Genomic DNA, 72089 nt, shown 5'->3' with positions numbered 1-72089 from the left:
TATTTTCACATCAGAAATTTAGCACTCAACTCTTTCCTTATCCCCTGCATACTGACAACTTCAGTTCTAGGGGTTCCCCTCCCTAAATCTCTCTAGAGTGCTTCATTTCCTTCCTCCACATGCTCCAGTCCAAGCCTCCATCCTCCGTCTGCCAGATTTTACAATAGCCTCGTCTGATTTTTATTGTCTGAGCTTATCTGATCAAATCTGTTTGGCCCAGAGTGGGCATTCCTAAACACAAATCTGGCCTCATCACTTCCCATTTGATAATGCCTCAAGTTTGCCAAATGGTTTCTAAGATGAAGTCCAACCTCCTCATCAGCCAACAAAGCCTGCAATGACCAGGTCTTGCCTGCCTCTTGTCTCCCATCTCCTTCCATAAGTTTGCATTGGGCAATACCAAACTGTCAGCCCCTGTAGACACCAATTACATAGGTCATGCTCCCTCTGCCCAAATGCCTCTCTTTGACCTCTTTTCACTTCTTCTCAGGCTTTGGCTCTTCCAGAAATTCATCTTCAGCTCCTAGGCAAGACTGTGTGAGACATGGCCAGATAGCTCAGTTGGTTAGAGCATCATCCCAAAGCACAGAGGTTGCCAGTTTGATCCCCAGTTAGGGCACATACAGGGACAGATTGATGTTCCTGTCTCTCTCTCTCCCTTCTTCTCTCTCTAAAATGAATAAAATAAACATTTAAAAAAATATATTTGTGAGACCCTGGCCGGTTGGCTCAGTGGTAGAGTGTCGGCCTGGCGTGCAGAGGTCCCGGGTTCGATTCCCGGCCAGGGCACACAGGAGAAGCATCCATCTGCTTCTCCACCCCTCCCCCTCTCCTTCCTCTCTGTCTCTCTCTTTCCCTCCCACAGCCGAGGCTCCATTGGAGCAAAGATGGCCCGGGCGCTGGGGATGGCTCCTTGGCCTCTGCCCCAGGCGCTAGAGTGGCTCTGGTTGCAACAGAGCGACGCCCCAGAGGGGCAGAGCGTCGTCCCTGGTGGGCGTGCCGGGTGGATCCCGGTTGGGCGCATGCAGGAGTCTGTCTGACTGTCTCTCCCCGTTTCCAGCTTCAGAAAAAAAAAAAAAAAAAAAAAAAAAAAAAAAAAAAAATATATATATATATATATATATATATATATATATATATGAGCCACATTTATGACCCCATCATAGGCAATAAGTAGCTTTTTCCATATTCTATCAAAATCTTTCTTTCATCTGTTTTCCTCATTGTAAGCAATGTCAATATGGGAACTGTGTCTTCCTCATCTTTATAGCCCCAGGCCTGGCATTCAACATATGCTTTTTGGTAAAAATTGCCACTTTTTTTTTTTTTTTTTTGTCAAACTGTGTGAAAATTCACCAATTAGATATATCTGGGGGCATCAGATATTCTTGGAGAAATGTAAAACTCAACTTGCCTATTAAGTTCATAGTTTAAAATGAATCAATTTGATTAGACTTATTTTTATTTTAAATCCGATTGATGTGGGTCATTAAGAGAATGGAGTAGGAAGGACGATGCTGTATACTAAATAATTCAGTCTTCAGAGTCATGCAGTCAGTGGTCCCAAGGCAGAATTCTGACTCTACTATTCATCAGTTGGGTGACTTTGGCAAATTTTCTAGCTTCTCTAATCCTCTTTTCTTTTTTTTTTTTTTTTAAGTTTTTTTTATTCTTGTATATTTTTTTAATTTATTTATTCATTTTAGAGAGGAGAGGGAGAGACAGAGAGAGAGAGAAGGGAGGGAGGAGCTGGAAGCATCAACTCCCATATGTGCCTTGACCAGGCAAGCCCAGGGTTTCGAACCAGCGACCTCAGCATTTCCAGGTCGACTCTTTATCCACTGCGCCACCACAGGTCAGGCTAATCCTCTTTTCTTACCTGGAAAATGGGAATTGGTTTTTGTACCTCATAGTGCTGTTTGAAAGTTTAAATAATACAAGAAATACAAGTACCTCTTGCAGTGCCTGTGCTTGTAAATATTGAATTCAAGGTAGCTGGTATCAATATTGTCATTAATCAGGTCTGGGAGGATGCCATATATGAGTGGAGTGGGAAGAGGCAACATCTCAACCTTGAAAGTTTGTCTATGGCAAGCTCAGTTCAGAGAAGTATCTGCTCAGACTCGTCTGCATTCATGGTAATAGGAAATTTGGGAATCTTGGCCTGGGTCTTTCTCAGTCACTGCCGTATGCCTCACTTTTTATCTCTCGCCAACATCTCATTTGCCCACTGGAGAGAGAACAGAGGAATATAGAAGGAAAGTCAGGTGTTGCCTCTCATCCACGTGGTGCTGTGCCATTCACAGAACCCCTTCACACCATCGTTTCATTGAGCCTCCCCCACGAACAAACGCATGCAGGCATTTCTACCCTCACTTTACAGAAGACAAAACTAGGGTCCAGAGAACTGAAGTGATGATCCTGAGTTAGGATCCAAATCTAGGCCTTTTGATTTCAAACATAGTGCCTTTTTGAACACATGTTAAGCAAGAGCAGACAAAAATGCTCATGAAAAAGGGGTGGGAAAGCTAGGCAGGAGATGAGGTCAGAGGCTGAGAAGGACTGTCTGGCAAGGACAGAAGTCACTAGGGCTGCCATCCTCCTAAGCAGCAGAGGAAAGATAACTATGCACTTGGGCCATGATGGCCTGGTGAACAGGTGGAAGAAAGCACTAGGAATTAGGATGACACAATCATGCAATTCTTTGACAAGGAAAATACTTTATCAGAAAGGTTTTGAAGAAATGCAGACCCAGGGAGGTAACTGACCATACCATTGTCTCATACCATTAATGGGAGAGCCCATCCGAAGGCCATCTAGGCCTTACTGGTGTGGCCGTGTTAAAATACAGAGATGACCTTCTCTTTTTTTTTTTTTTTAAACAGTGACAATAATGACTTAATAATTTTGAGAAGATGTACAGAGGGTCCTCAGGTTACAACACAATTCCATTCCTACAACAGTAATGTAACCCAAGTTTTGGTGTAAGCTGAAATACACCCCCGCCTAAGTCACTTACCTATCCTAACACAGTTGTAAAATCATAATCTGGAATATGAAAACACAACTAAGCACAGAAAAAGGAAATGGACATAAATATACTGTATTGTACACTCACTGTACTGTAGTAACAGAAAAAATGATGAAAAATGAGTGTAAAAAAGAAATTCTTGCCTGACCAGGCAGTGGCGCAGTGGATAGAGTGTCGGACTGGGATACCGAGGACCCAGGTTCGAGACCCCAAGGTCGCCAGCTAGAGCGCGGGCTCATCTGGTTTGAGCAAAGCACATCAGCTTCGACCCAAGGTCACTGGCTCGAGCAAGGGATTACTCGGTCTGCTGAAGACCCGCGGTCAAGGCACATATGAGAAAGTAATCAATGAACAACTAAGGTCTCGCAACGAAAAACTGATGATTGATGCTTCTCATCTCTCTCCATTCCTGACTGTCTGTCCCTATCTATCCCTCTCTCTGACTCTCTCTCTCTCTGTCCCTGTAAAACAAAAAACAAACAAAAATCTCTTACCTTTATACCTGTAGTTGGCTTGCACATTGGAAAGGGCTACAATGCTAATGGTATAAGCCGAAACAGTCACGTCTCAATTTTTTAAATTTTTATGGGAGTGAGCATCATAAACTCGAAATGCCTTATGTCGAGACTGTCGTAACCCAAGGACCCCCTGTATACAGTTGTGCAACCATCAAAACAATCTACATTTAGAACATATCTGTCAACCCCAGAAGAAAACACTAGAATACTTCTTTAGAGGTTAGTAATAGTCACTGCCCTCCACCACCCCCTCCAGGAATCTCCCTTCAGTAGCCTCTGAATTGCCACACAGGTCCCCATGGTCTAATTAGAGATACCTGGCCCACCAGGTGGGGAGCATCCAGGACCCTTCCCCAGAACCGAGCAGCTTCTGTTCTGCATGGTTAGCTCCTATACCACATCTTTTAAGTAAGTTTAGTATCACCCTTGGGAAGGATGAAGGCAAGCGCTCAACACTTCTGGTTCCCAATACAGCATCCTGCTTTTCAGGAAGATTGGAAAAACAAACAAATGGAAAAAAAAACAAGTTCTATGAAACTATGTCTGTGTGTCCTGGCTGGTTAGCTCAGTTGGTTAGAGCTTTGTCCTGAAACATCAAGGTTGTGGGTTTGATCCTGGGTCAGGGTACATATGGGAAGCAACCAGTGAATGCACAACTAAGTGGAAAAACAAATTGATGCCTCTCTATCTCTCTCTGTCTCTAAAATAAATAATTTTATAAAAGAAAGACACTTGGCCCTGGCTGGTTGCTCAACAGTAGAGTGTTGGCCTGATGTATGGGTTTGGGTTAGCCCGAAGTCCTGGGTTCAATTCCTGGTCAGGGCACACAGGAGAAACAAGCATCTGCTTCTCCACCCCTCCCCCTTCTCTCCTGCAGCCATGGCTCAAACAGTTTGAGCAAGTTGGTCCTGGGTGCTGAGGATGGTTCTGGTGACTTCACCTCAGGCACTAAAATAGCTTGGTTGCTGAGCAATGGAGCAGCAGCCTCAGACGGGCAGACCATCACCCTGTAGGGGGTTTGCCAGGCGAATCAGTTGGGGCACATGTGGGAGTCTGTCTCTGCCTCCCTGCCTGTTGCTTAATAAAAAAAATTAAATTAAAAAGAAAGAAACCATGTTTGTGCAAAAGACAGGGTTTGGAGGACAAGAGATTGAGCTGATATGTATTGTCATCTCTTCAGTAAAGGTGTTCTTATCTTGAGGTTAACACACCTCTGCCAATAGGTGGATTTGTGAGGGTCAGGTAACTCCCTGAAATACGAAATTTCATGTGTGAATGTTTCTCTGTAGAGCGAATCCATGGCTGATTTTATGTTTAAAGGGTTCTACGGCAAAAGCTAAGAACATGTTTGGTAAGAAGTCTAGGGAGAAGCAAGCAAGGAATATATATACTCAAGGATTGCTGATCTGGATAAAGGAGAATTCTTGCTAGAGATGAAGTTTTCCTGATCTCCTGATTTATAATTTTATTTACAAACTAGGTATGTGTCTAAATCAACTATTTTGACATGTAAAATAAGTTACACATATAAACCATTTGTTATTTTGTTAATTTTCTTTGTTCTTTATTAGGGGATTCACATGAAACAACTAGATTGGGCTCAGAATTATGAAAAATAATATGCTTTTATAGATGTGCCTTTTTTAAAGTATCGCTCTAAATACAGAATTCGAAGGTTCTGCTGCTTTATGAAAATTCATCTATAGCTCAATTGGATTACATTAGCATTTTAAAATTGTTAACTAAAGCCCCTCCCCCGTATTTCTACATAAATTACAATAGAGCCAAATTCATTCCTTATTATATTTATAAAAGTGACTTTTGTTCCCTCAAAAGAGTGCATCATTCCCAATGCATATATCTTAAGACTTTTTAACATGGTATTTTAGAAAAACCATTTAAAGTTTTGATTTCATAATAAGAGCCTGGAATTTGAAATCTGGAAGAAACCTTGAAAATAATGCAGTAGGACTTGCAGAGGGATTACAAGCCTTGCTAATGATAGTCCTAAAACAAGAACATGAGCCTTGGGTTCCTAGCTTGGTGCCTTTTCCAACACCCAATAAGCTGTTGGCTGTGGAACTGCCTCAATTTCTCTGATGAGGTCAGCCAGTAGGAGACCAAGAACAAAGCACTCCACGGAGCCACAGACTCAAGCAAGGACTCATCAACACTGCCTCTTCATGCTCCCACAAGCATATTCCCATAGGACTGCTCCTAACTCTCCAGTCTAATGAATTTCTAAAATTCAAGCATTTGTAAATCACATTCTCAGTACTGCAGCATTTACCCAGAGGATCTCTTTGTGGGTCCTTCAAAAGGGAAGACCTCGGGCACATGCACAGCTTGTGTCGGTCCTACTTTTTTTTTCTTCTTTCAGGGAGGTAGAGGGGTGAGATAAGAATGACTTCCTTGAACCTGATGGTCATTTGTAGTTGCTTTTTTTTAAGTGGAATTTTTTTCTTTTATTAAGTAAAAGGAGGGGAGGCAGAGACAGATGTGCCCGACCAGGATCCACCCGGAAAGCCCACTAGGGGGCGATGTTTTGCCCATCTGGGGCCCTTGCTCCGTTGCAATGGGAGCCATTTTTTAGCTTCTAAGGCAGAGGCCATGGAGCCATCCTCAGTGCCTGGGGACAGTCAAGCTATGGCTGCAGGAGGTGAAGAGAGAGATAGATTGAGAGAGAAAAGCAAGAGGGGAATGGTGGAGAAGCAGATGGGTGCTTCTCCTGTGTGCCCTGGCTGGGAATCAAACCCGAAATTGAACTGAGAGGGCCACACCTAGGGCCCGATGTTCTACCACTGAGCCAACTGGCCAGGGCCTGCTGTGGAAATTAAAAAAATGAATATCATGATCAACTCTAAAAAAATAGTTATTCCTTTATATTATCTAATATCCATTTTAATTTTAAATTCTCCAGTTATCTCATAAATATTTTTTACATTGGTGTGTTGGAATCAGGATCCAAACAAGGTTAACATTTGTTTAATATGTCTTCTAAGTATCTTTTATTGCAACTTATGCTATTAAAAAGATTCTTTAAGGGTATGGGAAACTTTAAATTTACTGTTGCTGCCTGACCTGTGGTGGCGCAGTGGATAAAGCGTTGACCTGGAAATGCTGAGGTCGCCGGTTCGAAACCCTGGGCTTGCCTGGTCAAGGCACATATGGGAGTTGATGCTTCCAGCTCCTCCCCCCATCTCTCTCCTCTCTCTCTCCCTCTCTCTCTCCTCTCTCTCTCCTCTCTCTCTCCCTCTCTCTCCTCTCTCTAAAATGAATAAATAAAAATAATAAAAAAAGATTTAAAAAAAAAAATTTACTGTTGCTGAACTGTTTACAAAGTGATTATACCAATACCACACCTATAGAGTTTATGAGAGTTCTACTTCCTCTTCCACTTTTGGGATTGTCAGGAATTTTACCTTTTGTTTATCTGATGATAAGCTGTATTCTGTAAAGAACTTTCAGTAGTCTTCAAACCTTGTATAATAAAGCGTTTTACATATAAAAATTTCATGCTCCCTGTCCCAGTAGAGCTCAAGCTCTACCTCGATCAGGCATCCCTGATTCGGCTTCCCCATGCAGTGGGACACTCCTGCTTATCAGCAGGGCTGGCAGCCTCTTTGAGACTACTCTTGATGTGGCTATGCGGATTCTATTGATCAGTGCCGACACTAACTGCTACCAGAGGAAAAACATGAGACCAACACACAAAGTTAGTTGCAAGAATCACATAGGCAATTTATTACTCACAAATCCTTTTGGCGTGCCTGGGTAATTGTAAGGGGGCCCTGTTGGTGTGCTCCTCTTGGCTGTCCTTGGTCAGAGCAGTGTGGAGACAGTCTATGTTCATGCTGGGGTCTGGGCAACTACCTCAGCAGGGGGCTCTTTAGCTTTAGTACCTTTTCTGGTCAACACCTTCTAACAGGTGTCAATCTACAGAATTATCACCACAAACCACCTTTTGGGGAGTTCCTCGAAGGGAGCCCTTTTTATGTTAATCTACTGAAATGTTACATTAAGCAACTTTAAAGATGTTCCTAGGGAAGCTTCTTGGTTATGTTAACTTACAGAGTTATGTCATCAAGCCACTTCTTATCTATGTATAACTTCGCACACATACTGGGCCCTGCTTGAAACTCAGAGTCTATTTATCACATCTGCACACACTATATTAATTTCTATCCAGATGGCATAACTTTATTTAATTTCCTTAATTAATTTTAATTATATCTTACTTTTATATATTTTTCATATTTTTAAATATTTCTATATATTTAATTAGTATAACATCATATTAGTACAACACTTCCTATAGATAATTATATGCCTCTACCCCATCTGAAAGTCACCGTTTTAGGTCCTGAGTACATCAGGATATTTTTATTCTATATCAAACCTTTGAGTAGTACAAACGTTCATGTATGTCCTCATGCCTCCTCACCATCCAGTGTACAAAGGTACATGTGTAATGCAACATTAAATAAAGGCAAATGTATGTTCTTTTTGTTTCCATAAATTGGTTATCAAACAAACATGATTTTAAGTTAATAAAACTGTAACTGCGTCGGCCTGGCATCCAGAAGTCCCGGGTTCGATTCCCGGCCAGGGCACACAGGAGAAGCGCCCATTTGCTTCTCCACCCCTCTGCCGCACCTTCCTCTCTGTCTCTCTCTTCCCCTCCCGCAGCCAAGGCTCCATTGGAGCAAAGATGGCCCGGGCGCTGGGGATGGCTCTGTGGCCTCTGCCTCAGGCGCTAGACTGGCTCTGGTCACAACATGGCGACGCCCAGGATGGGCAGAGCATCGCCCCCTGGTGGGCGTGCCGGGTGGATCCCGGTCGGGCGCATGCGGGAGTCTTTCTGACTGCCTCCCCGTTTCCAGCTTCAGAAAAATACAAAAACAAACAAACAAACAAACAAACAAAAAACCCGCATGCGCCCGACAGGGATCCACCCGGCACGCCCACCAGGGGGCGATGCTCTGCCCATCCTGGGCGTCGCCATGTTGTGACCAGAGCCAGTCTAGCGCCTGAGGCAGAGGCCACAGAGCCATCCCCAGCGCCCGGGCCATCTTTGCTCCAATGGAGCCTTGGCTGCGGGAGGGGAAGAGAGAGACAGAGAGGAAGGTGCGGCGGAGGGGTGGAGAAGCAAATGGGCGCTTCTCCTGTGTGCCCTGGCCGGGAATCGAACCCGGGACTTCTGGATGCCAGGCCAACGCTCTACCGCTGAGCCAACCGGCCAGGGCCCCGGGGCCATCTTTGTTCCAATGGAGCCTCGGTTGCGGGAGGGGGAAGAGAGAGACAGAGAGGAAGGAGAGGGGGTGGAGGTGGAGAAGCAGATGGCCGCTTCTCCTGTGTGCCCTGGCCGGGAATCGAACCTGGGACTTCTGCACGCCAGGCCAACACTCTACCACTGAGCCAACCGGCCAGGGCCTAATTTCATTTTTTTTTTTTTTTTTTTTTTTTTTTTTTAGAAAGACAGAGAGTGAGTCAGAGAGAGGGATAGACAGGGACAGACAGAAAGAAACGGAGAGAGATGAGAAGCATCAATCGTTAGTTTTTCATTGTGCGTTGCAACACCTTAGTTGTTCATTGATTGCTTTCTCATATGTGCCTTGACCGCGGGCCTTCAACAGACAAAGTAACCCCTTGCTGGAGCCAACAACCTAGGGTTCAAGCTGGTGGGCTTTTTTTTCTCAAACCAGATGATCCCGTGCTCAAGCTGGCGACCTCGGGGTTTCGAACCTGGGTCCTCTGCATCCCAGTCCGATGCTCTATCCACTGTGCCACCGCCTGGTCAAGCTAATTTCATTTTTTGAAAAAAAAAAAACTCACTCTCAGAGGTCAGAGAGCATGAAAAAAATTCACTACTCAAAGGGTAAGAATAAAAATTATGTTAACTAGTGTTGCCCCAATAAATTCAATATAAAGGGGAAAATAATAAAAAAAAGAATGAAGAAGATAGTGAAGTAATTATATACTATTTAATATTTCCTAGGAAAGATATGACTGATACTTGACTCTTCCCTCCTAACACATTCCCTCCTTTTTTTTTTTTTTTTACTTTTATTAATTTTTAGAAAGGAGGGGGAGAGAGAGAGAGAGAGAGAGAGAGAGAGAGGGAGAAGGGGGAGGGAGGAGTAGGAAGCATCAACTCCCATATGTACCTTGACCAGGCAAGCCCAGGGTTTTAAACCGGCGACCTCAGCATTCCAGGTCGACGCTTTATCCACTGTGCCACCACAGGTCAGGCACATTCCCTCCTTTTTAACACATATAAAAACCAAGGGACCAGATGGTGATTTTGCTGTGAGGCATATCAAGATTCCAATAGCCCCTGTTCTTAGTATGTGTCACAACAGGTTGTCAGCTCTGATGATGTCATAATGCTTTGTGAGGTCATCTGATGTCACATTTTAGGGAGAATTAAAACAGTGTGAATCTTAGAGGTAAAATGTGATCTTCTGGAGCAATTTTCTGAGATCATATGGATAAAAATCTCCGGAAGAAAATGAATCTGGAAAAGCTTTCCTCTTTCATTGGTATATATGGGTTTTACTCACAATTGAAATGTTGACAACACTTTGGGATAACACCTGAAGTGCTTCTGGGTTATTTTTGGTTGCCAAGAGTCTTTAAACAGCCTGACCAGGTGGTGGCGCAGTGGATAGAGCGTCGGACTGGGATGCGGAAGGACCCAGGTTCGAGACCTGAGGTCACCAACTTGAACGCGGGCTCATCTGGCTTGAGCAAAAAGAGCTTACCAGCTTGGACCCAAGGTCGCTGGCTCCAGCAAGGGGTTGCTCGGTCTGTTGAAGGCCCGCGGTCAAGGCACATATGAGAAGGCAATAAACAACTAAGAAGTCGCAATACGCAATGAAAAACTAATGATTGATGCTTCTCACCTCTCTCTCCGTTCCTGTCTGTCTGTCCCTATCTCTGCCTATGTAAAAACAAAAAACAAAAAAAGAGTCTCTAAACATTCCTAAGGACACAGTTATTTTTGCACACAAAGGGAAAACCAGCCCATTTCTGGTAATTAGGGTGGAAGTCTGAGAGCATAAAATGAAGTATACCAATATAATAACTTCCTCTCTCTCGATGAATAATAGAGTGTTTATTTTTATACTATAGAAAAATTGGTGTAAAGATTCTTTTCATTTTGAACATTTTACATGAGGAAATTTCTCAGAGAATATATCATAATTTATCCTAAGAGTGGAAAGGATGATATCCTACATTGTTCTTGTATTTAAATCTTAAAGAAATTTCTAAAATATTTCTACATTAATGATAAATTTTAAGCTTTTTATTCTGGTAAAGTAAAAGCCTTCAACTCTATATATCAGCCACCTTAACTTTTTTTAGAGATGGAACAGGAGGTACAAGCCATTGGCTTCCATTTTCCTCATATAGACCAACTACATCTTCAGTTCTGGAATCGCTTTTTAAAACGTGGCTTCTGATAAATTTTGGCAGAACTGGTGCATTCCCAAAATAAATTCTGTATGCTCAGTTCTCCCTATTCAAATACACCCGTTGGTCAAATGAAACTGTTCCCCACAAAACAGGTTGATGTGAATTCTGGGTATGATAAAAGAAAGGTGACACTGACACATTAAAACAATAAATTCATGTCTAGGGTCAAATGTCTAATCAAATGTCAATGCTCTAACCGAAACTATTAATGATACAGGTGAAATTTTAGACTGAGGTGCTGGGGTGAAGGGGTGGAAATCGCGCACAGACCCAGAAAAAAAACATTTCCTTTTCCCTTCTGGGCAAGTCTCAGCTCTACAAAATCTACATTTGTCTTTCAAGTAAAGTACTGTTCTGCTTTCAATGCTCAAACCGCTGCACAAGGAAACTGTCTTTCTTCTCCAAATTAGGGACGTGAGAAGACTTCCAGTTTCGAAAAACTAAAAGCAGCCCCACGGAAAGTTTTGTCCCGCCCCAAGGGCGTGAAAGTGGGCAGACCGGTGAGGAAGACATCCAAAAGGGAAAATCTGTAAAACTTGTGGTTGGAAAAACAAAACAAATTTAAAAAAACCCACGGGTCCCGACATCATTAGGTTCTCGGGGTAAGACGAAAAAACCCCCACAAAACCGGGTCAGACTGGAGCTGCATTCCCTGAGTGATCGAGTCAGCGGGTGGGCTCGAAGGGGACGTAGGACAGCTGGACGGGCCAGAGGAGACTGACAGCGCCGTTTACGCTCCCCACCCCGCCCCCTTCCGCGGTGCCCAAAGCGCCAGCCAATCCCTGTGCACCATTCCTTGGAATCGGAGGCCCCGCCCCCGCGCCCGGGATGCTGGTCCCCCGCGGCGTGACGTGAGCACGGCAACTCCGCCCCCTGCGTCTCTGGCCCCGCCGGCCTTTGGGGGATGGTTCCATCATGGCGTCAATGCAGGTGAGAGGAGTTTGCAGCATCTGGGCGGGCGAGGGAGCCTCCGAGAGGATGCGAGCGCTTCGTCGGGGGCGGCGTCTGGGACTCTGGGGCACCGGGCGGGCTCGGGAGCGGCCCTGGCGGCCAGTGCTTTCCCAGTCTTCGGGCACTGGGGAGGAGTGAGAGGCGGCGAAAAGAAGGGCGGGGGGGGGGGGGGAGGCGGGCTCGGTCGGTGGAAGCGGACACCAGCCGGCCGGGAAGTTGGGGGATAAAGAAGGCGAAAGGGAGGAGAGGGCGAAGTTTGGCGTTGGGTCGGCGGTAGTCATTACGAAGTCATCTCGCTCGCACAGTTGGCCGAAGCCGGCCTGCCCGCCCGCCCAGGGATGCCTTTTCCTCCGCGGTCCCTTGCGGGGCGGAAACAGCTGCTCCGGCCCTGGTCGCCGAGGCAGGGGCAGCCCCGCGAGGGGCTGCGTGTGGGGGAGCTGGGAAGGCGTTCCCGGGGAGGGCGGCTGGCTGCGAGGGCGCTCGGCGGCCTCTGCCCAGGCTTCCCACGCCCGGCCTCCCTCACCGCTCCGCCCGTCCGCTCTCCCTTGCCGCTTAATCCTTTGCCTCTTGGGTACCTTCGTCTGTCAGCCTCCCAACTCTCGGCAAACAGCTTGCTCTCTCTCCCTCTCCCTCTCCCAGAGCTGCCCTTAGTTCGTCAGCATCACTGGCCGCCTCCTGTGCGCTGTCCCCGAGAGCCAAGTCACCAGCCCGCGGAGCCCTCCCGGGATAGCTCGGCTTCGATTTCCCCCCACTCCGGCGCCCCACCCTTGTGGTCGCGGTCGGGCCGGAGCCCTTTGCCCTTCCTCTTCCCCGGGTTTTCAGTGGAACCGAGGAGGTGTTTGTTAACCCGTGTCACAGCTACCTGATTTGGCAATGCGTGGTTTTCTGGCTTTCCAACTTAATATAACCGTTGTGTGTGTGTGTGTGTGTGTGTGTTTTTAACGAATCCAAGGAGTTTGGGTTTTTTTCTGGCAAAGATGGCAACCACATTTACAGTTTTGTGGAGATTGACTCCGCGTTATCAGTGGCCCCCTTGTAATTTACCGATGAAGACAACCTGCGTCAAAGCACAGAGGAAGACAGGTGGAACTCTAGTTTGGGGTGTCAGCTGAGTGCCTTTTAGAGTTTTAACGACTCTTGAAGAAAAGAAAGAGGTCACCTTCTTTCTTAGAAGGATTTTGTGCTTTTGTTTCTGGAATAATAAGTCTCCCTATCCCTCCTCTGGATTTTTCTTTTTTTCTTGTCCAGAACAGTAGTTTTCTTTGATCTCTTCTCCTTTATTCATCATTTTCCTCTTTTGTGCACATACTTGGTTCACATTTCCTTATGTGTTTTTGCATTATCCCTTTCAACCTGTTTTTCATACAGTATTTTACCTTTGCTTCTCTCTCTAGACTTTTCTGCAGAATAGAAAAAAATAATGTATTTATATATAACATTTGAAAAGATGTCGTGAAATGCTGCAGGGGAAAACCAAGAACAATTTCAGGAAACATTATACTTTACACTAATCTCCCCAGGGATGTTAGAGAAGTTCCGTCATTTGAGGCCTCAAAAGGAACTGGAACACTGGTTAAACAGTAGCTGGGCTATATGACGAGTTTAAGATTATGTGTATTAACATTAAAAGTATTTGTTGTAAGATTAAAATCCACGATATATGTGATTATATTTCTCAAGAGAATTGTTGGAGTAATGAATTAGTGATTAGATTTAAGCTTCAAGAGTCTGGAAGGTTTGCTTTTAAGAGAAAAATGAATCAGTATGGAAGTTAATATTGATAACCATGAATTTTACATGATGACTTAAGCAATGGAAAAAAATACTTGCCTGCATAATACTGCATTTTTCTGTATCTCAGTTACTACCTTGGACTGTCTTACCACCCTTATTCTTTGTGTTTTCTGAGAGAAATGGAAAACTAATGTTCCCTATTTTAATTAAAACTAAACCTTTTTACTTGTATTTTTAAACATCTCATATAGATTGTCTGGTAGTATCTTGACAAATATTTTAATACAGATAAATCAAGCTTTTTTCAAATATAACATGACCCTGTATGTGGTTATTCTGTGTCTTTGGTGAACATTTATTTTCTTGACCGTCTTGATAGTATAGCTATCAAAGCTTAACTTTTTTCAAAACAAATTTACACTTAAAATTGCAATCAACTTATAAAACTTTTTCATTCTGTCATCAGTTATTTATTTTTTTAAAGATTTTATTTATTCATTATAGAGAGGGGGGAGAGAGAGAGAGAGAGAAGGGGGGAGGAGCAGAAAGCATCAACTCCCATATGTGCCTTGACCAGGCAAGCCCAGGGTTTTGAACCGGCAACCTCAGCGTTTCCAGGTTGACACTTTATCCACTGCGCCACCACAGGTCAGGCATCAGTTATTTTTTGATGGCCCACTATGTGTCAGGTATTCATCATCCAGATGCTGGATAAAGTGTCAGAGCTTTGCGCAGTGGCAGTATTATAGCCAATGAGGTTTATCCAAGGAGTGATTATTCCTAATAAAAAAAAAATAGCCTAGTTGGGGGAGATAGATATGAACAAAATCTTTAAGTTAATTGTGTGTTATGTTAGACGGCTTTATTGTGGAGAAAAAGTGTGGAAGGAGGTTAGGAAATGGATATTTTGGGGGTTTCGTTAGAGTGCTTAGGAAAAAGTGTGGCAGATACGAATGCTGCTCTGAGCAAGTCTTACCTAAAAACTTGACAGATTTCTTTATCTTGCCCACCAGGATATTACTGCTGCTGAAAAGATTACTTAAGCAGTAAGAGGAACTGCATTTTCAAAACATGCATATTATACAAATGGAACACAGGATTTGTTTACTTGAATTGATAAGAATGGTCTTTAGGATCAGTAACTAATAGTAGACTTTGAATTTCTCCTTAGAGAGAAAGTATTCTAAAGTTTGAGGTATTGTAAATATTTTAAGTGTTGAGGTTGTAACTGCTTTAGTGTATTCTTTCAGTGCCTTCCAACCTTTTTTTTTTTTTCAGGTCGTGGCACATAGAGAACATACTTTTTGAATTGCATGCTAAGATGGGTGAGGTTGTTGGAGGTAGAAAGCACCTAGCTAGGCAGTTCTGTGACACGTTTGGATGAGGATCAGTATTCTGGTACACCTGCATTGCTGGGGAAGCTCTGCTCTGTAATACTGCTAGAGTTCTTTAATGGAAAGTTCAAGATTGTGGCTTTCAGACTCACATACAGCCTTTTAGACATTGTTTCCCAGTTTTTTCTTTTTGGAACAAAATGACAAATCACCAAGATTATGTTTAGAGTATGTTTTAAGAAACTATTCTTAGGGAATGGTGGTCTCCTAACAGTACTTAAAATTGTTAGCAGTTAAACATTTACATTTGATTTTGATAATTCTATAAATCTTAAATGAAAGTTCTTTGTTAGGAAATTTTTAGATTTAGCATTTTAGAGACTTTGATTTATTTGGTACAAACTTTCCCCAAGCTACAAAAGCACTATTAAAGAGAATTTTATGTGACCCTAAACATCCTAAAAGTATAGCAGTATGGGGTATTCTGTTTTCAGCTACACCATAAAATTGTATTTTGTATGTTATGTTCCATTTTATTTTTGTATTTAATTTTTTTTCTTTTCCTATTGCTCATTTCATTGACAAATATGTATTATGAGACAATTTAAGTAACTTGGCTTCCTGGATATATTTTCTGATTTTAGAATATAACTTTCATCAAACTTCTTTTATGTTGGCAAGTTTCAAGTATACTTGGTATCCTTTTCTAATTTGACCATTTAGATTTATTTCTTAACTTAAGTTGTGAAATTCCTTTACATTATATCTGAGATCTTAGAAAGTGATAATTGATATTTGTAAACTAAAAACTGGTATAATTGAGAAAAACTGTCGATTGAATTTTCTGTGGATTTTCTGTGTTTTCTTCCTCTTACCTGGTTGAATCTTAAGACTATTCTTGATTTGGCTAGATGGAAGGAGACTGAGATTTAGCAACGAAAGATAGATTACGAATGTGTACTTATTTTGAGGTGACTTAGAAATAAATTATTTTGGATTATTTACAACTGCATTGCCCTTTACTCAAGTAATTGGCTGTCGTGATTGGGAGAGATAGAATATGGGCTCTTGCCAGCATTACTGTTATTGTACTCATGTTGCCTTGACAGAGTCCGTATGACTATTTGTTGATCTTATTATGAAAGGTTACAGCATAATTAAAAGTTAGAAAATTGATTGTCATCTTAGATACTGAGGCTTACTGAGTGCTGGGAACTTGGGGAATATTGCTAGAATTATAATATTTGAGAAGTTTGGCTGAGTATTCTGACTGGGAATAGGGCTGTTCAGGAGCTGTTGGGGCAAGTGCCCAGGGAAAGGGGAAAGAGCATATAATAGAATTGAAGGTGTTCTCTGTGAATGATAAACATCAGTACATAGATGTAGCCGCATATAGGTGAACAAAAGCATAAAGCTATCATCTTCGCTCAACGCAGTCATTGTGCTACTTTTTTTTATGAAAGACTTTATTAGATGCCTTTTATATTTTTCCCAAAGTGTTTGTTTGGGTCTTTTGTTTAATTCTTCCATTCCTCTGGGCCATAGAATCCGTGAGAATAATACATGCTTTCTCCTTGTCCCTTAGTTGTACCCATAGTGACTATGGTAAATAAATGACCATAACTTGACACTTCGAAGCATTCCTAAAGAGCAAATTCTGCATCGGTTTAATTCTATTTTAGAGAAGTCTATTAAGCAATTCTATAATGGTAGGGTTGAGAACCTATAAAGGCATAATTTAAAGTTTATATTTCTGTATATGCATATTATGCATATCCTACCCAAAGTTGGAGTATTTTCTTGATTTATGTGTTTGTCATAACTTTTTTTTTCCAGTATTTTTTCATATTCTTTCTCTCTGGATTCTTACTCCAAACTTGTAAAATAGGAAGTCAAGAGAATCTCATTTCATTGTAATAGAAACAGAGTGACTTTTAGTACATAATCACCTGTTTGAAAAGTGACTTATCCAAAACAACATAGCAACTGATTAATGAAGCTGTGATTACGAACCAAGCTCTGAAATCTACTGATGCTGTGAAATTGTAGATAATGAGCATATTAATAAATTTGGCATTGTAGAGAAATCATTGGGATAGTTATTTAAATTTTCAGTCAAGAATTAAGCATTTACTAAAATATAGCTTTATAGCTAAGAAAATGAGAGGAAAACATTCCTTATACTGTATATTATAAAGTTATTTTATGCACCAAGTTTTAAAAGAGGTTCATTATGCATATACCTGTGAAATTATAGTGGCAAATCTTTACTGTTCAGAGATAATCTTTATTATCGAGCAGAGCTTTTAAAGTAGGGGTGATCTGGCATCTTTCTGAAAATAGACTCTACATAGTATTTGTCTAAATTGAGCATTTGTGCATGGCCTGTGGTGACTCAGTGGATAGAGCGCTAACCTAGAATGCTTAGGTCACTGATTCAAAACTGGGTTTGCCCAGTCAAGGCACATATGACAAGCAACCAATGAATAGCTAGAGTGAAACAACTACTTCTTGCCCCCTCTCCCTTCTCCCTCTGTAAAATCAATAAATAAAATCTTAAAGCCTGAGCAGGTGGTGGTGCAGTGGATAGAGCATTGGCCTGGATGCTGAGGACCCAGGTTTGAAACCCCGAGGTCCTTGGCTTGAAAGACGTCACTGGCTCAGCTAGAGACACCTCCTATCCTTTCCCTATCTTCTCCCATCCTCCCTCCCTCCCTCCCTTTCTCCCTCCTCCCATCAAGGCACATATGAGAAAGCCATCAATGAACAACTAAGATCCACAACTAAGAGTTGATGCTTCTTACCTCTTTCCCTTCCTGTCTGTCTGTACCTCCCTCCCCTCACCTCTTTCTGGCTTAAAAATAAATTTAAAAAGATAAATTGAGAATTTGTTAGGTGAATTTTATTGCATCTTTGTATCATTGCTGTTTTAGTATTAGTTTTATTTATAAAATACTTGTTCATATTTGTCAGGTGTTTTTACAATTTTCTCATGTGATAGCCTTTATTTATAATGCAGTTTTTAGATCACCAACTGGTGCATGCCTTTGAATTAATTATTCTGAGAAAAACTCTTAATTTCATTCACTTGCTTTTGTAAAAACATCATTAGGAAAAAAAGCACAGAATCTGGAATCAAAATACCTAGATTCAGGTTCTTTTTCAGTGCTTAACCCTTTGAGTAGTGTGTTTTATTCATGTTCCCTGTCCCTCAGGAGTGAGATTTCTTTTTTTTTTCTAAAAATGAAATTAGTTCTGTTACAGTTTTATTAACTTAAAATCATGTTTGTTTGATAACCAACTTATGGAAACAAGAAGAACATACATTTGCCTTTTCTCAATGTTGCCTTACACATTTTTAAAATAAAAATTTTTGTTATCTCATGCAATTCTTATGTACCTCCCATCTGTAAGTAAAGAAGTACAGTGGTACCTTGAGATACAAGCAGACCAACATACGACTTTCTTAAGATACGAGCTGCAACTCAGTCCGAATTTTTGTTCAAGATACAAGCGAAATTCCGAGATACATGATTTGGGAAGTTACCACTAGTTGGTGCATTGGCGCATGGGTCCAATATCGGCAGCACAACACCAGCATCTCGTTCTTTCTCACGTGTTACTTGCAGAACCAAGTCGAATCTTGTGCGTTGTACTTGTTCTTGCATCATTTTTGCAGTTTTTACTAACTTTTCTGTGTGCTATCATGGGGCCGAAGAAAGTGAGTGTAAAGGACAGTGGTGAGAAGAAGAAGAAGATGATGTTGATAGAAGTAAAGCAAGAAATAATAGAAAAACATGAGCGTAGTGTATGGGTGATTGAACTGGCAAGGCTGTAGGACAACAATACATGTACAATTTGTACCATCCTTAAACAAAAGGATGCCATCAAAAGCGCAAATCCAGCAAAAGGAACTACAATTCTGTCCCAATTAAGGACAAATATTCATGAAGAAATGGAGAAGCTTCTGCTGATGTGGGTGAAAGAGAAAGAGCTGGCAGGAGATACAGTGATAGAGACTGTCTTATGTGAAAAGGCATGTATTATTAAGGCTACTTGAAGAAGAAAGAACCATTAACCTCAAAAGAGGCAGCAGAAGATACGTTTAAGGCAAGTCACGGCTGGTTTGAAAATTTCAAGAAGAGATCTGGCATCCACTCGGTGGTGAGGCATGGTGAAGCTGCAAGTGCTGATGTTAAGGCCAGGTTATGTGGCATGCCAATGCTAGGGCATGGGTTACGCGGCAGTTTTTTATTGAATGGGTAAGTTTCGTCTTTGGTCTTGCAGTGAAGAAATATCTTCAAGAAAATAAACTCCCGATGAAAGCATTACTAATCCTTGATAATGCTCCAGCCCACCCACCTGGTCTTGAAGATAACATTCTTGATGAGTTCAAATTCATGAAAGTCCTCTACCTCCCACCCAACATGACTTCAATCTTGCAACCTATGTATCAGCAGGTCATTTCCAACTTTAAAAAGCTTTACACAAAGAACTTGTTCCGCTGCTACTTTGAGATGACTGAGAATACAATTCTAACCCTACAAGAGTTTTGGAAAGATCACTACAACATCGTGATATGTTTACGCATTATTGACTCGGCATGGCAAGAGGTAACAAGAAGAACCTTGAACTCGGCATGGAAAAAGTTATGGCCTGATGTTGTTACAGACAGGGACTTCGAAGGATTTGAACCAGAGACCAAGACCGAGGTAGAAGTGTTGGAGGAGAATGTGCTCCTCGGAAAGTTGATGGGTCTGGAGGTAGATGAGGGTGACGTAAATGAGCTCGTTGAGGAACATGAGAAGGAACTCTCAACTGAGAAGTTAAAGGAACTACAGATGATGCAACATGTGGAGCTACTGCAAGAGATTAGTAGTGAGGAGAAGGTAGAGTCGGAATAAGTAATTTCTACAAGTGAAATTAAAGACATGCTGGCAATTGGGAGAAGCTTTCCAGTTTGGGAAGTTACCACTAGTTGGTGCATTGGCGCATTGAAAAGAAACACTCAGAAAAAGTTTCAACTGGTGGTGCTTCGGCACTTTTTAATGACACTTGTTTGTCACATTTCTGTAACATTTTAAAAGGCAGGCAAAAGCAGACCTCTTTGGATACATTTTTATTCAAAAGTCCTGCAAGTGAAAGTGTCGGAAGTGCAGCCAAAAAGGCAAAAACGGGACGAGTAAATGAAAAATATGTAATGTTAAGTTTAGGTTAAGTTTAAAGTTAAGAAAGTTCGTTTTTTTACAATTAAGTTTTTGTGGTTTCATTTTAAGTAGAGAAAGTGCAGTTTTAGTTTTAAGAAAATGCAGTTTTAGTTTACATTTAGTGTTAAGAAAGTGCAGTTTTAGTTTACGTGTCTACAGTGCCTGCATCCCTTCCTCCCTCCCTCCTCCTCCGACATTTCACCTCCGTTAGCCGCACTCATCTGTCTCCAAGGTAAGAATACAGTACTAAATAACACTTTTTTCTTTTATTTCATATATTTTGTTATGCTTTGGTAAAGTGTACATGTGTGTTTCTTAATTAAAAACATGTCTTTTTTCATAATTTATGATGGTTTGGGGATGTTTCACAGGGCTGGAACGGGTTAAATCTATTTCAGTTATTTTAAATGGGAGAAATTTGTTTGATATACGAGTTGACTGGCTTACGAGCTCAGTTACAGAACTAATTAAACTCGTATCTCAAGGTACAATGGTAGCTTTATTGATTTGAGAGTGGGAGATAGAGAGTGAGAAGTATTAACTCATGATTTCTTCACTTTAGTTCATTGATTGCTTCTTGTACATGCCTTGAAGGGGGAGGGGATGACTTAAGCTGCGCCAGTGACCCCTGCACTCAAGCCAGTGACCTTGGGGTTTTGAACCAGGAACCTCAGCGTTCCAGGTAGACACTTTATCTGTGTGCCACCACTGGTCAGGCTCTATAGCTTTATTGACCTCCATACATACTGTTTCTGCCTTTGCCTTTATTTTCTCTGCTTGGAGTGTTTTGCAAATATTTTTTCCTATTTTGCAAGCTGTGTTAGCATATTCTTCTTGAGAGAGAAAGAAACACCAGTTTGTTGTTCCACTTATTTGTGCTCTTATTGTTGTTCCACTTATTGATTGACTCTTACAGTGCCCTGACTGGACATTGAACCCACAGCGTTAGTGTATTGGGATAACACTAACCAACTGAGCCACCTGATAAAGGCCAGCACATTGCACATTCTTGATGGTGTGCTTTGAAGCACAAAATTTCTAAATTTTAATGAAGTTCAATTTATTTTATTTTCATCATTTGTATTTTTAGTGTCATAGCTAAGAAATTACTGTTAGCTAGTCCAAAAACCACAAAGATTTACACTTGATTACATTCTGAGTGTGTTACAGTTTTAGCTCTTATATTGAAGTATTTGGTTCATTTTGAATTAACTTTTGTTATATGGTGTGAGGTGTATTTAGTTTTTGTTCTGTGTGTGTGTGTGTGTGTGTGTGTGTGTGTGTGTGTGACAGAGAGAGAAAGGGACAGATAGGGACAGACAGGAAGGGAGAGAGATAAGTATCAATTCTTAGTTGTGATTCCTTAATCTCCTTAGTTGTTCATTGATTGCTTTCTCATATGTGCCTTTACTGGGAATCTGCAGCAGAGCGAGTGACCCCTTACGCAAGCCAGTGCAAGCCAGCGACCTTGAGCTTTAAGCCAATGACCTTTGGGCTCAAGCTAGAGACCATGGGGTCATATCTGTGATCCTATGCTCAAGCCAGCAACCCCACGCTCAAGCTGGTGACTTTGGGGATTCGAACCTGGGTCTTCCGCATTCCAGTCCAATGCCCTATCCACTGCACCACCGCCTGGTCAGGCTATTGAGTTTTTTAGTATTAATATAGCAGCTTGTTTTCGTGTAGAATTTGTATACCGTATTTCTCTGTGGAAAAGACGGTCCCATGTATAAGATGCACCTTAATTTTGGAACCTGAAATTTGAAAAAAAATGTCTTATGTAAAGTTATTGAACTTATTTTATTTATCATAAAATTCATACAACTCCTCATCACTGTCAAAACTCCCATCCGTTAGCTTGTCCTCATCTTTGATGACAAATCACTGTCTTCATTTATTACCTCGTCTTCAGTTCAATCTATGGCTTTTGAAATGCCACACTTCTTAAATGACTTGACGATGAACTCAATCTTGATATTATCCCAGGATCTTTTCACCCAGGTACAAACTTTTCCTATAGTTGGTTTCTTCACTCTTCCTGCTTGTGTCAAATTGTTCCCAGAAGACTTCATCCATTGGTTCCATTAATCTCTTATGGAACTTTGAAGGGTTTGTTAATGCTGACATCAAGTGGTTGGAGCTGGGATGTCAAGCCTCCAGGTATGACGACAAGTTTTGTTTTTTGCTCTGCAGCAATCTTCTTTGTGTTTTTTGTTATGTGTGCCCTGAACTGATCAAGCACCAATAGGGCAGGTTTGCGTAACAGCCCACCTGGTCTCCTTCTCCAAACTTTCTCAAACCAGATCTTCACCCCAGCCTGATCCATCCAACTCTTGTTAATGAACGTGGGCAATCACTCCTTGAGGAATGTCTTCTTTTGGCAGTTTTGCATTTGAAAATTGGCATAGGAGCCAGCTTGGTTCTTTTGGCACAACAAGCTAGAACAATTCTATAATAGCTGTTTTCGTGTCCACTTGTCTTCACAGTTACAGTTTGCACCTCCTTCTTACCAACAGTTCTGTTACTTGGAACATCAAATTGAAGGGGGGTTTTGTCCATATTTGCAGTCTGTCCCAACTCAAACTGATGTGTCTTCCGACATTGAATGATAAATGGTGAAATTCAAGGACCTTTTGCTCATAACTTTCAGGCATCTTTTGGGCAAGTCTGGTGCGTGTACGCATGCTTAGTCCATTCTGTTTCATGAACCTGAAGCACCAGTTGTGCCCTCCTTTGAAATCAGTAACTTTTTTTTCATCAGCATTTTTTTTTTTTTTTTGCATTTTTCCGAAGCTGGAAACGGGGAGGCAGTCAGACAGACTCCCGCATGCACCCGACCGGGATCTACCCAACATGCCCACCAGGGGGCGATGCTCTGCTCCTTTGGGGCGTCGCTCTGTTGCATCCAGAGCCATTCTAGTGCCTGAGGCAGAGGCCACAGAGCCATCCTCAGCACCCGGGCCAACTTTGCTCCAATGGAGGCTCGGCTGCAGGAGGGGAAGAGAGAGATGGAGAGGAAGGAGAGGGGGAGGGGTGGAGAAGCAGATGGGCGCTTCTCCTGTATACCCTGGCCAGGAATCGAACCAGGACTCCTGCACGCCAGGCCGATGCTCTACCACTGAGCCAACCAGCCAGTGCCAGCAATTCTTCTTGCCTCATGCTGAACCATCTTTGTGGACACAGGAATTTCAGTTGCCCTTTGCTCTTCAATCCATATTTTCAATTCCCTCTCTCAATGAGGCCATTTTGCTGACTTGCCTCTCATGGCCTTAGGCTGTGGTATTGTCAGTAGGGTTTCTTATTCCCATAGCTAGTCTTGGATTGATTTCTCAGTTGGAGGAAGACCAAACTTCTGTTTAGCAGCACGATTTCCATTCATTTTTGCAAACGGTGTCACTTTTTTTTTTTTAATGTATTTTCTGAAGTTGGAAACGGGGAGGCAGTCAGACAGACTCCCGCATGTGCCCGACCAGGATCCACCCGGCATGCCCACCAGGGGGCGGTGCTCTGCCCATCTGGGGCGTTGCTCTGTTGCAACCAGAGCCATTCTAGCGCCTGAGGCAGAGGCCATAGAGCCATCATCAGCGCCCGGGCCAGCTTTGCTCCAGTGGAGCCTTGGCTGCGGGAGGGGAAGAGAGAGAGAGGAAGGAGAGGGGGAGGGGTGGAGAAGCAGATGGGCACTTCTTCTGTGTGCCCTGACCAGGAATCGAACCTGGGACTCCTGCACGCCAGGCCGACGCTCTACCACTGAGCCAACCGGCCAGTGCCAATGGTGTCACTTTTAACTTGAATACAGCCCTGTATGAAAATCTTTTCTGAGCCATTTCTGGGCGGAACATAGCAAAACGTAACCTATCGTAATACACTGTTAACAAGTGAGAAACAATGAGCGCAAAGACAGCAAGCACTAAAAAGCGGGAAATGCAAGTAAAAAATCTACAACCACTGTATAAGATGCACCCAGTTTTTGGACCCCACATTTTTTTTTTTTTAATAAATTTTTATTAATGGTAATGGGATGACATTAATAAATCAGGGTACATATATTCAAAGAAAACATGTCTAGGTTATTTTGTCATAAATTATGTTGCAAACCCCTCGCCCAAAGTCAGATTGTCCTCCGTCACCCTCTATCTAGTTCTCTGTGCCCCTCCCCCTCCCCCTAACTCTCTCCCTCCCTCCCTCCCATGTCCTCCCTCCCCCCCACCCTTGGTAACCACCACACTCTTGTCCATGTCTCTTAGTCTCATTTTTATGTTCCACCAATGTATGGAATCATGTAGTTCTTGTTTTTTTCTGATTTACTTATTTCACTCCTTATAATGTTATCAAGATCCCACCATTTTGCTGTAAATGATCTGATGTCATCATTTCTTATGGCTGAGTAGTATTCCATAGTGTATATGTGCCACATCTTCTTTATCCAGTCTTCTATTGAAGGGCTTTTTGGTTGTTTCCATGTCTTGGCCACTGTGAACAGTGCTGCAATGAACATGGGGCTACATGTGTCTTCACGTATCAATGTTTCTGAGGTTTTGGGATATATACCCAGTAGAGGGATTGCTGGGACCCCACATTTTTGAGGAAAGGTTGCGTCTTATACATGGGGAAATATGGTAGGCCCAAGGTGGGAGTCCATCAGGTTTGATAGTACACTACTGGATTCAAATTATTTCTGAAAGTGGAGATGTTAGCTGTTCTTCAGAGTAGAATTTATATTGTACCCCAAACTACTAAACAAAATGTGATTGTAATCCTGATAACTATTTATGTATTCATATATTGGCTATTGCAATTAAAATAGGCATACCAACTTTAATTTTTAGACTTACAAAAACTTTGAGTCATAAGGCATTTTAGAGCTCGTGTATATTGTCCAGCCATCATACTTTTCTTTAAAATCATTGCTGCATTGTGTGATTAAAGATAATTAATACAATATAATATACTTTTTTACTACATAAAAGGAAGTAGCCTGACCAAGCAGTGGTGCAGTGGATAGAGCATCGGACTTGAACACAGAGGACCCAGTTCGAGATCCTGAGGTCACCGGCTTGAACCCTGGCTTATCCGGCTTGAGCACGGGCTCACCAGCTTGAATGTGGGGTTGCTGGCTTGAGACCAAAGATTGCTTGGTTGAAGCCCAAGGTTGCTGGCTTGAGCAAGGGGTCACTCGCTCTGCTGCAGGCTCTCCCCACCTTCAGGGCACATGAGAAAGCAATCAATGAACAACTAAGGAGCTGCAATGAAGAATTGATGCTTCTCATCTCTCTCCCTTCCTGTCTGTCTCTATCTTTGACTCTCTGTCAAAAAAAAAAAAAAAAGAAATACTGAGCAAATTGAGCGTATTAGGGGTCTTTTAGTCTATATATTTTGATATAGAGAAATTGTTACATTCTTAGGAAAGCTTTAAGATTCTAGTGGTGAAAATTGCGTAGCCGGACATGTTGGTGCCTTCTTTGCTCTTGATGTTGTTTAGTAGAAATGTCATAGAATTCATGTCTTTATAACAATTATTTTAAATTATCTTGATTTGATATGTCTAAAATTCATCTTCATTCATGGATTCTGTATTTGTGAATCCACCTACTCAGTAAAATTTATTTGTAATCCTAAAAATGGATATTTATGGTGCTCTTATAGCGATTTATTTGCACAACAGGTGGGCAAAAAATGAAAAATTTGAGTTGAAAGTTTGTGTCCCAGCTGAGGTCAAATAAGGTGATGCTCAGCCTTGTTTCAGTTGTCATACTATAAACAAGAGTCCTTTTCCCAGTTGATGTATTGCCACTTTTTTCACATTTCTGTGTTTAAAATGGCCCCTAAGTTGATTACTGAAGTGCTGTTTACTGTTTGTAATTGCAAGAAGACTGTGTGTCAAGTAACCTTGTTCAGGCACATGCAGTCGGCCCTGTGTTCAGTGTTAAAGAATCAACAATCTACATTAAGGTGGTTTTCAACAGACACAAACCATTATTTTTGGTTGAATGTAATCAGAGGATTGCAGGAACCTAACCCTTTATTTCCCCTAGGAACCATGGTTCAGTATTTGCTGTGACTTGATAGAACATAGCTACTGTGAATAATAAGAATTCACTAGTTTTTTTTTTGTTGTTTTTTTTTTTTTTTTCTGAAGCTGGAAACGGGGAGAGACAGACAGACTCCCGCATGCGCCCGACCGGGATCCACCCGGCACGCCCACCAGGGGCTACCTCTGCCCCTCCGGGGCGTTGCTGTGCCGCGACCAGAGCCACTCTAGCGCCTGGGGCAGAGGCCAAGGAGCCATCCCCAGCGCCCGGGCCATCTTTGCTCCAATGGAGCCTTGGCTGCGGGAGGGGAAGAGAGAGACAGAGAGAAAGAGGGGGGGGGTGTGGAGAAGCAAATGGGCGCTTCTCCTATGTGCCCTGGTCGGGAATCGAACCCGGGTCCCCCGCACGCCAGGCCGACGCTCTACCGCTGAGCCAACCGGCCAGGGCCGAATTCACTAGTATTTTGATTTAAATTATTAGTCCACCTTTGATTTGAAATATGTTAAAGCCAGGTTAAAACTCATAAAAAGTAATGTTACTACATTCAGATTCCTTCTTTTCCTTTTTCCATTTTCTAACATAGATCTGTACCTTCCCCCATTTATTTTCTTGAGTTATACACAACTCAAGATAGAGGTTTCAATTTTAGTACTATATTTTAAATTACCTGGGAAGCTTTAAAAGGAAACTGTCTCCAGGGCTTGATTTATTTGGTCTGGCACACATCTTGAGCATTGGAATTTTTTTCAGCTAATGTGCACCTTAAGTTTAAAGCTCATTTTTACTATAATGGGGGAATTTATGTGTGCAAATTTTGTAAATTCGATGAGATATAATAGATTTAGAGTTAGAGTTCAGGAGTTTAGAGTTCAGGAGATGGTAGACATGAAGTTGAAACTATGAAAATGTTTATAAATGCTTCATGAGTTTTGAACAGATATCCATGCTTGTCTACTTTAATCCAAGAAAAGGTGTTTATTCAGAATCTTTATAATATTGCATACAGTTCTAATACCATTGATTATTTGGCTTTTTTGTGTGTGTGTGACAGAGAGAGGGCCAGACAGGAAGGGAGAAAGATGAGAAGCATCAATTATTTGTTGCAGCTCCTTAGTCTCCTTAGTAGTTTATTGACTGCTTTCTCATATTTGCCTTGACTGGAGGCTACAGCAGAGGGAGTGACCCCTTGCTCAAGCCAGCAACCATGGGTTCATGTCTATGATCCCACGCTCAAGCTGGCGACCTTGGTGTTTCAAACCTGGGTCCTCTGCATCCCAGTCCAACGCTCTATCCACTACATCACTGCTTGGTTGGGCAAATATTTGGTTATTTATTTATTTATTTATTTATATTTTTCCAAAGCTGGAAACGGGGAGGCAGTCAGAGAGACTCCCACATGCGCCCGACTGGATCCACCCAGCATGCCCACCAGGGGGCGATGCTCTGCCTATCTGGGGCGTTGGTCTGTTGCAACCAGAGCCATTCTAGCACCTGAGGCAGAGGCCATAGAGCCATCCCCAGCGCCCGGGCCAACTTTGCTCCAATGGAGCCTTGGCTGCGGGAGGGGAAGAAAGAGATAAAGGGGAAGGAGAGGGGGAGGGGTGGAGAAGCAGATGGGCGCCTCTCCTGTGTGCCCTGGCCGGGTATCGAACCTGGGACTCCTGCACGCCAGGCTGATGCTCTACTACTGAGCCAGCCGGCCAGGGCCAATATTTGGTTTTTGGTTTTTTTACAGAGATAGTCAGAGAAAAGGATAACTAGGGACAGACAGACAGGAAAGGAGAGAGATGAGAAGCATCAGTCATCAGTTTTTTGTTGTGACACCTTAGTTGTTCATTGATTGCTTTTTCATATGTGCCTTGACCGTTGGCCTTTAGCAGACTGAGTAACCCCTTGTTTAAGCCAGCAACCTTGGGTCCAAGCTAGTGAGCTTTTTTTTTTTTTTTTGCTCAAGCCAGATGAGCCCTGCGCTCAAACTGGCAACCTCGAGGTCTCGAACCTGGGTCCTCCGCATCCCAGTCCGACGCTCTATCCACTGCGCCACCACCTGGTCAGGACAATATTTGGTTTTTAAACCCATAAATTGCCCTGGCCAGAAAGCTGAATTTGTTAGAGCAGTGGTTCTCAAAGTATGTGCCAAGTATGTGTACAAGATTTCCAGGTGCGCCTATGGTATTCCAGAGGAATATGTGCCTGTTGGGGACCAAAAAACCAACAGGGTTTTTGGAATTTAGATTTTTGGAGAACAGAGGTGTGGGAATTGACTGTAAACGGACAGTCTGCCCCACCCCCCACCTCACTTACCTAATTAGGTTGCAAAAGGCTGTTAAGCTGTGGTGCTGGATTGTTTACAATACCTCCCATGTTCCCTGGAAAGACTGGAAGCAAATTTCTTCTATCCTTTGTTTGGTGTAAAGTTAAGATGATATGTATGGTGGGGGTTTTGGATTGATGATTAAACATAAGGCATTGTCTCTGGAAGCCTTTGGATTTTTATAACAGAAGAATATGTGGCAATATCTAAAAAGGTTTGAACATTTTACTACAGTTTTTTTTTTTTTTTTTTTCCATTTTTCTGAAGCTGGAAACAGGGAGAGACAGTCAGACAGACTCCCGCATGCGCCCGACCGGGATCCACCCGGCACGCCCACCAGGGGCGACGCTCTGCCCACCAGGGGGCGATGCTCTGCCCATCCTGGGCGTCGCCATATTGCGACCAGAGCCACTCTAGCGCCTGAGGCAGAGGCCACAGAGCCATCCCCAGCGCCCGGGCCATCTTTGCTCCAATGGAGCCTTGGCTGCGGGAGGGGAAGAGAGAGACAGAGAGGAAAGCGCGGCGGAGGGGTGGAGAAGCAAATGGGCGCTTCTCCTGTGTGCCCTGGCCGGGAATCGAACCCGGGTCCTCCGCACGCTAGGCCGACACTCTACCGCTGAGCCAACCGGCCAGGGCTATTTTACTACAGTTTTCAACATCCTATTTATATGAATTAGGATTTTCTACCCTCAACACCATTAAGAGTAAAAAGAGAGGAGTTCTTCAATTTATTGACGAGAAAATGAGAGTTTGCCTTTCAAATGTGTGCCCAAACATTGAAGAAATCGCTAGGACACATCAGGCTCATGTTTCTCATAAACAGAAGAATGAAAAAACGCAACACATTCACGCTGGGACCTGCCAAATTTACTAAATCTTACTAAGAATATCTATATATATAAAAAGATAACTTTTTTGTCATTTTTTATTTTTTAACTCCTCTTTTTTATAAATTCTAAAAAGCATAACTCAAAAAATGTAACATAAAAATGTATTTTAATGTCAGAATAAATTTAATTTTGTCGTATTTATTTCGTTTAATTACCATGAAAGCACGCTTGGACTTTATATTTCTTTATTTACTATTTGACTTAATTATTATAACATTTCTCAGAAATTTGTATATAGTGTGCCTACAATTAATTGTAGGATTTTAAAAGTGCCCCGACTTCAAAGAGTTTGAGAACCACTGGGTTAGAGCATCACCCGGATTCACAAAGGTTGTAGTTCAATCCCTGGTCAGGGCACATACAGAAACTGATCAATGTTCTGTATGTCTCTTTGTTTCCTTCTCTCTCTAAAATCAATTAAAAATAATAAATAACCCCATAAATTAAGAGCTTGTGTTTTCTATTTGTTTTGTACTAAAAGTTAATGTCCACTAATGATAATAACAGAAGAGTTGAACAATAAAAGCTGTACAAACAAGAACGCAAGATACATAGCCATTTTGAAAACTCTAGTATGAGGAAAAATAAGTTTACATATTTTGGGCCCTGATAAGTTGCATTCTGCTGTTGAAAGATTAAATAACGTGCTGGTGATCATCGTTATTTAAGAAAACCAAATTATTCACTAGTTCAAAAAAAGAAATGCACCCCCATGTTTATGGCAGCATTGTTCATAATAGCAAAGATCTGGAAACAGCTCAAGTGTCTGTCAGTGGACAAGTGGATTAAAAAGCAGTGGTACATATATACTGTGGAATACTATGGGGCCATGAAAAAGAAGGAAATATTACCTTTTGCAACAACATGGATGGACCTGGAAACTTATGTTAAGTGAAATAAGCCAGGCAGAGAAAGAAAAATAGCATATGACCTCACTCATTTGAGGAATCCAAGGAACAATGTGAACTGAGGTACAGAATTAAACCTGAAAGGACGGGAGAGGGAACTATTGGGAAGGGGGGTAAGGGATTTGTTGAGGGGAATACAGGAGTGGGGGGATGCAATCAGGGCAGGGGAATACAGGAGTGGGGGGATGCAATCAGGGCAACACTAGAATCTATGTAAACACAGTAAATTAAATTAAAAAAAAAGAAAGAAAACCAAAATATGGGCTGTAAATTACACACTAAAACTCTTTAAAACTCCCAAAACTTTTGCACGACAGATTACTGTATATCCTCTGGAATGCTTGTCTGTCTGAAATGGTGTTCTTTTTTTTTTTTTTTTTTTGGATTTTTCTGAAGCTGGAAACGGGGAGAGACAGTCAGACAGACTCCCGCATGCGCCCGACCAGGATCCACCCGGCATGCCCACCAGGGGCGATGCTCTGCCTACCAGGGGGCGATGCTCTACCCCTCCGGGGCGTCGCTCTGCCTCGACCAGAGCCACTCTAGCGCCTGGGGCAGAGGCCAAGGAGCCATCCCCAGCGCCCGGGCCATCTTTGCTCCAATGGAGCCTTGGCTGCGGGGAGGGGAAGAGAGAGACAGAGAGAAAGGGGGGGGGTAGAGAAGCAAATGGGCGCTTCTCCTGTGTGCCCTGGCCGGAATCGAACCCGGGTCTGAAATGGTATGTTCTTAAAGTGCCCCGACTTCAAAGAGTTTGAGAACCACTGGGTTAGAGCATCACCCGGATTCACAAAGGTTGCTAGTTCAATCCCTGTTCAGGGATTCTTAAGGATTATGGTTCTTAAAGGATTATGGAGAACTATAGTATTTATAATTGAAAAGCAGTAGAGGAAGAACTACTAAAACTCAGGAGTAGCTATGAAGTTTTGTAGGCAGCTGGCTGCTCTTCATAACCACTTTGCAGCCAGAGGCGAATTAAGGTTGGTTGAGGCCCCAAGTGCAGAAGAAAATATTGGGCTTACCTTAAAAAAGAGAGAGAGACAGAAAATAAAAATACATGTTAACCATATTTTTAAATAAAAAAACATGTACTGTTAGTGAAAATTGCACATATGAAATCAAACTTGATGTCATTAGAATAAAGACTAAAGTTGGGTTTTTGTGGGCCCTTTAGAAGTCAGGGCCTACGGCACGCGCTCAGTGCACCTGTCATTAAATCTGACTGTTTACAGCATCAATTTTTACAAATATATTTAGGAATATTTTAACAAGAGGTTGTGAATTACAGAATAGGCAGTTGACATTTTTTAAAAAATTTTATTGATTTGAGAAAGGGGAAGAGAGGAAGGGAGAGAAAGAGGGAGGAGAGAGATGAGAAGCATCAATTGGTGGTGGTTCATTTTAATTGTTCATTGATTGTTTCTCTATTTCCCTGGACTCGGGCTCAAGCCAGGGACTTTGGGATTATGTTGATAACCCTGCAGTCCAGTGCACAAGCCCGCACTCAAGCTGGTGACCTCAGGGTTTCAAACCAGGGATCTCAGTGTTCTAAGTTGATGCTCTATCCACTGTGCCACCACCAGTCAGGCTAAAAATTTGATATAGGATATAAAGCTGTTTATAGGATATATAAAAGATTGTAATGTGTTTGTAAAGAAGAAGATATGAGCATTTGGAAGAAATTTAATCAAGGTTTTGAGTCTTAAGTAGAAGGATATAATTTTATTTTTTTTAAAAAGTACAAATTGTTGATATTCTTTTCTAGAAACGACTGCAGAAAGAACTGTTGGCTTTGCAAAATGATCCACCTCCTGGGATGACTTTAAATGAAAAGAGTGTTCAAAATTCAATTACACAGTAAGTATTTAATTTTTAAAGTACTTACATGTTTATTATCAATATAATGTGTGAAATTTGAATATGTACTCACTTTTTAAAAATACAGAATTATTTTCATATTTTATCACATTGTCTTCCACTAGGAGGTAAATGTAGTTAACAGACCTTATTCCAAGCATGAAAAGAGTGAAGGGTGGGAGGAACATAGAAGTCTTCAGCTCCTTCTTTAGGAGTGGAACAGAACTCCGATTCAGCACCTTCCTTGGGAGTACAGCAGAAGTCTCCTCCCTGATGTGATACCAAGAATATAGAGAGATACGGTTCCTCTCTTAAAAATGAGCACTTTAATTACTTTGAAATGCGTTCAAGAGTATCTAAGATCTCACAACCATTAATATGGTCTATTCTTACCATTCCTTGATTTAATGTTAGATAAGGATAAATGTTATGAAATAAGGGGAAATTGAAAATAATTATCCCTCTCCTTGAAAAAATTCTACAGAAACATAAATGGGATAGGAGCCAACAAGATAAGTTTAGTATAGACCAACTTGTAGGACAGTTAGGTAAATTCAAACATTTCATGATACTCTATGTCCAGAGAGCTGAAGTGACCAAAATTCACACAATGGGGGTGACAGACGCATCCTTCAGGGGAAACAATTTTGATTACTTTTCACTTTGATATTTGCGTCATTAAGACCGGGGTCAAGCTTTGAGAACAAGAATATGGAGAATCAAAATGTTGATGTTTGGATGGATATATTGATGTCTGAAAATGTAATACAAAATTTCTAGCTTCCCAACAATTTCTTTAAACATTGCTGGGTTCTTGATTGAGCATTTTTAAGTTCACTGCAAAATTGAACAGAAGTTACAGAGATTTCCTAGAAACCTGCTCCCACACATGCACAGCCTTCCCCATTTTCACCAGCCCTGAACAGAGTCGTATGTTTGTTACAAGTGATGCATCTATAATGACACACCAGAAAGTCTATATATTTGGATTCACTCTTGATGTTGAACTTTCTGTGGATTTGGCCTAATATATAATGACATGTATATCACTGTGGTATCACACAGAGTATTTTCACTGCCTTAAAAATTCTCAATTTACTTCATTCATCCTTCCACCCCCATCCCCACCCCTCCTCCTCCCCATCCCTCCCAGCCCCTTGGAACCAGTATTCTTTTTGCTGTTTCTATAGTTGCCTTTTCCAGAATGTCATATAGTTGGAATTGTACGGTATATTGGTTTTTCAGATTGTCTTCTTTCACTTAGTGATATGCATTTAAGGTTCTCCCATGTGTTTTCATAGCTCTTATCTTTCATTAATGTCAAAATTTGAAAATGGAGGCCTGACCTGTGGTGGTGCAGTGGATAAAGCGTCGACCTGGAAATGCTGAGGTCGCCGGTTCGAAACCCTGGGCTTGCCTGGTCAAGGCACATATGGGAGTTGATGCTTCCAGCTCCTCCTCCCCTTCTCTCTCTGTGTGTTTCCTCTCTCTCTCTCTCTCTCTCTCTGTCTTTCCCTCTCCTTGGGAGAGAATAAATTAAAAAAAAAAAGAAAATAGAGCACACGTTTGGTGTGTTTGGCATTTGTTCTTTATTGATATAAACAAGTGACCCTTTTACTCTTTTTATCTTTTCCTCTATCCCTTTGTAACCTGCCTCAGACTATCCTGTAACAGCAAGCTTTATAGTTCTTGAGGAAATTGGTATTAATCTCTTGCTTTCTTTCACCCTTTACTTTTTTGGTGGTGGAAGGGAACCACACAACAAATATTAAAGGAACGTTTTACATTTTCACAAATATTCAAGTAGTATACCACAAAGTACAACTCCCAAAACAGCATCACCTTTCTTTAAAATTTAATTTTGTTGGGGTAACATTGGTTAATAGCATATACATTTTCAGGTGTACAACTTTTATAATACATCGTCTGTATAGTCCATTGTGTGGTCACCACCCAAGTCTAGTCTCCTTCTGTCACCAGATATTTGATCCCCTTTACCTTCTTCAATCTCACCCCACCCACCCCCTCCCCCTCCCCCTCTGGTTACCACCATGCTGTTGTCTGTGTCTTTGAGTTTGTTTTTCTGTTGCTTTTTATTTTCTATCCCACATATGAGGGAAATCATATGGTTCTTGTCATTTTCTATCTGACTTATTTCACTTAGTTTGATGCTCTCAGGATCCATCCATGTTCTCACAAATGCAGTATTTCATGTTTTATAGTGGCTGAGTAATATTTCGTTGTAAATATGTACATCTTTTTTTTAATATATTGTAATTTATTATTATTTTTTTAATTTTTATTTTTTTACAGGGACAGAGAGAGAGTCAGATAGATATAGACAGACCCACAGGAACAGAGAGAGATGAGAAGCGTCAATCATCAGTTTTTCGTTGCAACATCGTAGTTGTTCATTGATTGCTTTCTCATATGTGCCATGACCGTGGGCCTTCAGCAGACTGAGTAACCCCCCCGTTCGAGCCAGAGACCTTGGGTCCATGCTAGTGAGCTTTTTGCTCAAACCAAATGAGCCCGCTCAAGCTAGCAACCTTGGGGTCTCGAACCTGGGTCCTTCCGCATCCCAGTCAGATGCTCTGTCCACTGCGCCACCGCCTGGTCAGGCTGTACAACATCTTCTTGACCCAGTCATCAGTTCTAAGGACACTTAGGTTGTTTCCATGTGTTGGCACCTGTGAATAATACTGCAGTGAACATAGGGGTACATATGTTTTTACAAATATTTTGGGTAGAAGAGGGCTTACTGAGTCATATGGTAGCTCTATTCTTAATTTTTTGAGGAACTTCCATACTGTTTTCCATAGATGCTGCTCTGACTTACATTCCTACCAGAATGTACAAGGATTCCTTTTTCTCTACATCCTCTCCAGCACTTGTTATGTCTTGTTTTATTGATAATAGCCATTCTAACAGGTGTGAGGCGGCACATCATTGTGGGGTTTTGTTTTGTTTTTGAGAGAGAGAGATGAGAGACATCAACTTATAGTTGCATCACTTTAGTTGTTCATTGATTGCTTCTCATATGTTCCTTGACGGGGTGGTATGGGTGGGTGAGGCTCAAGCCGAGCCAGCAACCTTTGGGCTCAAGCAAGCAACCTCCAGGTTTCCAACCTGGAACCTCAGCATCCCAGATCAGTTCTGTATCCACTGCACCACCACTGGTCAGGCTCATTGTGGTTTTGATTTGCATTTTCCTTATAACTAGTGAAGTTGAGCATATTTTCATATATCTGTAGCCATCCATATGTCTTAGAAAAGTGTTTGGGCAGGTCCTCTGCCCATTTTTAAATTGGATTATTTGTTCTTTTGTTGTTGAGCTGTCTGAGTTCTTTATATATTTGGATATTAACCTTTTTTTGTTGGAGCTGTTTACAAATGTCTTCTCCCATTTTATTTGGTTGATTGCTTTTTTTGTTTTTGTTTTTTTTTTAGTTTATTGATTTTAGAGAGAGAGAGTATGGGCGAGAGAAACAGACAGAAGCATCAATCTTCCTGTATGTGCCCTCACTGGGTATGGAATTCACAACCTTTGCGTATCGAGATGATGCTCTAACCAATTGAGCTACCCAGCCAGGGCTGTTAATGTTTCTTTTGAAAACAGCATTATCTTCGAATAAACCTGTATTTAGCTCTGGCCAGGTGGCTCATTCTGTAAAGCATCAACCCAGTACACTAGAGGTGGCAAGTTCAACCCCCAGTCAGGGCATGTAGGAGAAGCAATCAGTGAGTACACAATTAAATGGAACAACTAAGTGAAATGAGTTGAGGCCTCTCTTTCTCTCTCAAGTCAATGGGAATATATATATATACACACACACACATTTTAAAAAACTATCATTTAAAGATTTTGGTCAGGCAACAATTTTTAAAATAACATACTGTAAATGAATCACAAAGGTTTTATTATCTTTGGCCCATCATCTAGGATATAAAAATAGTCTTAATAAATATCAGATCTTAAAATAGTTAAGTGGATAAGATGAGATACAAGTATATTCTGTACACTACATCTTGTTCTTTTCCTTTAAAAAATGGGGGGATGAGGAGTGAGAAACAAATTATGATGGCAAAGATGGTGGGGCAGCATTTAGAAGCAAAGTGGACCAAAGTCATAAGAATGAGTTCCTAATTATACCTCAGTTTTATATTCATGGTTTTTATATATGGAAACAAAGTAAGCTTGCATAGATACCATAGAAATCTATTCTGGGTGAAACATAATGGGAGACAAAGGAAGAGCCATATAGAGTTTTGGATACCCATCAGAGTAAGTGCACCAATGTCAGCGTAGCTTTCTTTTTTTCTATTTCATCTTCTCTAGAATACTGATGAGAAAGTTGGTCTGACCACTGCAGTTCTCTGTAGTCATTGCTGATACCTACTTCCCCCATTGCTTCTAAAATAATTGATATCAGATTTGCAGTTGATTAGTTTGATGTTATTTATAAAATCTTTTTAGTCATTGTAGAAATTTCTTGAAAAAATAATCTAAGAAAAATTGAGTAGGAAGAGCACAGGCTTTGGTGTCAGCACCCTGAGTTGGGTTTTTATTTTGTTTTTGCTTTTGCTTTGTTTTTTTTCCTTCTTTCATTCATTCATTATTTGTTTTTTTCAAACCTGGCTTAGAATTTGGCTCTTTCTTTTTGTAGCTGTCTGCATTTGATCTAGTTATTTAACTCTTGAAGCAAAAATGTGAATAGGGTCAGGAGTGTAAATGCCTTACTTTTATCATTTTGGGGAAGATGAAGTATGCTATTTCACAAGAATGAACCTATCCCTGTGCCTGGCGTAGAGGAAGTTCTTGGTGTTCCCTCTTCTCCTCACCCCAGCCCCTTTTATCTAAAATTTTTGTGGTTTTTTTTTTTCTATTCTAGGTGGATTGTAGACATGGAAGGTGCACCAGGTACATTATATGAAGGGGAAAAATTTCAACTTCTATTTAAGTTTAGTAGTCGATATCCTTTTGACTCTCCTCAGGTAACTGTCTTGCTTTTTAAAATTTTATTGTATTTTTAGATTATAGCAAAATGCTAAATTAGTGATTTTTGACTAAGTAAAAACTTATAAAGAAATTAATTATAATTGGGTAAATAGACTTAGTCTTTTATCTTACTGTAGTATAATTAGGATTTTATGAGCATTTTACATTATTGAAATTAGGACTTTTCTGCTTTTATGCTTCTAAGAACATAAGACTGTCTTATTCATAGATATTAGTAAAAAGGGATGGAAATCTATTTCAGGCCCATGGATTGTAGGAGAATTTAGAATTCTGGAATAACTAGTTAAGATGATAGAACAACATTGTGAAGAGGCTAGTGTACTTCTTTGATTTTGTATTGACTTGCTGTCTTTGCAGCTTTTAAATATACTGCAAGGACAGAACATATTACAAGATGTGAAACATCTAGACGAGCCCCGAATCTGATCATTATAATCTGAGGCACTGTCAGTTAATGACTTAATACTTGGATAAGGGAGAATGGTGGTGAAGGAATATTTTTGAGAGCTATTTTAACTGTGGTGAATGATTAATCATTGGAGGTTAGAGAAAGGGAGACTCTAATATGACTCAGATTTCTGGCTTGGTGTAAGGGTAAATGAGTTACTCGCAGGGGCAAAATGATAAGACATAGTGCCAACTCTTTCTAGTGTTGCTAGGTAATGAGGTGTTCTGGATGATGAAATTTCCCAAGTACCTGAAATTGAACTTTTAGAGTGCTTAAAATATGCTATTTTTAAGGAAAATAATATCTCATTGCCACTTTAAATAGAATATACCATAGTCTAACAATCTAATAGAATTAGACTATAATTATAGTCTAAAATATAGTCTATAATTATAGTCTGAAAGCAAATGTCTTCCTTCTCTCTAGAAAATGATCTTTACTTTCTATTGTTGCCTTTTGGTTTATCAGCATCATTTCTGACTATTAATGCTTGAAGGTAACAGGGTCTTGGGTATATGAAGGAAGAATAGGACAAACTAACACGGAAGCTTTTGACTAGGGAGTTAATAGAGGCGTACTGTGGGAGCTCACATATTTTTCATTAGAGGAAAGTAGTTTCTGTAAACATGAAACTGGGTCAAAATTATTCTCTAATCTTTATTTCTAAATCATATATCAAACTTAAGCATCATTAAAATTTCATCTTTAATATATTTTAATTGAATTTATTGGGTAATATTTCTATAAGTATGGGCATTTGTAATAAATTCTATCTTACCTCGTTTTATTTTATTATCCTCTCTGGTTGTACTTGTACCCACCCTTCTGATTTTGGAGTTTTTCATGTTCTTCAATTATCCCTTCCTTACTTTCTCACTGTTCTCTAACATCTTCAGCCAACTTAAGCAGCTCACTCCCAGATCTACAGCTCTGTGTACAGCCTCTTCTTTCTGAATTTTAATTTCACACCCTTTTTGGACATCTCTACTTGAGTAACTCTAGATATCTCAAGTTTAACGCATCTAAACTCAATCTTTTCCAATTACAAAATAAGGGGAAATGTTTTTTTGGGGGGTTACTGTCCACCTATCTTTCATGTTAAAATTCTTCTCTTTCCCTCACTCTTTTTTAAAATTTCTTTTAGAGAGAGTGAGAGAAGGGAGGGAGGAGCAGGAAGCATCAACTCTCATATGTGCCTTGACCAGGCATGCCCAGGGTTTCAAACTGGTGACCTCAGCATTCCAGGTTGATGCTTTACGCACTGCGCCACCACAGGCCGGACCCCTCACTCTTAAACACAGTTTTTCAGATAGTTTTGCAGTCACTTTGCTTTGACCTTACCATCAGTGCTGTAGTATTTCATTTGGACTATTACAAAATAGCCTAGTTCTTTTCACCCCCAGCCATCCTTCCACAGTGCCATTGGATTTCTTTGAAGTTGCAATTACCTCATCGGTTTCTACACATATACACAGAACCACCATCCCGACCTTCCTCAGTAAAACTTCTAATGATTCATTATTTCCTATCTAGCCCTAAAAACTTTTTTTTTTTTTTTTTGTGACAGACAGAGAGAGATAGGGACAGACAGGCAGGAAGGGAGAGAGGAGGTGAGAAGCATCAATTCTTCATTGTGGCACCTTAGTTGTTCATTGATTGTTTTCTTATATGTGCCTTGACTGGGGGGCTACAGCAGAGCAAGTGATGTCTTGCTCAAGCCAGTGACCATGGGATCATATCGCTCAAGCCGGCAACCCTGTGCTCAAGATGGTGAGCCTGTGCTCAAGATGGTGAGCCTATGCTCAAGCCTGTGACCTCAGGGTTTCAAACCTGGTTCCTCTGCCTCCTACCCTAGTCCAGCGCTCTATCCACTGTGCCACCGCCTGGCCATCGCAGGCCTAAAAACTCTTTAGCTTAGCACTGAGGTCCCTTCATGATCAAGTCTGAATTTAATAATTTCAGCCAAACATTACCTCCATGCATTCTACTATATAGAAATATTTATATCATACTTTACAATATAACATCTATCCTGATTTTATCTTATAACAGTTCTTAATGAGCAGGTTAGTGGGAAATGGGTTCATACTCATTTTATAAGTGAAGAAATTGAAGTTTGTGGAAGTAAAGTATGTTGTTCATGATTTAAAAACTAGCTAGTGGGACAGGTATGACTTAAACCCAAGTTACTTCTCTCTTACACTGCCAGTTAGTGAGTACCAGCTTAGGGGAAAATGCCTGTTTTCCATTTAGTAATGTTATTTCTGGAATAGCAAGGCTATATATAGAATAATACCTTTGAAAGCTTTAGAGCACGTGTTCACTGTCTTTTGGAATGTGAGGATTCCTTTTTTTTTTTTTTTTTTTTTTAGTGTGAGAGACAAGAAGGGAGGGAGATGAGAAACATCAACTCTTAGTTCCAACACTTGAGTTGTTCATCGATTGCTTTTTCATACTGCCTTGACTGGAGTCTCCAGCTGAGCCAGTGACCATGTGGTGATACCTGTGATCTGAGCTTAAGCTGGATGAACCCATGCTCAAGCCAGCAATCTCCAGGTTTCAAACCTGGGTCCTCGGCATCCCAGGTAGACACTTTATCCACTGCGCCAGTACCTGGTCAGGTGAATTCCTTTTTTTTTTTTTTTTATGACAGAGACAGTGAGAGAGAGAGGGGGAGAGTAGGGACAGACAGACAGGAAGAGAGGGGAGATGAGAAGCATCAATTCTTCATTGCAGCACCTTAGTTCATTGATTGCTTTCTCATATGTGCCTTGACAAGGGGGCTACAGCAGAGCGCGTGACCCCTTGCTCCAGCCAGTGACCTTGGGCTTCAAGCCAGTGACTTTTGGGCTCAAGCCAGGGACTGTGGAGTCATGTCTATGATTCCACGCTCAAGCCAGCAACCCCGCGCTCAAGCTGGTGAGCCCTCACTCAAGTCAGTGACCTCAGAGTTTCAAACGTCGATCCCTTGCATCCCATTCCAATACTCTATCCACTGAACCACTGCCTGGTCAGGCAAGAATTCCTTTCTTAACATGAATTTATTTTATAGTCTTTCCCATTTCATAAGAGTTGCATATTCTATTATCCATGATTGAGAACATGACACAGAACTACTCTGAGTCCAGCAATACTTTAAAATCATTTTTAATCACATCATCTATGGTTATAATGTCATTAGCATGGGTCTAACAATAAATGCCTGATGTGTATAGATTTCAAGATTTTTGCAGTAACAAACTTTGCAGAGGTCCACTCTCTTCTCTGGGGCGGTGAGATTGCCTGTTCAGCAGAGACTGTTTTGGTGAGACCTGGCAGCACTGGCATAGTTAGATGGCCTTTCACTCTCATGTGCAATGAGCAGCACTAAATTTACCACTATTTACAAGAGCAGAATTTGGGGAAATATCCCTAGAATAGACCCATCTTATTGTGAAAGTATTACTTTTGTATCTCTGAGATCTGTAGGAACATACAGAAACTTTATAGTTTGCTATGTTTTTTCCCTATTAGTTATAATTTCTCACATTTTATTTTATAGTGAAAAAGTTACCTATCTAAAATATGGTGTTTGGCCCAGTGATTTGCTTTAAGCGAACAATAACAACAAAAAACTTTTTCAATTAATATGGGAGCCAAGATACAATTCCTTTTCATTACTGGTTTCTACTACTGTGTGTTTATGATCAGCTATACAGAGAATAAAATTTTTTGTGTAACTTTTTTATGCTAGGATACAGTGGTATGTTACTCTAATGTGTTTTGAGTATGAATTGTGTGCCAAATGCTCTTCTCTGTACTTTAGAGATAGGGAGAGTATAAAAATTAAAAAGCATTGGTTCTGCCTTATAATCTGTTTAGTATTTGTATATGTAGACATTTATTCATTCATTTTGTAAGTATTTATCAAGTGCATAACATAGGATATAGACCCTATACTAGATATTGATAATTCAGTGGTGAACAAAACTGCAAAAAGAAAAATAATAATAATAATCCTATGTGTAGTTTGCATTCTTATAGAAAGAGATGGACAATAAACAATAAGTAAAATACATACAGTATGGAAAATGATGGGGAAAAGTAGAAAAGAGGAAATGAGGGTGTTGTTGCTTTGGAAAGAGTGGTTGGGTAAGATGTCACTGAAAGGTGACTTGGAGCAGAGCTCTGAAGTACGTGAATGAGCCGTGTGAAAGAGGTGGGGGGAGAGGAGGTGAAGACAATAAATGCAGTGGCCCTGATCTGGTGCTCTGGTAGTGGTCCCTGGAAGTGGTATAATAACAAGAGGGGGAGTGTGGGACATAGGTCAGAGGGAATTTAGGCTGGAGGAGTAGTCATCATAGGTTTTATAGGACCTTTATAGCCCATTGTAAAAGGTACAAGCTGGTTGTTGTGTGGCAAATTGACTGTTGGGGGACTGGAGTGCAGGGAGACCAGGTAAGCTATTGTGGTAATCCAGGAAGGGTATCAGCGGAGGCCTTATTTTTTACCTGTTTTAAACATGGAGCCAACAGATTTGCTGATGGATCAATGTGGAATATTAAGGAAGGAAGACTGCACAATTTTTGGCCTGTACAACTGAAAGTAAGATAGTATGCATGAGAGCAAAAGAGAAAGCAATGACCAATTTAGAGTAGAATGAAGGGGCAAAGAAAAACCTATTTGCACTGTGACTTAAGAAACAAGAAGAGTTTATGTCAGAATTGGGGCAAGGCATGAGAGGACGTGTGTTGTGAACCAGCACGACTCGTAATTTTGCAGGTCTTGTGTGGGAATGGTGGAGGATTAGAAAATAACACAAAGAAAAATTATGGAATTGGGGGGTCTTATGGTAGCTGGTGGCCTACCCAAAACGCCTGCACTCCCCAAAGCTTTATTTTTATAGCATAAGGCAAAGTCATTTGCAAATCAAAGAGATCTCTGATATAAAGTCACATTTTCCAGGCAACCCAAGAATTTTCCCCATTGCAGAAACCCCCCCACCATGTATAACATCTTAACTTTACAAAACAAAGGGTAAAAGAAAACTACCTCCAGTCTCTTTGAGGGACAGGGGGTACAGGACTAGTAGAAACAATTCAGCAGCATGGCTAACATGGAGGTGTGGGGAAGGGCATGTAAATTACTACCTTTACCAATTTAAACAAACTGTCAGAGATTGTGGGGAAGAGCTTACTTAACCTTTAGCAACTTAAGCAAGTGAGGTGGGGGGGTGGTGTCAGCTTACTGCTAGTCCCCCACACCTCTGTCTTCCAGAAATCTAAACTGCAAGGAGCCTGTCAGCTTGCAGTCTTCAACAGACATGGCCTCTTCTAAGATTTGTGAGCACATGTTGTTTTTTTGTGTGTATACCATAGAGGTCTACAACAAAAGGAAAAGATGAGAGGATATTTGGGGACCTGTCAAAACAGTCATGTGAAGGAGTTGGAAATTTATCTCAGATATTGGGAGGTATGGTCAGTCTCCATCAAAACTATGAAATCTTCAAGCTTATTTTTACTTTTTTGCTTTTTTTCTTTTCTACCTCCTCCCTCATATTCTCAGCTCTTCCCACCTGCAAATATCCACTGTCTTAGATGCCCTTTCTCTATCAGAACATCCTGTTTGAATGAAACAAACCTGAAGCCCACCTCTTATTATCTTGGTTTTTGTTTATTTGTTTGTATTATTTAGTGAGAGGAGCGGAGGCGGAGACAGACTCCTGCATGCGGCCTACCGCAATCTACCTATGAAACCACTAGGGGGCGATGCTCTGCCCATTTGGGGTATTCCTCTGTTGCTCAGCAACCTAGCTCTTCTTAGCTCCTGAGAGGGCCATGGATCCTTCTTCAGCGTCTGGGGCCAGCTTGATCCAGTTGAGTCATGGCTGTAGGAGAAGAGGGAAAGAGAGAGAGAGAGAGAGAGAAAAGCGAGAGGGGGAGGGATGGAGAAGCAGATGGTCACTTCTGCTGTCTGCCCTGACCGGGAATCGAACCTGGGACATCCACATGCCGGGCTGATGCTCTACCACTGAGTGAATTTGCCAGGGCTGTCCTCTTATTATTTTGTAAGTGTCCCAGTTATACTTGTTTTTTAAGTTTTCAACTAATTTTTGTTGAAATTTTAGGCATTTTAGAAATATTTGTAGAAGGGGAAATAATATTTTTAGGTGGAAGAAGACACTATTTAGTTTTGAAATCATACTGATGCTGAGATCAGTGCTGAAAATATACTTGACTATATAGCTTTAGAAACATTGGGGCAAAAGAGTAATTATGCCCCCTCCTTATTCTCTTCCCCTTTCTTCCCTCTCCCCTTTATCCCATTATTCCTTTATTCCCCTTTCCCCCCCTCTCCCTTTCCCCCTCTCCCCCCTGCCCCTGTTCCCCCTCACCCTTATTACTCCTCCTATGCATGCCCCCTTAACATATAGATGTTTTTGTTCTATTGCTCAAAATTCCCTCAGTGCAGAAATCTAGAACCTGTTTTCAGAGTGTTTTAATCCTTTTATTTGTGGTCTGATTCTCCCTGCTCTTTCATGGGATGTTGTCTTAGCTTTCCAATGTCTTTTTTTTTTTTTTTTTTTAATTGATTTTAGAGAAGAAGGGAGAGAAAGAGAGACAGGAATATTGATCTGTTCCTGTATGTGCCCTGACTGGGGATGGAACTGGCAACCTCTGTGCTTCTGGATGATGCTCACCAATGGAGCTATTCTGCCAGGGCTCCAAAGTCTTAATAACAATTTTTATTGTCTAGCACCTGGGACCTGATAAAGAGAAAGTGGACAGTGAACCCTATTCATTGAAGCCCTGGAGGTAAAGTGGAGGGAAGGTACAAAACACTGATAGGCTAGTAGAAGACCATGGCATAAAGGAGAGAGAATGGTTCCGGTCCAAGGGTACCCAAGTTTAATTTTGGTGTCTCCAGAAATTTTGTCTTTATAGTACATGTATAGCTGCATGGCCAAGGTAATTCTGAAAGACTGGGAAAACTATTAATATTGATGCTACTAATACATATTAGATGATCAAAAGGGAAGAATTGAATTAAAATTCTAATCCCCAGTCACTTTTCTCAAAGATTTACCATTTATACTTGACTAGCTATGTCATCTATTATTCATAATTAGAACCTGACTTAATTTATTACAGTAAAGTCTCTGCTTTTATGTTCAGTTTTATAGTTACATGTTAAGTATTGTCATCTACTTAAAATTTTCATCAGGATAAAAAGCATTCTCTCATATTGTCCCTGGAGAAATCTTGGTATCCATATTATGGATTTGCTTTTGTAATTACAGCCTGTTTTGTTCTGCTTGTTCTAGACATGCTGTTTTTTGACCTAGCCTGATGCTAGATTAGGTGTCTGACTTTTTTATTACTTCTAGAGCACTAGTCTGAACACAGTAGTTTGCCTGCTTTATAGTAAGACGTCAGTATTGTAAGGTTGACCTTGATGTTTGGAAATCTTATATATACTTATATTAATATCATATTAGAAACAGCTAAACTCCATCCTTTATTTTATCACTATTGGTGGCTTTCAGTTTAGATTTTAGTAGTTTTATGACAGTACAATCAGTACCCAAAAGTTACCTAGAGATTGGCTTGCTTAAAGTCCAGGTTGGATGTTAACAAAATTATAGGGATCCTGAGCACAGTTCTTTCTTTCTGCTCTTGAAATTTCTCATCTGCTCTTGAAAATGAGCCTCACCAATAGGGAGATGTTTGGAAATTTTTAGAGATCTAAGGACTGCTTTTAATGCAGACACAGAACTTCAGACCTGAGTCCCAGCCATTAGATCTGAAATCCTCTTTTAAAATTGTAACTTTTATTTCCATCAAATAGCTTGTTCTTAAACATCTGTAACTCCATTTTAGTCAGTTTTGTTTATGCTATGAGGAATGTGTGCAGTCTCTGGTTGCTCACTGCTCAATCTGTATGACTAGTTTGTATATGAATAAATTATTTTAAAAATTATTAATTGACAACATTCTTATTCTCTTTGGTCTCTACTTCATTGTATTCAGTTGTCTTGTCAGTTTTGTTTTAGATAGTTTTGTCAGCTACTTGGGACTCCAAATACAAAGTTTTTTGGACTCTGAAAGTAGCTTAATCATTTCAGGTTTTCAGAACTTGCTTGGCTTTGGTAAAATAATTGAAATGTACATTTTCTCCTTTGACTTGTACTGCATATTAAGTAAACGAGGATGTTTAAGCGAGTGATCTTGAAGATCTTCAACCTTGGTTACTTTTCCCATCACATGGAGAGAATCAGAATAGCAAAGTTTACATGAAAATAGTCTGTGGAAACTGCTTACCAGCCTTTTACTTGAATAAACTGTTGAAAAGTTGTTGTTTTTTTAATTTCAGAAATTCATCATCTCTGTTATGTAGTCTCAGCCTTTTCACATTTAGACAAACTTCTGGAATTCTGTATCCAGCAGGTTGGCAGGTTAGCAGCTAGGAGTTCACTTGTACTTTGTACAACTAATTCATTCTCCAGTGTTCATGGTCACTAAAAGTTTTAGACTGTTTTGTTTTCATATGCCTGCAGTATGTTATATAAAGCCTCTTGCCCCCTGCTATTTTTTCTTCTTCTTTTTTTCAGGGTTATTGAGATCTGATTTTTTATTTCAGTTCCCTTAGACATCAAAGCTGTCGTGTTGCTTCTGGCTGTCTTCTCTACTTTAAGTGTGCAGTTGCTGCTGTAGGTGTCATCTTCTACTCATCTCTTTTCTTTTTCTTCTTTGGATTTCCTTTTGGTTTGGGCACACTTCTTGCCTCTCAGGCCAAGTGATTTAGTTTATCGTCATTTCTCCAAGAATACTGCTTTCCTTCTATTCTGTGAGTTGGCTATTCAAAGCTAGGCAAAGCATGCCATGGCAGCCTTTGTATTTGGACGGCTGTCTGTTTTCCTTGATTGTTGCTGGTACGTTCATTCTTTTTTGCCAAAGACGATAATTTGGCAGTTCTTCATTTTGGGGCATTTTCAAGGTACTGTTCTACTTGATCTCTTAAAAAGATGTTACTGAAAAATAAATATTCTCTAAAAAATAATTGTGGTCAGAGAATAAGCTCTTGGGCATTGCTTGCATTCTTAATAACTATATCCTGCTGATCAAGTGGCATTTTCTGGCAGAATGAGTACCCCAAAGCAGATGCATATTGTGTGAGATTTGGTAATGCTCATTGTAGATATCTACAACACGTGGCACTATCAAATGCATGTGGTAATAAACTAGTTCATATTTATAAAAAATGAAGTTTAATTTAAAAAATGGATAAACTCAAACTGTGAAACTGCAGGATCATTTAAACAGTCTTTTCCTTTTGCAGAACAGTGTGTGTGTGTGTGTGTGTATATATATATATATTTTTTTTTTAGCAAAAAGTGATGAAAAGAGCATTAACACTGATAGATAAAATTGACATAAATGGTATACTTCTATACCATGGCATAAAGGAGAGAGAATGGTTCCGGTCCAAGGGTACCCAAGTTTCTAATAGCTGTGCCAAAGTCCTGCAGGGTGTTTTCTGCAATTGGGTGAGGAACGTAACTTGGTATTTTTTATTTATTTTTTTGTATTTTTCCGAAGCCAGAAACTAGGAGGCAGTCAGACAGAGTCCCACATGTGCCTGACTGGGATCCACCTGGCATGCCCACCAGGGGGCGATGTTCTGCCCATCTGGGGCATCGCTTTGTTGCAACCAGAGCCACTCTAGCGCCTAAGGCAGAGGCCACAGAGCCATCCCCAGCGCCCGGGCCAACTTTGCTCCAATGGAGCCTCTGCTGCAGGAGGGGAAGAGAAAGACAGAGAGGAAGGAGAGGGGGAGGGCTGGAGAAGCAGATGGGTGCTTCTCCTGTGTGCCCTGGTCGGAAATCGAACCCGGGACTCCTGCACGCCAGGCCGACACTCTACCACTGAGCCAACCGGCTAGGGCCGGTATCTTTTATTTTGAGACTTTACTTTTATTTTTCAGCTTGATTTTAGCTCTCTTTAGTGAATGGAGGATGAGTGGCCAGAATTTAAAGGAAAAAAAATACATGTGTAAAGTTATTCCTTTGAGAAAAAAAAATTCTTTTGCTGTTTTATATTAGCTCCAGCCTATGAAATGAGTCCCATATATTAATAGTGTATTTGAAATATTAGCAAATTCCTGCTTGTGTGAAAGAGTGCTTTGTTAATATGTAAGTATTTGTAAAATTGTAATAAAGTTTTATTGTTATTTAAAAATAAAAAGCAAAAGCCTAACTTATGTTAATTTTTCATAATATGCTCCATGTTAAATTGCGGCATACCTTTCTCTGGCCACGGATACCTCACTGACTGTTTTCTTTATAAAGTGGGGGAAAGGGTATGCCTAGAACAATATATATTTCATCAGTTTCTGTTGCAACTTAAGGTAAAGTTTCTTCTATTAGGATTCCCCTGTACTACTTAAGTGTGAGGCAGTTTGCAGGACTGAGAAAGATACTGTCTTGCTTGTGAACTGCGGACTTATAGGCAGATGAACTTTAAAAAAAGCACTATATCAATTCAGAATCTCTGAAAGTGGGGTCCTTGAATTTGTGTTTTTAGTCAGATCTTCAGGTAATTTTTTTAAGGCTAGGTCAGGAATTAGGAATTAATCCTAAACAACAGAATAAAAATGATATGTCTTACTGCAGTATAAAATTCAGTTAAAGGCAGTAGTAGCCAGGTAGTTTGGTTCATTAGAGCATCATCCCAAAGGACAAAGGTTGCCAGTCAATCCCCAGACAGGGCACATACAGGACTAGATCGATGTTCCTGTCTCTCTCCTTTCCTCTCTCTGAAATCAATCAATAATTTTTTTTTAAATTCAGTTAAAGGAAAATAAATAAAAATCCAGTTAGTATTGGTGAATTAAATTTTACATCAAAATACTTATAAATAATTATGAAGTAATGTATGTAAGTATTCTTAAATGTAAGACTTCTACTTTCTTTGACCTACTTTGGGCTATGCTACAGATTCCTCAGGATACACGAATTGATTCTCCTGTCTGTTTTGATGCTTAGGTAGATTAGTATAAGAAACACTATTATTAGGGTATTTGTTGAATGAGTAGGGCAAAGGAAGGAAATAATAAATTTATTACCTTTCAATACAGTGCTGAAGCAAGATGGACATAGTAAAAACTGTTAAAAGAATTGAGTAAAAGAAAAGGCAGAAAAACAAGTAATTGGAAGACTCATTCAACCACCCTTTTTTTTTCCTTTAAGCACAAAGTCATTTGCCAATTAATAAGTAATGATTTCTGCTCATCATGATGGACATGCGAGTTTAAAGGAGGTGAACTGTATAGCAGCCATTTCCTTTTGTATATAGCTCCGGAGGTGATAGTATTGTTACAGGTGGAGGGAGTGTTCCTAACGACAAGAACTCATATTGTCTCAATACTGAATACTTTTTGTTTGGAATTTTATTGTATTTGATTTCTATATGCAGAGAGCATGAAGTGTTTGGAAAACTATTCTTATAAATGGAGAGTTATCTTTCACTAACCTAAAAATACATGGTAATTTGGAAATTTTTATAGGGGATTTGTGAAAAATAGCTATAATATAAAATAGATAATTGGGTTTTTATTCCCCTACGACATGGGCATTCATACAATGAAACCAGTACTTACTGAATTGATGAGAATAAACAAGCAGTTGTTTATTTTGTTCCTGGCACTGATTTTTGTTTGTTTTTTATTTGATTTTAAAAATATTAGATTTCGTGAAGAAAATTTTATTTTTTGGTAATAGAGAATATTTAAGTGTTAATGGAATTTTATTCTTTCTTAGGTCATGTTTACTGGTGAAAATATTCCCGTTCATCCTCATGTTTATAGCAATGGTCATATCTGTTTATCCATTCTAACAGAAGACTGGTCCCCAGCGCTCTCAGTCCAATCAGTTTGTCTTAGCATTATTAGCATGCTTTCCAGCTGCAAAGAAAAGGTAGGACGTTTCAGAATTATTCCAGGTAATATCTCTTCTTTCAGTTTAGGTAGAGAAACTATTTTAATATGTATTTTATATGAAGGAAAGGCTTAATGCTTTTTATTACAAAGTTACAGGGAATGTCATATTTAGTAATAGATTGGGATATTATTTTGATAATCTTTCATTCCAAATAGACATTAGACATTGTTTTATATTTCTTAAACAGGAAATTTCTGCTGATGTTCTTAAATAATCTAAATTTTATTTCCATAAACATGCACAGGGCAAAAGTGTACAAGAAATTCTTGTTTCTAGATTTCACTCTTTTCAGGGCATTTCCCAGGAACCAGAGCTTTGCTGTCATGATGATTAAGTTGAAGAAGGAACACTAGATTACCAGTAGAATTTTTAGGACTTTTTCTCTACTCTCCTTTACAAACCCACAGATTCTTTGTGTGATGGAGAGGGAAAAAAGAAAACTCACGTGTGTTAAATTTAGGATATTCTTTTTTTTTTTTTTTTTTTTTTGTATTTTTCTGAAGCTGGAAACGGGGAGAGACAGTCAGACAGACTCCCGCATGCACCCGACGGGGATCCACCTGGCACGCCCACCAGGGGCAATGCTCTGCCCACCAGGGGGCGATGCTCTGCCCCTCCGGGGCGTCGCTCTGCCGCGACCAGAGCCACTCTAGCGCCTGGGGCAGAGGCCAAGGAGCCATCCCCAGCGCCCGGGCCATCTTTTGCTCCAATGGAGCCTTGGCTGCGGGAGGGGAAGAGAGAGACAGAGAGGAAGGGGGGGGGGTGGAGAAGCAAATGGGCGCTTCTCCTTATGTGCCCTGGCCGGGAATCGAACCCGGGTCTCCCCGCACGCCAGGCCGACGCTCTACCACTGAGCCAACCGGCCAGGGCCAAATTTAGGATATCCTTTTAAAGTACCTAAGTCCTCTGCATTTCTTATCCTCTTGTCATTCTGCTTTTGAAGGTTAGTGTAGCACAATGTTCACAGAGTTCTAGATTTTTAAAAGCCTCACTTCTCTGTAAGCATTTCCCTTTATAGTCTGTTTAAAGAAGAAAAAACTGACCTTTGAGATTAGAGAGCTGAGAAATTATTTTTAATTTTTCAAAACATTTCTCCCATTGATTTTCAAGAGAAGAAGGCAGTGGGGAGGGAGAGAGAAAGAAGCATCAATTCATTGTTTCATTTACTTGTTCAATTCAGTTGTGTATTCATTGATCCCTTCTCTCATATGTGCCCTGACCAAAGGTCAAACCTGTAACCTCTGGCAGGCTGGGTGATGCTTCATCCACTGAATCACCCGGCCAGGGCCCAAGAAGTTGTTTTAGAAGATTCTTTCCTGTGTTCTCCAGATTGAACTGTCATTTTAAACAGTAGGTTATAGAGACTCAAACACTTTAAGCCATTGTTTGCGAAGTAAGTTTCTTGGAATGTTAGTTCCGTAATAGGTTTCTTGGTGTTAGGTTCTAAAAAGAGAGAAAAAGGGTTTTTGTTCAACTAGGTATGGGAAGTAATGGGTTAAGTTATATTTTTTCAAATGATAGTATTAAGATCCCTTAATATGCAATTTTTTATGTACCATATAAGAAAGGAAATTGATTCTGGCAGTTAAACTTGTAACACACGGTTAATGTTAATTAAAAGACTTGTATCCCCATTCAGGAATATTAAAATGTGTAGGGAAAAAATGTGCATCTTAGATGAGATGAAATAGGGTATATATATTATCTAATGCTAGTATCACTTCTCACCTTTAGTTTCCTCTTTGCTTTTCTAAGCTGCATTTTAAGGCTACACTTGAGCTATAGTTAATCCCAAGGGCTTCGCTCCCATATTCTCTCCTCCTTCACCTCTGTCCCCAGCACACATGCCAGTTTCAAACTTTTGAGTGTAGAGCAGAGCAGTTTGCAATGACAAGGGCTTCTGTGTCCTTGTAATGTTTACAAGTCTGCAGAAAGGTGAGGCAATAACATAGGATGGAATAAGAAAAGTTAAGAGATGAGTACTAGTGATATCTGCAAATAGCTCTTGCATATGTCTTAGTGATTATTAACTTTTGTTTACATTTAAATGTAATGACTTGCTATTAAAAACTAGAAAATGACTATATTCTCTACCTCCTTCATCCTTTTCTAAGCCTCACCATTCCCCTCACATTCTAGTTATTTGTCACTATTTCTTGCATACTTAGTAAAGACTAATCATTCCATTTAAATTATTGGTAAACTATAATATAAATTATATTTAAGAAAGGTGATAATTTGGAAGTCAGAATTCTGCCAGCATTCTGTGAAATATAATAAAATTTAGCACACATTTATTAGATACCTACTATATGCTATGTTTACTGTGCGAAGAACTAGGTTACAAAGATGGAGAGGAAACTGACTTTGTCATTGAGGGGATCTAGCTTAGATAAGCTTTACAATATCTTTTAACTATTCACCAAAAACTCTTGTAGTAAAAACAGGTGAATTTTATTCTGTGGTGGATATAGTATTTATGAGTTTCACTTTACTAGTTGACTCTTTGAATACATATTTGAATTTTTACTATAAACACTTGAGAACTTTGATTTAGTCATAACTCTGTCATTCATTCCAGTTTTCCTTTTCAGATTCAAGAATGGTTTTCTAAATTGAAGGCATTTAAATATATTAAGTCAGTAAAGAAAATTTCTGATGTTGTGACCAGGGTTTTTTCAATAATCTACCCTTTATTCTTAGTGCCTTTATAATATAGATAGTCCAAACTTCCCAGACTGTATTCCATTTCTAAAACATTTTTAGTAGTACATATTTTTATATAGTTTATTTTTTCTAAGAACCCTATCTCCTTGATCACTTACCAGTTTGTTTATATTCTTGATTTAGACAAATGGAATGAGTGGTTTTATTTCTAAAATTTTTTAATTGGGTTCTAATAAACACATAAAAGTATTTATGAAATTATTCTACATGAACATTGGTTATGCTTTTGCCGGACAAAGAACAGCAAATTATCTGTTCTTTGAAGTAGTCAGGTATCTAATTTCATAATAATTTTTCAGAATTTTTTTTAAACTGTATTAACAGTAATCTTGGGATAGTTGTTGAATATCTTATGCTCTACTCTTTTTAAAAATTAGTCTTAACTCATAGGGGCATTATGAGGCTCAGCTAATAAGATCATAGTAATGTACATTAGTTTTAGAAGTGCCAAGTGGACTTTCTGTTTTCCTTTCTGCCGTCGAGGTGGTCCCTGCTCTCCATTGATTTTTGGTTGGATCTATCATATTATCTACAGACCTGCCCATACTCAGTGACATTAGTACAGGTTTGACATGTTCCCAAATCTTTGTAGTGTCACCTCTTACGTCTGAACAATATACAGCAGCTTTTGGGAAAATTCTCTTATAATCTTTCTTCAGTGTTGTGAACATCACTGTTTCTAATGGAGCTCCCTTGCAGAGCCGCCTTCTGTTTTTAATATGGTGTCAGCATAGGTGTAGCAGAAACGCCAATATATCATCCTCAGTTTTTCTATTATATTGTTTGGAAACTGAACCCTTTGGTGTGTCCTTGGTGATACTATTTTACAGGAAACAATCCTTTCTGGAGTTTTATAAGTTATATTAGCTTCTGAGACAAAACTAGTTAGGTAGATTTTTCTGTTTTAATTAGCTCACAGAAATGATTATTAAATTATTTCTAGAAAGATAAGCTAAATGAAACCCAAATTTTTTTGCAACCTAATGCTGCCACTTTTGTTTGCTTAGTAATTTTCTAGTAATCCCACTGGAAACTAACCCATACTACACATGTATATCCCAATTTAAAAAAAAAGCAATCTGAGTGTCAAGAGTCTACATTCCCTAGAATTTCTTTCAGTTACGCCATCGGCATTTATGTTATTTTTTGCATTCTATAATAGTTTCGCTCAAGCTTTTATTAGAACTATCTCTCCTTATGCTTTTCTGTTTTACACCTTCTTATCTATTTAAACTCTTTTTGGTTTCAGAGACGACCACCAGATAATTCTTTTTATGTTCGAACATGTAACAAGAACCCAAAGAAAACAAAATGGTGGTACCATGGTAAGCAGTTTCATTTTAGAATAATCACTTGTTGGCATTTTGGTCTAAAAGATTATATGTCTTTTTGCTTGAGAAAAGGGAATAAGATTGATGTTATATTTTTGTAATATGGAGGAAAATTTTTTTTAATACTTTAAAATATTTTATGGGTAAATTAGACTAGCTTTTTAATGGGCACATGAAATTATAACCATCATATTTAAGTAAAATCTAAAATTGCTTTAACATTTTGAAACTCATTTTATTATGAGAAAGAGGTCAATACCCATTAGATCAAATTAGAGCTAATTATTGTGAAGCATGTCTGAAATGAAAGTTTTAATGCCTCGTGTATTCATTTACTTCTAATACTTTTCTTTGGGATGGGGGAACCACATCGTTATGGAGGACCCATTAATTTAAAGAAAACTGTTCCTAGTCTAATAGTTATTCCTCAAAAAAAATTTTTTTTTAGTGAGAGAAGGGGAGGCAGAGACAGACTCCTGCATGCGCCCTCACCGGGATCCACCCAGCAAGCCCACTAGTGATGCTCTGCCCATCTGGGGCCTTGCTCAGTTGCATACGAAGCCATTATTTAGCACTTGAGGCAGAGGCCATGCAGCCATCGTCAGTGCCCTGGGCCAACTAGCTCTAATCCAACCATGACTGCAGGAAGGGAGGAGAAGAGAGAGAGAGAAGCAAGAGGGGGAGAGGTGGAGAAACAGTTGGGCTTCTCCTGTGAGCCCTGACCAGGAATCGAACCTGGGACTTCCATATACCAGGCCCATGCTCTACCACTGAGCCAGCTGGCCAGGGCCAAAACATTTTGAGGTTATGCTGGTTATAGCTTTATGTATACAGTACTCTCAGTAATTTTAAATTTCTGTTCTTTGTTGGGAGGGTGATGGTGGCTTTTATCATTGAAAGCTGCTAGCATCTTTTCTAAACTGACATGGCTTCGTCAGTTTTAAAATTAAAAACAAAAGGTTTCTATTTTTCACTGTACTTTTTGAAGGAAATGAACAAAAACCACCTCTGTGATTTGTATATATAAGAGCATTTCCTTTGTTGTTTTTTTAATGTAATCCTAATAAGAAATTAGAACTGCTAAAGTAATTAGCACAAATGGAGCCTTTCCCCCTTACCTTTCTATCTAATATGAAACCTGTTACCTCCTTTAATTTGAGTCAATTAAAAGCTCTGTTAAATGATAGGATTCTGTAGGTGTTGAGCTAGGTGACAGGAGGCAGTACAGTAGCGCTGTTGCAGGGGTCACAAGTCAGGGAGCATAGTGACGGGGTGCTGTTCTTCTGAGCACAAAAATGGTGGTAGTGGGGATGATTTCAGTGAGACATACAGGGAGCCTAAAGGAAGAAATAACAAAACTTTTAAGAGCTGTGAAAAAATACTTTGATGCAAAACCAGTATTATTTTTTTTAAATGTATATTCTTTACAAGTGGTAGGAACAGTGTAAGTCAGTAAAGATCCAGTGGAGTGATGGGGGGGGGGGTGTAATTTGTGTATATGGTAAATAAGTCACAAATCAGTGAGAAGGAAAAACATTATTTAGTAATCTTGTTAGAAAATTGATAACCATTTTGAAGAAGAAAAATTTACTTCTTAATTTCATATATAAAATATTTCCTGTGTATTGAATTAAGTAATTTTTAAAAATATAACAATAGAAAAAATACCGTATTTCTCCATTGTATGAAACAATCCCATGTATAAGACGCACCTTAATGTTGGAGCCTGAAATTTGAAAAAAAATGTATTATATAAAGTTATTGAACTCGTTTTATTCATCATAAAATTTATGCAACTCTTCAATACTGTCAAAACTCCCAATCCACTAGCTTGTCATCTGTCTCTGATGACGAATCACTATCTTCAACAATGAATGCAAAAACAAGCGCAAAAAAGCAGGAAATGCAAGTAAAAAAATTTACAACTGCTGTATAAGATACACCCAGTTTTTAGACCCCACATTTTTTGAAAAATGTGTGTCTTATACGTGGGGAAATATGGTATCTTTTAAAACGCTAGGTATTAACTCTGAAGGAAGAATGAGTTTCTGAAATTGAAGGAAACCACAAGGACATTAAACATTTAGTTATATGAAAATATAAACGTTTTATGAAAGTGCCAAAAAACTTTTATTACAGTCACTTAACAAAGTTAAAAAAACTTAAATATAGTTGTTTTTTTTTTTTTTTTTTTTTTTTTACAGAGGCAGAGATAGACAGGGACAGACAGACAGGAACAGAGAGAGATGAGAAGCATCAATCATCAGTTTCTCGTTGTGCGTTGCGACTTCTTAGTTGTTCATTGATTGCTTTCTCACATGTGCCTTGACCGTGGGCCTTCAGCAGACCGAGTAACCCCTTGCTGGAGCCAGCGACCTTGGGTCCAAGCTGGCGAGCTCTTTGCTCAAGCCAGATGAGCCCGCGCGGGACCTCGGAGTCTCGAACCTGGGTACTTCCGCATCCCAGTCCTACGCTCTATCCACTGCGCCACCGCCTGGTCAGGCAAATATAGTTTTAAAAGTTAAACATAGCTTAATAAAAATAAAGACCACTTATGAAAGTTGCTTAAACATAAATACAAGTAATTAAAAGCACAGGCAGAAAAACTCAACATTAAAATAATTGCAAATTTAATATTATATTTTGAAATTGTTACTGAATTGGCAGAATTGCATAAACAAGTGCCGCGCTGGAGTAAAGTAAAAGGTAGAATAAACCGCATGTTCTTGCTTGCTGGTGGCATAGCAACTGAATGTAGTCCTGAGAAGAAGAGGTTTAGCAACATATAACAAGCTTGAAGTTTACGATCAACTTTTGTCTTAGTTATTAAACTTCTGAGAATTCTTCCTAAGACAATCATCTTTAATACAAGAAACATTTTATGCATGAAATAATCAGCAGAGCGTTATTTATAATATACATATTCCTCCGCATCCATGCTGTGGCCTCTTCGGGTGCTCTTTGCCTGCACTGAATCCTTCTCCACACACCCCTCTTCCGGGGACTCCTTCACCAAAGCCTTGTTGATTTCTCCCTTCTTTAGGAATCTAATAAACTTTAATACTGTGCCTAGAATGCTTTGGGGAGGGTTGTTTTTTTGTGTGTTTTAGTTTTTCATATATTCCTAGATCATTCTATATAGCTGGTCACTTGAGAACTTCTATTTCAGGGATTCTTAGCTTTAAAAGGACAACATTTCAAATAAGATGAATTATAATCAGATTCAAGGAATTATTTCTGAGCACTGAAGTTCCACTAAAACTTTTAACAAGACCCTACTTTACAGCCCTTCCCTCAGTTGACATTGTTGGCGCCTCATTCTTTTATACCCTCTTGCTTTTTTAGGACCAAACACCTCAATCCCTCTTTCTTCTGTGCCTTCAAAGTGTCAAAGTTCCTCAGAGAGTGGTCATTTTATTTCAGACTCAGCCTCACTAATAATAAAAAATGTCTATTGTCTCTTCAAGTGTTTTTAAATATTTTTATTCATTTTAGAGAGGGCATAGAGAGAAGGGGGGAGCAGGAAGCATCAGCTTCCAAAAGTGTCTTGACCAGGCAAGCCCGGGGTTTTGAACCAGCGACCTCTGTTCCAGGTTGACGCTTTATCCACTGCACCACCACATGTCGGGCTCTCTTCTAGTGTTTTTAAACCAAGTTATAAAATTTGAGAGCAATAAATTAAAAAAATACATCTTTTTTAAAAGTATAACCCTCTACCACTGTATTCCATGTTAGAGGGTGTATGCCTTTTTTTCACTTCCTCACTCCCTGGTAAGGAAATTTCTAAAAGACAGTCATCTTTCAAACTCTCTAATGCTGCCTTATATATGAGAAGTCCTTTATCTAAAAATACTTCCAATATTTCTTACTACCTGATTTTAAATAAGAAATGGAGAAAAGTCACATAGTGATACTAAAGATATTTTTAAAATAAAATACACTTCATAGTAGAAGTTATTTTGATATAATCAATAATAGCTTTTATCTGTTACTGAGAAATCCACACTTTCATAACTCAACTAGAAAAGTTTTTCAGTAGTTTGAGGTTGAATCGTCTCTTAAATTAGCCAAAAAGTGCCAAGAAAAGAGAGGCTTTTCAAACAAAATTTACTTCTTAATAAAAAATATCCCAGGGTTTGTATAGGAATTAATTTTCCCAACAAACATTAAAAGTATGTCCTCTTCTTCTCCTTCCCCCTGAAATATAAATAGCCATTTTAAAAAAGCACTGTACTCTAATTTAACTGAATTATGACTATTCTAGTCCAGTTTCAGTTCTGGAACAGTATCCTAGCCCCAAGTACAAATGTTTTTTCACTTACAGATAATTCTGTTTAAAACATCCTCTGTTCTCCTGACCAGGCAAGTGGTGCAGTGGATAGAACGTTGGACTGGGACACAGAGGACCCAGGTTCGAAACCCCGAGGTCGCTGGCTTGAGCCCAAAGATCTCTGGCTTGAAGCCCAAGGTCTCTGGCTTGAGCAAGAGAGCAAGAGGTCACTCACTCTGCTATAGCCCCCCCCTTCCCCATCAAGGCATATACGAGAAAGCAATCAATGAACAACTAAGGAGCCGCAGTGAAGAATTGATGCTTCTCATCTCTTTCCTGTCTGCCCCTCTTTCTGTCTCTGTCACCAAAAAAAAAATATATATATATATTCTCCATTCATTAACTTACAGAGACCATTCTCACCTCAGTGTGTTTTCTGCCCTGCCTGAACCCTGCATGCTTAATTCATTCCTTTCCCAAATTCTCCCTTAAATCAACTGATTTGCTCCATGAGTGAGCCTGACATGAAATCAAAGAAGGGTAATATTAGTGTATACTTTAAGATCATAGAGCAACTTGCTCTGTCATAAGTGTGGGTAGGTATGTGCAGACAATCTTCTTTGAACTTTTTCTCATCTTTACAAAGCTCAAGTGTCCTAGCCATGTAGCATATAGTCTTCTTGTTTCATTTTAGAATAACTGTTCTAGGCAATGTGAAAAATAACCCACCTTGCCATTGTAGTTGAATTGGGCAAATCTTATTCAAAAGCTAATCGTACTTCCGTATAAAGCAGAACACATCAGGTTTTAGAGCAGGGGTAGTCAACCTTTTTATACCTACTGCCCACTTTTGTATCTCTGTTAGTAGTAAAGTTTTCTAACTGCCCACTGGTTCCACAGTAATGGTGATTTATAAAGTAGGGAAGTAACTTTACTTTATAAAATTTATAAAGCAGAGTTACAGCAAGTTAAAGCATATAATAATAATTACTTACCAAGTACTTTATGTCGGATTTTCACCAAGTTTGGCAGAATAAATCTTTATAAAACAACTTACTATAGTTAAATCTATCTTTTTATTTATACTTTGGTTGCTCCGCTACTTCCTACTATGAAAGCTGGAACGCCCACTAGTGGGCAGTAGGGACCAGGTTGACTACCACTGTTTTAGAGTTTTACAGATGTTATTTTGCTTTCTGCTAGCCGCTTTAGTTCCAGAAGATCTTTATTGATCATGTTCTCTTTATAACACCAAGTTGCCAAGAAACATCATCTGTTATTTCTTAGCGTCTTCTAATTCTGAAAGGATTACAAGGTGCGACCTGCAGTGCTAAACAGAAAGATCAGAGACTGAACAAAACTTGCTTGGATTTAGATGAACTCTCTGAAACACTTAACATTTCAGGTTCTAGAAACCACATAGACTTGTACACCTCAGGTATTGGGCTGCAGGGTGCTAACCAGCATCCTTGGATCAGCATGGGTCAGAGTGTTCACAAGTGTAAACAAGAGGCAGGAGAGGTTTGCAGTTCAGATTGGTGACATGTGTTCTTCAGAGGTGGTTTCTGGATGCAGGACAGAGGCATTATTAATGAAAAAGAACAAATCTGAGATTTAGTTCATCTTCTGGCTTTAGAAGAGGAGGACTCAGCGGACACATCAAAATTGAGTTGCCAAATACTACGTGTTGGATTATTGAGAAAGAGCCTCCTTTTCAGCTTAAATTTGTAATCTTCTACATTATTAGTTATTATGCCTTGAAAATTAGTCCAAGTTACTGCTACCTTACTGTTGTCTTTGTATACATTCTATCAGACAGTCTTGTGCCATATGACGATGTTTCAGTCAACAGTTTTCCCTTAAGATTATAGTCTTATAACCTTTCATACCATATTTTTACTGTACCTAAATTATCTAATTATGCTTAAATACTTAAATTACGTTACAATTGCCTACATTATTCAGGAAAGTAACATGGTGTACTATTTTGTAGCCCAGGAGCAATAAGCTACAAACAGCCTGAGTGTACATCATAAAGGTCATTAGTATTTGACTTCATATTCTTCAGTGTTGCTTCCTTGAAGTTGACTAAGGTCATACCTGCATTGGGATGCAATTATTCTGTGTTGCCAATTAAAGCAGGGGTCCACATACTCTGAAAAATTAGTTGAGTTGAGAGATTGGGTTAAAAAAAATAAAGGGACCTAATCAAAATAGGTGAATGGACAGTTTATCTCAGCCTACTGAGGGGCTGCAAGATTTACCTATGGTTCAGAGCCAGAATCTTTTTTCATGACAGAGACAGAGAGAGGGACAGACAGGAAGGGAGAGAGATGAGAAGCATCAATTCTTTATTGCTGTACCTTAGTTGTTAATTGATTGCTTTCTCATATGTGACTTGATGGGGGGAGGGTTTACAGCAGAGCAAGTAACCCCTTGCTCAAGCCAGCAACCTTTGGGCTTAAGCCTGCAACCATGGGGTCATGTCTATGATCCCACGCTCAAGCCAGGGACCTCGGGGTTTTGAACTCTATCCACTGTACCACTGCATGGTCAAGTCAGAGCTAGAATCTTTCTTAAAAAACATATCTATATCCAGTTCATTGTACAAGTGAATGTGAATGATTGATCCTCAAAGTCCTATATTATAAAGCAGACATAATTGTTCTTGGAAAAGATAAAAAAGAAATTTGTTATGAGATTATAAACTATGCCAGTAAGATAGCAGCCAGCTAGAATCTATTAATAATATCCATCTGTTTTCTGGGCCAATATTAAGCATTTACAACTTAGTTTGATGAATTACTGCTTTGCACACGTGGGAGTACAGACTTGTGGTTCCTGAAGTATTTTTCTTAAGGTAATAGAAAATTGAGCAGTAAAGCTTAAGACTGCTGTTGAGTATTGGCTCCAGAAAACTAGGCTTATAGGAAATAAATTGGCATAATGTTGAGATGTTATATTCAATAAACCTATGTGGTTGTAATTTGGGGAGGAGTAGAGGAATATCTTTTGCAAAACTATAAACTACATTCTGGTTCCATTCAGCTGAAACATTTCCTGTAGGATTGCAGGGGGATAGGAATATGAAATTGTTTCAGAATAATATTAACAAACTTCTTTTCTTCTTGCCTTATAAATGTATAGATTTATCTACATTAGTGGTGAACCTTTTTATTTGTGCTACCTTTTAGGGTTACAGAGCCATTTTCCAAATTTATGAGTTCAAACTTTTCTACTCAGCCTGAACAGGCAGTGGTGTAGTGAGTGGATTGAGCGTCGGACTGGGACGTGGAGGATCCAGGTTCAAAACCCCGAGGTTTCCAGCTTGAATGCGGGCTCATCCGGCTTGAGCACATGCACACCAACTGATCGAGGGGTCACTGGCTTGAGCCCAAAGGTCACTGGCTTGAGCAAAGGGTCACTCACTCTGCTGTAGCCCCCTGGTCAAGGCACATGAGGAAGCAATCACTGAACAACTAAGGAGCTGCAACGATGAATTGATGTTTCTCATCTCTCTCCCTTCCTGACTGTCCTTATCTGTTCCTCTCTTTGACTCTCTCTCTCTCTGTCAAAAAAAAACACAAAACACAAAAAGCTTTTCTACTTAGTTTAACAGTCTTTGCCCTTTATAACAATTCTGTTGTCCACACTGAAATCTTTTTTGAATCAGTTCATCAAAGGACATCATTAATTCCCTAAACTGTTGAGAGACAAATCTAACTGTACAGATTGATTTTTGTCTTTCTTGGAGATAACATCCTACTTTGTATCTGCTGACCTTATACTGTGTTCCTTTTCTTCTAGTTTTCTTTCTCTGGGAATATCCAGGGAGATGGTTGCCAATATAATGTGATAGTTCCTATATCCTGGGGGAAACTAAATGACCTTCTAATAATAGTTCTCTCTCATTCATGTTTCCCAGAACCCAGAGAAGTTAGCCATGGTCGGTGTCACCTCTTAGTACTGGTAATTTGTATATTCTATTTGAGGGTATAATTTTAGTAGGGGCTTCTAAAATTAGTAGTGGTTCCAGAAAAAAATTTAATGGTTAATAGATTCTTTTTCAGGCCATCATCTTGTCACCGTTACTTTAGTCAGGAGGTTAAATACATTGTGTTTTCCAGTACCTTTTGTAGTCCTATATTTGTCTTGATGCGAGATGAGTTTACTGTAACAACCTTTGTCAGCAATTCTGGTATCCAAAATCTTTTCATCTAGTCAGGAAAGGATGTTCATTCTGCTAACAGATGACTTTTTGCTTCTTAGTGACAACCTTTTTTAAGAAAAAGGTGGCCATGGCTTTGGCTCAAACCTGTCTATACTTAACTGTTTGCTCAATAGACTCTTGATTATATGTAGCCATCATGGCTTTGTAATGTGTAATTGAACTCCATCTTCAGAACTTATTTAGCCTTGGCCGGGTAGCTCAGTTGGTTAGAGTGTGAATCCTGAAGTGCAGAGATTGCCAGATTGATCCCCAGTCAGGGCACATGCAGGAATAGGTCTGTGTTCCTCTTCATATCTCTCTCTCTCTCTCTCTCTCTCTCTCTCCTTTCCTCTCTATAAAAAAATAAATTAAAGAATTTTAAAAATTAAGAAATCATATTTAGTTAGGTTTTTCCTCCAGGTATACAGTATTCAAGGCAGGTAGTTTTAAATTTAAATCAGTTTTAAATTTCTTTTAACATTTGACCAAACATGGGAATTGATATAGGGAGAATAGCTTCACATGAGTCTCCACATAACGTGGGATGTTGGTAACACAGTCCTGCAATAGCCTACATCCTGGAAAACGAGAACAGCAAGCTGATAAAGATACATTTATGGTGCCACCTGTCAGAGATGATGTATCTTTATGTTTGAGTTGAATTTTATGTGTCACTTAATGCATGCAGTATTATGTGGCAATGATACTAAAGTTTATCCTCAGTAGTTTGACATATTAGGTAGAGTTTAGTTTCATTCCATAGCTTAAAAATTTAAATGTGATTGGTTTTAGTATTAATTTTAAGGACCCTAGTGTTATCTTTAAAAAACATTTTTTTTTTTTAAGATTTTATTTATTGATTTTACAGAGAGAGGAGAGAATGGGGCTGGGGAGTGAGAAGTATCAATTCATAGCTGCTTCACTTTAGTTGTTCGTTGATTGCTTGTCATATGTGCCTTGGCCAGGCAAGTCCAAGGCTTCGAACTGGCAACCTCAGCATTCCAGGAGCCACCAGCATATCCACTGAGCCACCACAGACAGGCCAGGCGAGAAGTGATCTTTTAAGAAACTTATTTTTAAGTTTGTTCTGCATCCATGACTAATGTATCCTCTTTTCCCATTTTCATAGTAATGGAAGAAACAGTTTCATGTGACACTTAGAGGCAATAAACTATACACTTGTTTCATTAAAGATTTGTTATTTATTTACTTAAAGGATTCTAATAATTTAGATAGGATTTATTTTTTAAAATATAGTCTATTTCATCTTTTAGGTTACTTTTAAAGTATAGGATCATGGAATATTACATTAGTTTGCCTAACACAGACATCAGTTTACTGGGTTTTAGTTCTCATTGAGTCTTTATGAATGGGAATGTTATTAGCAATATATTAATCCTAACATGGGATGGTTTGTAAAATATTTTGGCCAATTTTTCAGAATTTTGTCTTTGAGGACTTTAATGTATTTTATAAATTACCTATTTACATATGCAAAAAATCTGTTTCTACTACAATGTTATTTTTACTAATGCCTCTTGGAAAGTTACCACTAATCTAGCTCCTTTCTGAAGAACATCCAGTCCTCAAAATATATCCTTCAGATAAGTTTTGTGAAATAAATTTTGTAAAATTAGTTATGAACACAGAAGATTATACTGTATGTTAAATAAATATAAGGTGCTTAGGCTGCCAGAAGGCATTACTAAATAAGTCTATAGGGTTTTTTAAATGACCTCCTTTGCATATGTATCTATGGTTGCTGAAAAATATTTTCTGAAAAGAAATTAATAACATCATTTGATTGATTTGGAGACTGTACCTTATTTGTGAAGTAATTTCCTTCAGTAGACTAAAGACAGGACTGTGTTACATAGCATGACAGTGTTGCTCAGGGACTTATTTCCTCTGTCACTCCATTTTAAGTTGTTGCCCATAAAAGAATTCTCTTAAGACTAGTAATTTCTGAATGTGTGCTTATATTTATTAATTTACTATTTTAAATAGAACTAGCATACTAATAATGTCATTTAAATTTGTGTGAACTACCATTTTACTGAAAGAATAGGACTTTATTTGAATGCAAATTGGACTTTTTGTTTAAAGGGATTGGGGAAAGCAAGTCAGACACATACACCATGTTGTTCTTGCTACTTGAAATTATTTGTTAGACTATCTTTATAGACTTTATAACACATGCTTGACGTTTTAATTATATTTTTTTCTTCTTTTCTTCAAGATGATACTTGTTGATGCCACTATTATCATCCTCCTAGCAGAAGATAGTCCTACTGAGAAAATGAGCACTTTGATCATTCAGTCTTTGAACTTTAACCTTTGACTGGAAGTGACCTATAGGCAATGAAGACTACTTCCTTTTACTGCATTTTTACTCGTGTGCATTCTGGGCGCATGTTGATCGCTGGTTCAGTCCAGGCAACTGACATGCTTTTATTAGTCATACAGTATTAATGCAGGTGTCAGGAAATGTCAAATATAATTCCATTTTTTATTTTTATTTTTTTAAGCTTTTGGAAAAGTTCCAGGTCCTCATGTATTGTGCAATAACAATGACTTCCTTGACGGTTTTGGGATGTTCATTGCCGGCAATGGACGTCGTAACAGGAAAAATTTTCATTAACTCCTGCCACCCAGTGATTAATGCATGATAGGGCCTTATGAAATGAGCTTACCAGTTCTAGTGGGATGATAATTAAAGTGAGGGATCCAACATTACTTTGAAAGTCACCCCAACTTGTTTCTATTTGGATTCTATGCACTGTGATCCTAAGGTTAACAGCATGAATTAACATGCATCTTTAAAGGACTGTAATGAAAGATCATTGCGTATTTATTGAATTGTTTATATCTGCTGTCAAATTGTTTTGACATGGAAGATTTTCAAGTGACATTGGCAGAGAGGTACAATATGTTATCCCTATGGTGAAAATAAATTCATTTGTTGTATATAGTTCCTCAATCTCTGAAGTAAAGGTATGAGTAACATAGGGTATGAATGGTTTAAACAAGGCTTTATTTTGGGAGTAAGAAAAGTGGCAGTGATTCAACTGCTGCAGTCCGTAGTCTGGGCTTGTTTGTACATTAACGGTTTTTCATAGTAGAGTACATCCTGTTACTTCCTGCCAGCTATCAGCATGGGCCCCACTGCCTAAACACTATTCATTTATTTATGTTTGGAAAACCCATAAAATTTTTGTTTGCAATTTTTTTCTTTTGCTATGTTTTAAGTCAAGTTTGAATGTTACAATACTTTAATGGAAAAATATTTGTCAAGTTTTTTCTTATAAATTTTCTTTACTTGTAAGTATCATTTTGTCCTTCAATTCTGTACTCTAAAATAAGAAATACATTTTTGACAGAGGCTTAATGTTTTAACAAAAGAGTGTGGACATTTTTATTTTAAAATTTAGACAAAATTACACTATAGAATGGTATGTTTGCTTATTTGTGTCACACAACCATACAGCTATTCCTGGAGAGATTTGTTTTGTTTCTTGTTTAAAAGACTTTGCTTACAGCTAGATAAAATTTTTCTGTAGAAAAATATTGTTGAAAGGTCCAACTCTCAGTACCATGTAAGTTAATGATACTGCAACTAGTTTCTCTTTTTAAAAAGTGATCAATGTATTTTATAAATTACCTTTTCACATATGCAAAAAACCTGTTTCTACTACAATGTTATTTTTACTAATGCCTATTGTTGCACTCTTTTTGACATATCCTGCAATGAATTTATGAATCAATTTAGGTTTGAAAATAAAAGCCAATTGGCTGAAAGGTTTGAAATATGTACCCCAGCAAAACCATCCAATCAATAATTGGCAAAGAATATTTTAAAATTTTTTTTTAATCTCTGTATAGATGACATTTTGTAGCTTTGTACATGTTAATTAAGGGCATATAATTTTACACTCTAAAGTATAATTGCTGAACTCAGGGGTGGGTAGACTTCAAAAGTATGTCTGCTTTAGAAATAACTTGAAAAACAAAACTATAGCCAGCCACCAAATTGTGGACACTGTTTATACTGCTAATTAGAAACTACCACTTTTTAAAATTAAAAACATTTTTGTTCTCTCTTGACTAGGCAAACATAAGTTCCCAAAATAGTCTTTATTAACCTTATTCTTTGGCTTGTTTAACCAAGACAAAATGTTTTTTGAGATGCTTTGAACTTTTAGTTTTTAACTGCTTTTTAATATGAAAATTGCAGTTGTAAATTGTGTTTTTCATATTTTACATAACTGCTCTAAACTACTGATTGACTTGATCATTTTCAGGAGTGGGGGTGGGGGAGTTTCTCTTCCTTCTGCTGGTCCTCTTACTAAAATCTTTTTTATAAAAAAGTGACCTGTGACATTTATTCACCAAAGGAATTGATATACCAGGTCAAAGATTAACAATGCTATACTGTAGATTAATAGGTCATATATAACCTCAGTTGAGTTTTTAAATATGAGTAACAGTATTTTAACATACCTCTCTCTATACATAGAGACACCATAAAATTAAACTGAAGCAGAGCAAAGTGAAGGAAAACCAAATAATTTCAGTACATTTTATGGTTTAAAAAGAGAAACTAAGATGATATATCCTGAAATATAGAAACACCTATAATTCAGAAATTTCAGTCACATGACACCTTATTTATTGATATTTCTGCCTTGAACTTAGGATTCATTGAAAAGTCCTTAGCACTCAGATTTAATAAGTTAATTTTAAATGTAAGTTACATTATTGAAGACATGAGGTGTTTTCCTGAGTCATTGCTCTGGAGGGGCGATTCATGGCTCCATAATAATAAAATGACACTTTCTCTGCGATATGTTGTTGAGGGACAACCAGGATGCCAAGAAAATGGACAGAGGAACACGCTCCTCCCTCGTTCCTGCTCCCCCACAGGGCAATGTCTGCCCAGAGGCTAAGGACTAGACTTCCGTATTCAGACAATGTGTACATTCTTCTTGTCTATTTATTTATTTATTTATTAAGGCCATTCTTCTGGTTTGCCAAATTCTATTAAGACAGTGATACATTCAATTTTTTATTTTGCATGCTTGGATCAGGAACTTGGAGCCCTTTCCTCCCCCAAAAAGAAAAGAACTTAGGTCAAGTAGGTGTTAACTGTAGATTTTAAAAAGAGTAATGGCTTTCAGTTTTTAAGGTAAATTTTTTAAAGTAAATTTTATGGATGTTCTCTTAATGAATTTAATATTCACCACTAAAGGACTTTACTTGTAATCTGTAAATTCTTCCTTTTTGCTAGCAGGGAAATAAAGCTTTTTTTTCCAATCCCTGGGGAGAAAATGCAAAAATAACTTTTCTATACAGTTCACCAGGAGAAAGAGCTTAATCCTTATTGTTTTGACTAGGTATACAAATAATTGGTATAAAATAACTAGAACAGTTATTTTTCCCTTCTGAAAATTTAAATATATGCAATATATATATAACTCATTAGATTCCTGTGATGGATAATAATTTTTTCAGATTCTAAAACAGGTATCTAGTGTGCGTAATTATTCCCAGATTGCATCAAAGATGGATTGATAAATGGTAGAAATGAGTAGTAAGTGATATGAAAATGGTATGTAACCACATATTACTTGTTTCTGGTAATTCAGACTTATTTTTTTAAAGCCAATTGTTTTTGAGAATTGAGATATTTAAAAGTTGTTAAAGCTTTTTCCTAAAAATAGAAGAGGAAGGTACTGTGTGTTCACTTTTTAAAAAAATAAAGAATTCAGTGTCACTAGTTCTCAGGCTTTATGGCTACTGCTGCTTCTATTCCTCGATCTCACTTTTGTTTAGTTTTTTATACATATTTTAGCTGAATGCTTTAGATTTATAATTGTGTAGATAAGTTGGTTTTTATAAAGAACTGAGGCTTAACCATATATGTTTCTCTTCTGAGGATCCTTTGCTCTCAAAATCAGCTGCCATGGTGGTCTTTGCTCCATTCTACCTTTGCACGAGGAGGGTCTGTGGCGAAGGTGTCCTGCACCTGCACCAGCTGGCCCAGGTCCTTTTTCACCTGCACCAGCTGGCCCTGGTTCTCTTTGCGGTTGGTGGTTTAGTTTGGTTTGGTTTTTATTCCTCTTTTATTTTTTTTGTCTCCTCACAGTTGTGCACTGTGTCGGTCTTCAGCAGTTGCCCTTTCTGAATTTTTCTACTTCCCTCCCTCCCTCCCTTTCTTTTTTCCTTCATTTCCCCTTTTCTTTTTCTTTCCTTCATTTCCCCTTTTCTTTTTCTTTTACTTCTGTTTCCCTTTCCTTTTCTTGAAGTTAGGAATCTAGAGAAGGAAAATATAAATACTCCTTTCTACAAATAAAATACACAGAATTTCTGATAAGTAGTTTTAGTTTATCAGAGAATGGCTGAATTTGTTGAGTAATGGCTTGATAAAGGAGCTATTGACTATAATTTAGTTCTTAAAGACTAATATTGAAGGAATTTTACTTTTTTGGATGGTGACTCTCCCAAAGCCTAATTAAATTAAATTACTTGTTTTAGTAAAAGTGTATTTTCATTTAAGTTTCTAACTCACTTTGAGATTTGGAACTCTTTTAAAAATAATAATTTGTGGGAGACTTTTGCTTTCTCAGTTTAAACTGTGTGTTCATTTATCATCATCATTAGAGGCTCATAGAGTTTATACAGGTCTTTCAAGCTAGATTTCTCTCCCTCAAGTTGAAGTTCTATTCTATGGTACTGATTGTGATTTTAATTCTAATATTGAAACTTATATTTGGGGATGAATCTCCAGAATGATTACAAGTGTTTTTTATAAAAAAATTTTTGTTGATAAAAAAGTGGAAACATCCAAAGTCATCTTGATGTGTGGAAGGATGCCAGGATAGAAGCTGGCATATCTGACATGCCTGAGGAACCCCAGTTCTGCAGGTCAAGTGCAGTTGACTGGGGAAAGGAGGAACAGTTCTTGTTCTGATTCTTGGTGCACACATTGTCAGGTTTGAGAGAAAGTTCCTACAGTACTTCTAAGCTGTTTTCTCAAAGGCAAAAGCCTGGTTCCAAACATACTGGGCTTTGGCTCGTTCCATGTGACATCACTTGTCAGATGCCCTGATACATGGAAAGGTTAAATAGTCTTCCTCTCTAATTATAAAGCCTGAAGCAGGACTAGTAAGGAATTGGGTAGATTGTGTCAGATACCATGAAAATGCAAAGTCTCTTCATAGTCAACCACAGATTGTTTACATAAATGCAAATTGATTGTCATGCTTAAAGTAAAATAATTATTTGAATATATTATTAAATTAATTATCTAGTAGCCAAGAATTAAGTGCATGTTTAAGTCAAAACAGATTTGTTTTTAGTTGAGACCATTTCTCAATATTCAGAAATACAGATTGTGCATTTTACTAATAGGAATGGAAGCTTGCGCTTGAAGATTTGAATAGGGTCGATGTATATATTTTATAAATCAAGTTGTAAAATAATGTAAAGCTGTTGCCTTTTAAATAGAATATAAATGTTAAAAGACATAAAAACCTATATATTATATATTTTTAAATACATGTATCAAACTTTTGTTAGTTGAATATAAATTACATTGTGTGCTTCATGAAATTCAGTAACTTTTAATAATAAAGCCGTTGTCATTGTTTTTTTTTCCTGTAGACTCGAATACTAAATTGGATAGTTATTAAACCTCTTTATAGATAATAATGTAAAAATTTCTTTATATAGTAGTTCCTCTTTCAAAATACTAATGTTTAAAAGATTATGGAAACAGTAACATGTCCCTTTCCAAAATGAGGGCAGCGGAATAAAGTAGGTACTAAAGCTGCTTGCCTGTTTATGTCACAGATCACCTCTCCCTAGTAGTGCAGCCTGGTGCATTTTGGTGCTTCTTTGTGCTTTAATTAAATTAGCCCTGATTAAAGACGACCTTTTTAGAAGTGGTGGAAATAGAGACCACAGCACTTGCTTAGAGTTGCTAGGAGTCGGGTGGTATTGACCTTCAAGTGGTATGATTAATACGGACATAGTATAAAAAACTTCTGGATGCTGTCCTGAGTGTACAACCCCATCAGCTAACTTGAACAAGGGCCTCCTGAAGCTGTGAGAAGAGGGAAGGAGCTAAGCAGAAGAAGGCATCTCCGCATCTCAGGGACTCCTAGCAGGAAGAAGCTCACCATGTGCTGCTGTTACCTAAGTTTTCTTTTCAGGGGGTCGGCTTGCCCCAGGAGCTCCTCACTCCTTGGGGCAACCGTCCTACAATAAAACTTATCTCAACAAGCTGTCTCTTCAGCCCAAAGCAGCTAGATTCATGGCTGGTTAGATAAATGCAAGGTCCATCTTCCTTTGTACTTTGATGCCACTCTGTCCTTTAATATATATAATCCTTAAAATAATTTCTACCTGTGATAGATATGACTTTTCTCCACTAGTTTAAGCTGCTGTTTATTAGTGATTCTGTTGAAGCCCTTCCTATATATCAGTACTTTTCACAGTAACATAACACATAGAAAAATTAAACATGAATTGAATTGGAGGGTCAAATGACACAGCAAGGGTTTTGTGTGCTTGGATAACACGGTCAAAGGCCATAGTAGTTCCGTATCCTATTCATAATCCCTGCCAAATCTTTTACATTGCTTATGAGATTTCTTTAAGTTGGAGTACCTTTGTGCCCTTCTCAGTTCAGTGGAGTATGAAAATACTTTAATTTTATTTATTTATTTATTTATTTATTTATTTTTTTCATTTTTCTGAAGCTGGAAACCGGGAGAGACAGTCTGACAGACTCCCGCATGCGCCCGACCGGGATCCACCCGGCACGCCCACCAGGGGCGATGCTCTGCCCACCAGGGGGCGATGCTCTGCTCATCCTGGGCATCGCCATGTTGCGACCAGAGCCACTCCAGTGCCTGAGGCAGAGGCCACAGAGCCATCCCCAGCGCCCGGGCCATCTTTGCTCCAATGGAGCCTTGGCTGCGGGAGGGGAAGAGAGAGACAGAGAGGAAAGCGCGGCGGAGGGGTGGAGAAGCAAATGGGCGCTTCTCCTGTGTGCCAACCCGGGTCCTCCGCACGCTAGGCCGACGCTCTACCGCTGAGCCAACCGGCCAGGGCGAAAATACTTTAATTTTAATGAGGAAAGTTGAAATAAACTAAGGTAGAAAATATCTTCTGTTGTATGCACCTGGCCTTCAAGGACTTGATATTGGCTGATACATCAGGCCAGAACCTGATATGGATGGCTGTGTCCTGCAGAAAAGGTTTCCCAACTTAACATGAAAATTTTTAAATCTTCACATGCTCCCAAGTAACATTTACCTTTACTGTCATTCTATCCAAACAGGGAACTTAGCATTATTTACTAGTTCTCTTTGACATCATTAACTCCTGTTGAGCCTGTCTTTAAAATGTCTGAAGTGTGTCTCTTCAGTCTCCTTGCAAGGCCTTTCACTGCTTGGATCTGGTGTCCTTGGCTGTTCTTCAGTTGTGCACACACCTCGTTGCTTAAGCAGTGGTGGAACCCAAGTGCCGAGTGCTGATGTTCTTCCTTAGATCTGCTTTCCTACTGAGAGGTGCAATTAAAATGTAGTTTCAGGGTTACCTTTGCCCCCCCAACACACACAGTCTGTTATCTTGAACTCTTAACAACAGGAACTGTACCAGTTGTGTTTGTGTCTCCAGCACATAGCACATAGGCCTATCACATAAGCTTTTAATAAATGGTTTTTGAATTAACTGGGTTGTACTTGTCTTTTTATCCTAACTTTTTCAAAGAAACTGACTCAGGCACTAGCAGTTTTGAAACCTACAGTTAGATCACTGTGTGAAATGTCCCACCTGTCCCAGAGAGTTGG

General features: G+C 39.3%; 1 protein-coding gene and 1 pseudogene across 1 annotated transcript; both read left to right on the top strand.

Moving 5' to 3' along the window:
- Positions 1-11856: 11856 nt before the first annotated feature.
- UBE2W (ubiquitin conjugating enzyme E2 W) lies at positions 11857-70565 on the top strand. The gene is given in 6 exon segments (XM_066266334.1): positions 11857-11958; positions 32158-32249; positions 37142-37244; positions 49515-49670; positions 53671-53746; positions 64472-70565. Coding segments are annotated over 6 exon segments (543 nt in total). The 3' UTR covers positions 64486-70565.
- On the top strand, positions 14437-14515 carry LOC136332618 (U4 spliceosomal RNA; annotated as a pseudogene).
- Positions 70566-72089: the final 1524 nt, after the last annotated feature.

This window comes from Saccopteryx bilineata, chromosome 3 (assembly GCF_036850765.1).
Source record: "Saccopteryx bilineata isolate mSacBil1 chromosome 3, mSacBil1_pri_phased_curated, whole genome shotgun sequence".
Classification (NCBI taxonomy): domain Eukaryota; kingdom Metazoa; phylum Chordata; class Mammalia; order Chiroptera; family Emballonuridae; genus Saccopteryx; species Saccopteryx bilineata.
This window is presented reverse-complemented; position numbering and strand designations above follow the sequence as displayed.